This window comes from Emys orbicularis, chromosome 9 (assembly GCF_028017835.1).
Source record: "Emys orbicularis isolate rEmyOrb1 chromosome 9, rEmyOrb1.hap1, whole genome shotgun sequence".
NCBI lineage: Eukaryota > Metazoa > Chordata > Testudines > Emydidae > Emys > Emys orbicularis.
In genome coordinates this window covers 99657157-99719754 of record NC_088691.1, presented here as the reverse complement: position 1 = coordinate 99719754, position 62598 = coordinate 99657157, and the positions used below count along the sequence as shown (strand labels likewise).

Sequence of the window (62598 nt, the reverse complement as noted above, 5' to 3'; positions counted from 1 at the left end):
GGGTGGTTTGCACCCCAGCGTGATTGTGCCTGTGAGTAGAGATGGCGTTAAGGGGTGTCTATCTGCTCTCTACCCGCTGCCCTTGTGTCCTCAGCCTGCAGCTGAGCCCATGCTTTTAAGCTGCTCATGGCTGCGTTTGGGTCCATCCTTCTTGCCCGTTGCCGGGGGAGGGGGGCGGGGAGAAAGCACACCACGCTAGATGGGATCCAGTGGCCCCGCCCATTTCCCAGATGGCCACGCCCCCTGCTGCACAGCACAGGAGAGGCGGGTAGTCTACTGTGCCCGTTATTGCCAGCCATTTGGGACGGTTGGCGTATGGGTTACAGGCAGCTAACCAGCACCGCGCCCGGGCAGTGCGACCGGGCCCAGGGCTGCACATTGCTCCCCCCAGGACACAGCAGTCCCCGCCTCGGAGAGCTCCCCTTAGCCAATACAAGCCTGCTATGAACACTGCAACCACAACGCCATGGGGGCTGCTGGACGCGGTGATGAAAGCTCCCCAGCTCAAAGCTGCATTGCTGGAGACTTCCATGGCCCTGAGGTCAGGGCATCCCGGAGCCAACCCCAGGGGCTTCAGTCCCTAGACTGTGTTTCCTGGGACCGAGGCTCTGTGTTTCCGGACGCGTGCGTTTCTCTGCTCTCCCTCCGTGGAGCTCTCCACTCAGCTCTGCGCCGATCCCCAGCATCTGGGCTCCCTAGTGTGTCCAGCTCTGGGCACCGCATTTCAAGAAAGATGCGGAGAAATTGGAGAGGGTCCAGAGAAGAGCAACAAGAACGATTAAAGGTCTTGAGAACATGACCTATGAAGGAAGGCTGAAAGAATTGGGTTTGTTTAGTTTGGAAAAGAGAAGACTGAGAGGGGACATGATAGCAGTTTTCAGGTATCTAAAAGGGTGTCATAAGGAGGAGGGCGAAAACTTGTTCACCTTAGCCTCTAAGGATAGAACAAGAAGCAATGGGCTTACACTGCAGCAAGGGAGGTCTAGGTTGGACATTAGGAAAAAGTTCCTAACTGTCAGGGTGGTTAAACACTGGAATAAATTGCCTAGGGAGGCTGTGGAATCTCCATCTCTGGAGATATTTAAGAGTAGGTTAGATAAATGTCTATCCGGGATGGTCTAGACAGTATTTGGTCCTGCCATGAGGGCAGGGGACTGGACTCGATGACCTCTCGAGGTCCCTTCCAGTCCTAGAATCTATGAATCTAGCTTCTGTCTGTGCCACGCTCGGAACATACAAAGGGCTCTGGGTGGCAAGAAGGAGCCACTAAGAGAACAGTGCCCGGCCCGGCCGGGGCTCCCATTTCCTCGCTCTGCCCTAGGCTGCTTCCCCTCCACCTCGTGGCCAGCGGGGGGCGATTTCCTGGCTGACGAAGAGGTGCCCAAAGTTGGGAGGACTTTGGAACTTCCAGCGTGGACTCCAGTGACTCATGGGGGGGAAGAAAGAGCCAAGCTTTCCCCAAAGTCTTGTGACGATCCGAACACTTTCCCATGACTAATCCCCCCACTCGGCACCTCCTCCAGCGGAGCCGCGCTGGGCTGGCTGCCGGTGCTGCGCTCTGGCTAAGGCCTGTAGGCCCTGGGGACTTACTTTTCGTAATCTGTGGAAACATCTCATAATTCACGTTAGACACGGGGATTACGAATATTCCGGCAATATTTGCACAACTGGCTCTTGGCGCTCGCCCAGCCAAGACTGAGAGGGGGGGGGGGGACTCTCAGGTACGGGCTGGGGGATGCGAGGGGGGAGCAGCTGTCTTTCGTCTGCAACACATGGACTTTATTATTTTCTCATGTTCGCTCCGGAGCAGCCCTGGCTGGCGAGCTGAGCTTGCTTCTTGGCTGTTCTGCGTGGAACCATTCTCCGGGAGCGCGAAGGCCGGGGGAAGTCAGGCTGGGATGCCTGCATGGCTCCCTGGGCTAGGAAACATGGGCCAGGGCGTGCCCGGGCACCGAGAGCCGTGCTGCAGGCTTGCGTCAGGCCTGAGCCACAGGATGCAAGAGAGGCCAAGCATTACTGCGCCAGAAATCCGCTGGCTGTCAGTCTGTCTGTCCTGTGCCAACGCTAACCACGGCATGCAGGGCACACGCTGGCTGTCAGTCTGTCTGTCCTGTGCCAACGCTAACCACGGCACGCAGGGCACACGCTGGCTGTCAGTCTGTCCTGTGCCAGCGCTAACCACGGCATGCAGGGCACATGCTGGCTGTCCGTCTGTCTGTCCTCTGCCAGCGCTAACCACGGCATGCAGGGCACACGCTGGCTGTCAGTCTGTCTGTCCTGTGCCAACGCCAACCACGGCACGCAGGGCACACGCTGGCTGTCAGTCTGTCTGTCCTGTGCCAGCGCTAACCACGGCACGCAGGGCACACGCTGGCTGTCAGTCTGTCTGTCCTGTGCCAGCGCTAACCACGGCATGCAGGGCACACGCTGGCTGTCAGTCTGTCCTGTGCCAACGCTAACCACGGCACGCAGGGCACACGCTGGCTGTCAGTCTGTCTGTCCTGTGCCAGCGCTAACCACGGCACGCAGGGCACACGCTGGCTGTCAGTCTGTCTGTCCTGTGCCAACGCTAACCATGGCACTCAGGGCACACGCTGGCTGTCAGCCTGTCTGTCCTGTGCCAACGCTAACCACGGCACGCAGGGCACACGCTGGCTGTCAGCCTGTCTGTCCTGTGCCAGCGCTAACCACGGCACGCAGGGCACACGCTGGCTGTCAGTCTGTCTGTCCTGTGCCAGCGCTAACCACGGCACGCAGGGCACACGCTGGCTGTCAGTCTGTCCTGTGCCAGCGCTAACCACGGCACGCAGGGCACACGCTGGCTGTCAGTCTGTCCTGTGCCAGCGCTAACCACGGCACGCAGGGCACACGCTGGCTGTCAGTCTGTCCTGTGCCAACACTAACCACGGCACGCAGGGCACACGCTGGCTGTCATTCTGTCTGTCCTGTGCCAGCACTAACCACGGCACGCAGGGCACACGCTGGCTGTCAGTCTGTCTGTCCTGTGCCAACGCCAAATTCGGCACGCAGGGCACACGCTGGCTGTCAGTCTGTCTGTCCTGTGCCAACGCCAACCACGGCACGCAGGGCACACGCTGGCTGTCAGTCTGTCTGTCCTGTGCCAGCGCTAACCACGGCACGCAGGGCACACGCTGGCTGTCAGTCTGTCTGTCCTGTGCCAGCGCTAACCACGGCACGCAGGGCACACGCTGGCTGTCGGTCTGTCTGTCCTGTGCCAGCGCTAACCACGGCACGCAGGGCACACGCTGGCTGTCGGTCGGTCTGTCCTGTGCCAGCGCTAACCACGGCACGCAGGGCACACGCTGGCTGTCAGTCTGTCTGTCCTGTGCCAATGCCAACCACGGCACGCAGGGCACACGCTGGCTGTCAGTCTGTCTGTCCTGCACCAGCACTAGCCCTGGGCACACGCTGGCTGTCAGTCAGATGCACATCATGGAGGCAGACTCTGGCCAAAGAGCGAGTGGGGTCTGCACCCCAGAGGTGGGACTTGGGAGGCCCCATAAGCTGAGCAGAGCCCGTGGGCCAGAGGAGAGTCTGGGCCCCAGAAGCACGTCTCCTCCTACATCCCAAACAGGAGGAAGGGATTTCCTCAGGCTGCCGGGAACCAGAGCCGATGGCTCATCCACATGCAGAAAGGAAAAACTGGGCCGGGCCTGGGGGATGGGGAGAGACAGCAGCGAGGAGCCCACCCCATGCAGCGACCTGCCATTGGGTCAGGAAAGGAACCACAAAGGGAGCCCGGGGCTTGGGCCCCAAACACAGCCTACGACCCCGTCCTGGGTGGGTCGTGCCTACCCACCCGATAGACACCAGAGGGGCCTGTCTTTTCCCTTGGCAATGTTTTGTCTGCCTTGTTGTGCCTGCAGTCTCTGAGTCATCTGGCCTGCAACTAGCCAGACTCTTGGGCAGCTGGGGTGGGGGTGGGGGATGGTTCCTTGGTGCTCTCGATAGTGAGCATCAAGCTACATAATCTGGGGGACTAAATCCCAAGCAATGAGGCTCCCTGCCTGGGTATGGGGGGCAGTGGGGCTGGAGCACAGCCTGGCAGGGAGAGGGCATTGCATTGGTGGGGGGGCGGTGGGAGGACCACATGGGAGGGGCAAGTTCTGGGGACTCCAGTTCCCGCGAACCTCGCTCGGAGGTTTCCCGGCGGGAAGTGCCGATGCAGCACCGGCCACGCGCCGCATGGGAGCACGGCCACTTTGTCCCCGTTTGGGTCGAAAAAGCCTCAGAACTTGAAGAGCCCACGAAGGTGAGAGCTGCCAGGCCGGGCCAGCCCAGCGGTTCTGCTAGCCCACTCCCCGGGCTCCGACAGTGGCTGGCAGCATGCTTCCATCTAGAACAGCATTCATTAGTGTGAAGGCCACGGAGCGCTCCAGGCCTCTGAAGGTGGCCAGGCCCATGACGTCCAGGCCGATGGGCCCGAAACACCTTTTGTCAGAAATTTCCTTTCACGGGGCGTTTTTAAATGTCAACTCTTCGTTCTGAGTTGGCGCGAAGGGACGTCTCAGTGACCAGCAGCTCTGCATCTCTCCCCACTCTCATCCAACCCCCTGGAGCTGGGACTTGCTCTGTCATGTAACCCTCCAGCTGCCCCGAGCCGACCTGCACGCACTCTCCATGGGGCAGCACAGGCCCCCGGGGAGCCCTGGAACAACAGGGATCTATAAAAGGTCCACAGCATCAGCAAAGGGCTTCCCCGTCCCCGGCACAGGGGGCAAATTGGTCCAGAACAGAGCCCCTGGGGGTGGATTCAATAACACCTGAGCTTCAGAGAACATCTTTCATCCAAAGAGTCCCCAGGCGGTTAGCTGCCTCCAGGAACTGCTGCATCTGGCACTGATGCTCAGCCACCTCTGGGGTACGACACAGCAGCTGTTTAACAGCTCACAGCAATGCTGGGACATATTCCCCCCACCGCGCTGTCTTCACTCAAATCCCTCCGTGGAAAGTCTGGCCCTGTGAATCCCCCGAAGGAAGGAGATTGCCACCGAACGTACACAGCAGTATAGCTTCGAGCCTAGCCCACTGTCCCGGGCCCTGCACCCCCACCTCCCCACCCCGGGCTCGGTGCGGGGTGGAGCAGGCTGACGGCACTCAGAGAAAGAGAAGTGTTTGGAGAGGCAGCCGGCAATGGCAGAGCTGTGTCCGGCTGGGACACCAGGGTTACGGCCTGTGTTTTTGTGAAGAGTGTTGTGGGATCTTTCCCATCACACCACCTCCCTGAGGTCAGTCCTGGCTGGCTGGAGACCCCCCTCTGCTGATCCTTCCCACCGCTCCCCGCAGCACAGCACCCCTGTAGCACCCGCCTGGGGTCAGTCCTGGCTGGGTGCAGAGCACCCCCAACGGAGGGGCTCACACCGCTCCCTGACTTGTCAGCAGCGGTCTCCCATCCGCCTGCTGCCCTGGTGGCTCTCCGCTGAGCTAGAGAGGCCGGAGGGGATCAAAGCCCGCTGAGTCCCTTTCCTTTCCTGTGCCCAGCAAGGGGCATTCTCGCTGGAGGGGAGGGGCTCTTGTTTGGAGTCAGGATTAGCAGCATTAGAAAGGGAAGACTTAATGACACTAGTTGTGCCGGGGAATTGTGTTTGCCAGGGGATGGGTGGCGGTGGGTTCCCAGCATCCCCCCCCCCCCCAGGAGCCCTGCCACACAAGCAGAGCCAGGACGCACAGGCAAATATTTGTGCCCAGACTTCACAGGACAGTGAGAAGGAATTTCATTCCTGCACCCACCTGCTCCTCCCACAGGACAGCATTAACCCTTCACGACCAGCTCACCCAGGGGCAGGCTCAGCTTAAGGCCCATGAGCTCAAGAAGGAGCTCGGGCCTTGCTCAGACTTACCAGAAGACAGACCGTGGCGGGACAGAGAGCCCTGGGGCGGCTCAGGGTCCGACAGACCGTGGCGGGACAGAGAGCCCTGGGGCGGCTCAGGGTCCGACAGACCGTGGCGGGACAGAGAGCCCTGGGGCGGCTCGCGGTCCGACAGACCGTGACAGGACAGAGAGCCCAAGGGCAGCTCGGGGTCCGACAGAACGTGGCGGGACAGAGAGCCCTGGGGCGGCTCAGGGTCCGACAGACCATGGCGGGACAGAGAGCCCTGGGGCGGCTCAGGGTCCGACAGAACATGGCAGGACAGAGAGCCCCAGGGTGGCTCGCGGTCTGACAGAACCATGGCAGGACAGAGAGCCCTGGGGCGGCTCGGGGTCTGACAGAACCGTGGTGAGACGGAGAGCCCTGGGGCGGCTCGCGGTCTGACAGACCGTGACAGGACAGAGAGCCCAAGGGCAGCTCGGGGTCCGACAGAACGTGGCAGGACAGAGAACCCTGGGGCGGCTCGTGGTCCGACAGACCATGGCAGGACAGAGAGCCCAAGGGCAGCTCGGGGTCCAACAGAACGTGGCAGGACAGAGAGTCCTGATGCAGCTCATGGTCTGACAGAACTGTGTTGGGACAGACAGCGTCACAATCCCCCCCAAACACCCCCTAGCCCAGGCCTCGGGCTGGGATCCTACTGAGATGGGTGGGAGACTGCAGCCCCCCCAGCAGCATCAAATGAAGGATGCCCTTCCCCACAGAGCAGTGAGCAGGTGCTTGCTGTGTCGCTCTCCAGCTCTCTCGAATGGGCCGGGGAGTCCAGCTGCTCCAGTTCGGTTTCATCCGGAGCCCAGCTGGGTCAATGTTGGGCTGGGGGAGGGTGCTACTGCCTAGCCCCACTCCCTGGGGCAGGGGCTAGGGTGCAAGCCCCACATTGGGCCCAGGATTGCCCCATGTGCTTTATTCCTCTCTATTCTTTACCCCTGTGCCGTGCCGTTCCCCAGCCCTGGCTAACGGAGGCAGGTGGAACCCAGCAGTGGCCACTTCCCTGGGCTCCCAACGATCCGTGTCTGCTCTGGGGCCAGACCTGGGTGCCTCTGGGGGCAGTCCAATGTACTATGGGCCCTGTGGAGCCCGCCCAGTGCTTCCCCCACTCGTTAGCAGCCTGGGGCTGCACCCGCGGCAGCATTCGCATGGCCAAGGGGGCCCTTAGCATCTCAGCCCCCATGTTGCACAGAGCGGGCAGCACAGTGGTCAAACCCCTGAGCACCAGGCCTGACTCCGGGGAAGCTGCATCACCCTCGGGCAGCAGGTCCTCTCTCTGTGGGGACATTGCTTTCAAACTGCCCCCCACATCTCCGGTGCTGAGAGAAGGGGGCAGAGCGGGGGGGGGGGTGCTGGGGGAGGTTGGAAGGGATTGGAGCTGGGTCCTCAGGGAGCCTGAGAGGCGTAGGGCCGTGAATGAGGTGCCGGCGGCTGTGTTTGTCCTCCAAAGGAATGTTTATTATCAATTTGCAAATGTAAAATCGGCGTGAGGAGGGGGTGGCAGCTCGTCAGGGCGAGAGCTCGCTGGGCCGATGAGGTGCTGGATGAGGTGCTGATGGGCTCCATGGCTGTGACCCAAGAGAGGGGCCCAGCTGAGCTTCCCGCCCGGCCGGGTTCCCCCGGGCGTGATGGACCCTCCAGCGGCCCCGTGCAAAGACTCCAGGGCAGAACAGTGTGATGTGGAAGCCCGTCAGCCTGCGAGTGGGGAGCGTGCAGAGATTGGCTGTCTGCACCCCCCCTACGTGCTGAACCCCCCCCCACACACACACACATACGCACAGGCCCTGTTCGCCCCAGGGGCAGAATCCTGAGAGCTGCACCCCATTTGAACGGCCCCATTGGCAGGTCCCAGGGGGCCAGAGGGGTGCATCCTGTCTCCGGCCTGTTGCCTGCGCTGGGCTCCAGATTCGTGCAATGGCATTCTGCACTCCCTGCCCGTCTCCTGGTGCTGATCTCCCACACAGCAGGGAGCCCCGACCCCTGTGTGAGCCCCCTTTGCCCAGCTCCCCGCACTGCCCTGAGCGCAGCTGGCCCATGAGCAAACAGAGCTGTTTGCTTTGCTGCCAGATTAGCAGCCCCCAGTCAATCCCCTTTGTCCGCTCGACTTTCTCTTTTATGATGGGATCTTTATGGCAGCAGGGGCTTCAAAGGGCCTGGGGGCTTCCCCTCAGTGCCCCCCACCCCAGGCACCTGAAAGTGGCCTGTAGCTTCCCAGTTCCCCATGCAGCTAGTGCTAACATCCTGGCCTGAATGCCAGTGTGGGAACGCACCAGGGCTGCAGCTGTGGGTGGCCTTCCAGCTGCCTCGGGGAGGGGGAAGGCAGGCACCGCTGGGGGGCGTAGGACAGGGAAGGGATCAGTGGAGATGGCACCTGACTGCACCGGAAAGAGCTTGAGTGAAGTTGCAGAAGGAATCCCCCAGAGCCAGCTCCCCCTTCCTGGCCCCTGGCACGGCCATTCACACCCGTGCAAACTGCGTGCAAATGGCCCCCACCACGGGGGAAGAGGAGAATCCTGGCCTGGGAGCAATTGTCACCCACTCTGCCCAGGTGTAAATGACCATGCCAGGTGCCAGAGGGTGGCGCCCATCCCTCTATCACCAATGCAGCAGCCATGCAATGGGCCCCTCCCGCCCACCTGCACCAAGACCCCCTCTGCCCCTTGCTTTGAGCGCTCCTCTAACCTGGAACAATTGGTCCCCATATTCCAGCAGCTGTGACCGGGCAAGTGCTGGCAGGGCAGGGCCTCGGAGCAAGGTGACACCCCTGAGCCCCGTCTCCATAGCAGCGGGAAGATGGGCACTCATGTTCCGAACACAGAGGCACTGGCCCAGTCCGCGGGCGCTTGGTCCCTGGGGCCCATTCGCTCCTTGGGCTCTGCTAAAGCTTCCGGTACCAAGCAGGGACATATGCTACTCGTCAGCCCAGCAACTGGGCAGAGTCCCACCTACCCTATTCACACAGGGACACCAAAGGGAAGAGCCCTGCTGGGATTCATGCCAGAGATCTATAGGTGACAGGCCCTATATCCCATTCCCTGACCCCCAGCCATTCCCCCAAACCAGAGCAGATTGCAGCATTGGCACCACATGGGTTACACCTAGCAAGAAACAAAAGCCAACAAGAAGCGTTCTTTAAATACATTAGGAGCAAGAGAAAGAGGAAGTAAAGTGCAGGTCCTCTAATTAGCGTGGAAGGAAAGCTAATAACTGGTGACATTAAGAAGGCATTAAGCAATGCCTGTTTTGCTTCAGTCTTCACTAAAAAGGTTAATGGTGACCAGATACTCAACAATGAATAATACCGACAAGGGGGAAGAAACGCCAGGGATAGAACAGGTTCGAGAATATGTAGCTAAGTTAGATGCATTCAAGTCGGCAGGGCCTGATGAAATTCATCCTAGGGCATGTAAGGAACTAGCGGGAGCCATCTCAGCAGGGCCGGCTCCAGGCACCAGCTTGGCAAGCAGGTGCTTGGGGCGGCCACTCCGGAGAGGGGCAGCAGGTCCAGCTATTCGGCGGCAATTCGGCGGACGGTCCCTCACTCCCACTCAGAGCGAAGGACCTTCTGCCGAATTGCCGCCACAGATTGCGATCACGGCTTTTTGTTTTGGCTGCTTGGGGTGGCCAAAACCCTGGAGCCGGCCCTGCATCTCAGCTCCGTTAGCAATTATCTTGGAGAACTCCTGGAGGACGGGTGGGGAGCCAGAGGCCTGGAGATGGGCAAACATAGGACCGGTCATTAAAAAGGAGGCCAAAGAGGACCCAGGGAATTCCAGATCACCCAGCCGACCTTCAAGACCTGGAGAGATACTGATTACACACTCAATTTGTAAGCCCCTAGAGGGTGTCAGGGTTGTAAGCAATAGCAAACAGGGACGTGTCAAGAACAAGCCATGGCAAACCAACCTCATTTCCTTCTACTGGCCTACCGGCGGGGAAGCAGCGAATGTGAGAGATCTTGATTTTCACACTGTCCCCCACGGGACATTCTCATAAGCAAACGAGGCAGCCTGGGAGGAGAGCAGGGCAGAGAGGGAGGTCTGGGAGCCCCAGATGTACAGAAGGCAGCAGATGAGGTCACCCACTTAAAGGTCTAGAGCAGGGGACCAAGCCCAGCACCCTGAGGTGCAGCAGCGGAGAGATGATGCTGAAGGGGGGGCTAGCAAGAGCGTGGGCCTTGAGAGCTCCAGGAGGGAGGGGCGGGGGAGTACGGAGCAAATGGCCTGAGACATAGCCAGGAGGAGGAAGTCACTCAAAGCAGGGTGACAAACACTGGTCCCCAATACATACTTCTCTGTTGGGCCCATGTGATCTGCCCACCTGTGGTGGCTCAGATCTCAATAGCCGATGCCCCCAAAGGTACCCAGAGCAGCCAAGACACTTTGCAAACCATCCTTCTAGACAGCACTTCACCCACCACTGACCTGCAGCCCCCTCTGAGGGGCACCCCAGCAGCTGTTTAATAGCAACCCCGGGCATTGCTTTGGGCTAGGAAGGGAGGAACAGTCCCTCTGAAAGGCAGGGGCAATTCCTGGGATCAGAAGGATCTCCCAGAGCTGGAGTTTAGCCAGGATGGGGGGGTTAAGCCCCCTGATTCTCAGAAAAGGGTCCCAGAATCATATGAGGGGCTGCATGAAGCACGATCTAGGAGTATGGGACAGCTGTAACTCAGCCTGTCCTGCAAACAGCCCTTGCCCCTAGCGCCAAGATTAATGCAGCTCTGGGTGTGGCCTTTTATGTAAATTATTCCATACACTAATTTGCATATCTCAATTGACTTCCGCTTATGGTCAGTACACCCTGCCCCAAGCCGTGGCACGGGCAGGACACGGAGCTGCAAACATGGAGCTGGCAAGGAGTGCATCTAGGATGAGTGGGGGCTGGGGAGCCAGGATCCACGGGGAAAAACTTTCTAACTCCAGGTAGTTAAGCTCTGGAACGGGCTTCCAAGGGAAGTTGTAGAATCCTTGACATTGGAGGGTATAAAAATAGGTTGGACAAATACCTGTCCGGGGTGGTCTTCTAAGTTTACTTGGTCCTGCCTCAATGCAGGGGGCTGGCCTTGATGACCTCTTGAGGGCCGGTCCAGCCCGACATTGTTCTGATTCTGTGACGGTTCAGGACATGGGTTTCACCTCTCATTCCAAAGGCAGCAACTGCAGCCACACAGCGCCCCCAAGTGCTGCGCTGGGGCATTGGGGTCAGCACCAACTGCTAGGAGAGAACCCCGGCTGGCTCCCCCACCTGGCTCCCTGCAGCGCAGTGTGCTCCCAAGCGCCACACAGGGGCATTGGAATCGAGAGGGGAACGCCCCCTACCCCACTCCCTGCAGTTGGGTCCTTCCTCCAGCTCCAAGGAGGCAGTGCCTGGAATGTGCGTTCCCCACTCTCACGGGGCCGAGCCGGTGGGAGCCCAGCACCCAGTCGCTCTCCCCCGGCTCAGAGACGGGGCAGGCCGGTGCTGGGTAGGTCCGCTGAGGAGTTTTTGCCCTGTAAGAGCCCATCGTGAACTGTCCCCATCCAGCTGAGGCTGCAGCAGGACACCGTGACTTCTAGCCGCCAGTCCCTGTGTCAGGGATACGGGGAGCCAGAGGGACGCATCGCTGGACTCTGATGGGGCTGGCAGACAGGCCAAGGGGATGCCTAGGACCAAGACTGCAAGGCACAGGTGACCCCCCAGCTCCCATGGTTTCAGATGAAGCTACCTGCTGCCGCCTAGTGGCAAGCTAGTGACACTGTTGGCATCCTTTGCCCCTTCTCGGCATGGGACGGATTGGGATTTCATCCACCTCCCCCCCGATGCTGTCCCCAAGGATGATCCCCTTTGAGATCTGGGCGGCTTTTATTCTGAATGCCCCTGTGTCACCCAGCCCAGCCCCCCACCTCCCCCCTGCCAGCCACTGCCTCATGCACAGCCCTGCGTGAGCACTTACTGAATGCTGGGATAGATCTGGGAGGGGCACATGCTGATTCAGCCCCACAATGCTGCATGCAGGGGTTTGGCCCAGACACCCTCCCCTGCCCACTACGGGGATCTGATATCCCGGGAGCGGGCGATGCTCAGTCTAGGCTCTGGGGGGAGGTCTGCGATTGGAGCCGGAGCGTGGGGTCAGCCTGCCCCTACCCCTGAGTTGAGAGACTCCGCGGAGTGCAGTTCGCCCCCAATTAAGCGGCTTGCGTGGGTGGGTGACACCAAGTGCTCCTGACAATGCAGCTCTTTGCACTATGCAGACGTCGCATTCTGCAGGGACAGCCCTGGCAGCCAGAGAGTTTAGGGACCGTTACTCCTGAAGAGCTGCGAAACACCGGGCTTCCCGAAGCAGATCAACGCGCCAATTGGCCAGGCAGGGTCCAACAACAGACCTCTCAGCCCACGCACTCCCCGGCCCTAACCCCATCTGCAGCAGCCTGGAGTCCTCGCTTCTGGGGCCGGATGCGAGAAGGGTCGCAGGCTGGAGACGCTGCATGGTGCGTCCCCGTTAGCCTCGCTGCTGAGGCTGTTAAATCAGGCTGGGTCTGGTTAGGAGCCCTGGTGCTCGGATCTGGCCCTTGCTGTTGGGATCATGGCCTTTGGGATCCTGCCCTCGAGGGCTGTTCCCAGTGTCAGCCAGAACTGTACAGCAACCCCCTGCTCCCGCCCGGCCCTTCGCTTTGTCCTTTCGAAGCTCAATTTCTTCTGAGATGCCTCAGCCCCGACTCCCACTGGGAACCTGAGACGGCGGACAGCGACAGCTCAGAAATAACTGCCCTGCTCCACCAGGCCGGCCGTAAATCTTCAACCCCTCCCTGCACCAGCCCTGTCTCCCCACTGCCCTGTCTCCCCTCTGGCACTCACCGGGTGGCCACCTGTCTGCTCTTTACCTGACCATATGGGCAGGTAGATCTTGGAGAAATGCTTTCTATCAGCCGGGGACCAGTTCGTTCCTGACTCCCCACTAACGCCTGGTTGTTACAGGGGCCCAGCCACACAGATCCCATTGCAGGACTGGGGCCTTGAATCACTTGTTCAAGTGCCGAGCTCCTGCTTCGAATTTATACCCACAAAAGCAACAACCCCACCCCCCTTCCATGGTATTGAAATGTCCCCCCCCCCCACACTTCTTCCGTCGCTATCTGGAAGGAGGTTGTGAGCTTTTCGGGCAGGGCCTGGCTTATTTGTATAGGGGGCTGCTCGGCACACACACTTTGGGCTGCTGTGTTAGTTATTACTGTTGTTGCTGCTGTTCTGGGGCTGGGTCGAACCATATCCAAATGAATGTGGTTTCCCTAATTACAAAGGAAAATGTCGCCCTATTTAAAGCATCAGCACTCTGCCCCCTGGGCCGCTCAGTGGATTTGGTCCCAGCAGATTGGCAGTTGCCTCTTCGGTCCATGCTCTTTGCTGTGGGTTTATTCCCTGCTGGCAGCCCACGGGCTGGGCAGAGGAATCCCCCAGGGGCATGGGCACCGGCGGCAGCTCCGTCCAGGCCCAAGACGGGGTGTGGGAGGGCAGAGGGCAGATTTATGACCCGCTGCTAAACTCCAGTTTTAAAGAGACTCCACTTTCGGGTTCAAGCAAGAGGACGAGGAAGCCAGTTCAGTGTGGAGGCCATGCCCTCCCCGTGGCAGCTGGGTGCCCTTGGAGGCGGGGTCCGAGGCTCTGTGCCCACTTGCTGTTGGCGCTACGGAGATACAGAATACAGCCCGTGGAGGACTGGGGCGGTATTGCTGTGCCCTGCATAGACCTGGCGCTTCTGCTCCTGGCTCAGACTCCCTGATGCCAGGGTGCCTGCCGCGCGTCACGTCCGCAGCAGGCAAGGAGGCCGGGCAAGGACGCCCACCGCAGCTGGGCTAATGTTTGCATTGGGCAAGGCCAGGTGTGTGGGAAGCCGGGGGTGTTTGACCCCGGTGCGCTTCACTCGCCTGCTGGCCCACTGCTGCGGCTGCTCAGGACCAGGCCGGAGCTCCTGCTGGCGCACTCTCTGCCCTCCTGCTTCCCCTCCAGATCCCAGGCTGCCCGCCGAGCTCCTCTGCAACTCTCCAGGTGGGCACAGCAGGGCCTGGGGAGGGAGGGAGGTCGTGGGGAGGGAGGTCATGGGAGAGCAGCGGTGTTTGTTTTTGCCTGGTCTATCTCACATCCAACTTCCCCGGGAGACCGCTCCTCTGCCAGGAACAATGGCCCACGTGGCTGGCGTGTGAGCATGTGCAGGTGTGTAAGGCTGGGTGTGTGTTTTGGGTGCGTGCATGCGTGTGCCTGAGCGTGGTCTGGACTAGTCTGAGAGGAAAGGAAGGAGACAACAGCGAACCCAGCCCTGGGCTTCCCAGACGCAGGGCAGCTGGGGGGCAACAGACGTGAGTCAGTGGTTGGTTGGCAGGCTCTTTGCAGATGCTGGTAGCGCCGGGTCCCTGCCCCTAGGCGCTTGCCCTGCAAACAGTTTCCTCCTGCAGCCCTGGGCGGAGGAGCCGACATGCGGCCGGGGTGGGTTCTGACGCTGGTCAGACGGCCAGACCCCGAGAAGATGCATGCTAGGAACCCGGAGTCCCCAACCCACAAACGGCCTCCCTCCGCCCAGCTCCCAGGAGCAGCTGGTGCTCTGAGCTGCAGGGAGATTTGTGCACGCGGGGAGAGATTTGCAGATCTGTTCCGGCTGAGCCCCTCAGGCCCCGGAGCGCATTGTGCTCTCTGTGGGACGGGCACCCAGCACAATGGGCCTTGACCCCACTTGGGCACCCCCGGTGCCAGCACGAGAGGTGGCCCTGGGGATCTCCGGCAGCATGCCCCATGTGCAGGGAGCTCCCGAGCAGAGGAAGGCTGGGTGCCCGCTCCGAGGGGCGGGGGCAGCGTACAGCCGAGGGGTGTCAGGGCTATTGGCACAGCTGCGGGGGTTCGTTTTCCTCCCCAGATGGGTCATTACCCGGCAGACAGCTCCCCTGGGGAAGGGGCTGGGGTGTATGGGCATCAGGGCAGCACCCGACTAGCCAAGCCAGTGTTGAAACAGGCCCTACAGTGGTGTGAAGGAAGAGCCTCACCCCGTCCCAAGAGGCACCTGCAGCCTTGAGGATGCTGGGGGGCCCCTGGGGGGCACTGGGGCGTAGCCAGCTTCTGTCCATGCAGGAGCAGCTCTTCACTGGGGGTGAATGTGCTGGGGGGGGGTCTGCCCCTCCCCCTTCCGCGCTGGCATCCTGGCACTCACCAGACAGACCTGCCCCCCACCTGGGCAGGGGAGCTGAGGGTTCGGAGCTCCAGGCCAGCTGTGTTCTTACCGAGCAGGGGGCAGCCTGGGCTTTCCACGGTTAAACCAACCCTGGGGGACTTTCGTTAACAATTAACATTGAGCAAATAGCTCAAAAGTCACTTCCCTGCAGAGCCCCTGCCTGGCTCCCGCAGGCCACCACTTCCCCGGGCTGGGCCCCTACTTGGTTCCCACGGCCACCCCTTCTCTGGGCTCCGCCCGGCTCCCAGGCTGCCCCTTCCCTGGGCCTGGGCCCCTGCCTGGCTTCCACAGCCAACCTTCCCCAGGCCTGGGCCCTGTCTGGCTCCTGTGGCCACCCTTTCCCCGGGACTGGGCTCATGCCCGTCTTCCGCGGCTGCCCCTTCCCTAGGCCTGGGCCCCTGCCCCACAGTTGCCCCTTCCCCAGGCCCTAAGGATTCCACCAGCTGCCCCCTGGGCCTGGGGGCTCTGTGCCTGCTCCAGATTCCTCCCCTGCCCCTTCCTGACCTGTAATCTGCTCTGGGCTCCCAGCCCCAGTAGGTCCTGCCCCCAAAGCTCACACCTCCCAGCCCCGCCCCAGAGCTGTGTGCCCCCTCCCCACTGCACGGACTACTTGGCTGTTTGCGCCTGGTCTGGATACAGCACAGGATTTTCCAGCAGCCGCTCGTGGCGGGGAGTCTGGCTAGTTTGGATGGGACATGCCGGTCACATGGTATCAGCTTGGTTCCCTGGCTGGCTGAGCACAGGTCTGGTGCCTAGAATCCGATTCCTTCCCGTGAATCTTCTCAGCTCTGCCCTGCGCCCCCACTGGGGCAGATGACTGAGTCCAAGGGTGACCCCAGAGATGCCCCAGGGGCCCAGTGCAGAGGACAGCGCCTGGAGGCACTTTGATGGTGCTCGGGTGCAGGGCTATGGGGCAGCAGGAGCCGAGCAGGTGAGAAAGCCCAGGGACGAGGCTGGGGGTAGCTCTGGGGATGCTGGAAATGGGGCTGCCCATTCTTTGCATTAGTGTGAACCCGACATGGCTCACACAGATATGAGGGTAACAGGCCCCTTAGAGCTCCCAGGGCAGATGCATGTGTGTTCCTGTGGATGGTGGTTGCTGGGGGTCTGGGGCAGGATCATCAGCATCTCTGTGTGTCACTTAGGGGACCTTGCAGGGGTGGGGATGGGGTTTGCAGCCCTGAGCCCACAGGCAGGACTCCGGTGCCAGGGGGAGTGAAGGGGATGCTGGGAGCAGGTCTGCCAGAGAGCTGGAATTTCCCTCCTCTGCTCACTGACTGCACCGTCTCCATTCCAGGTGTACCGAGAGCAGCCCTTGAACCCTGACCTCCTGGCTGGATCGCTGGGGCTTTCTGGGGGAACCAGCCAGCTGTGCAGCCCAAAGCAGACACCCTTCCGGGCCGCCAGCCGTGGGGAGCCAGCGCCGGGCCCCCAGCTTGCATGCCGCTCACGCTTTGGGGCGCTGAGCTTTCTACAGTCCGTGCTGCGAGAGCCGGTGGGCAGGAGACGCAGTCCCAGCGGGAAGTGAGGCTCGCCCGGCTCCTCGCCCGGCTCGTGCAGCGGGGGAGCTGGTGGGGCCGGTTCACGGCCCGAGCCGTATCGCGCGCCAGCGGGTGAGCGCAGCGAGGTGGCTGCCTCTGAGATCCCAGCCCGTGTGCAGGACTCCAGCGCGGCGAGCCAAGGAGGAAGCCGGGGGAAGCAGGAAGCCTTCCCAAGGGCTCGTGCTCTGGGCCCCAGTGCCTTTCCTCGGAGGTCGAGCAGCACAACAGGAAGCCTTGGTGTGGTCACTCGGCAGTGGGAGCCGTGCGGCGTCACTCGGGGGCTCTCCCGTCCCCTGCCCCGCGGTCCGGTCCTCGTGCCCCGCCAAGAGCCTGGGCGAAAGCTGCCCTAAATGGAAGCCGGACGGGAGCAGGAGAGCAGCCGCTGGCCCCGGGGAGGAAGATGCAGTGCAGAGACGGCCAGCTTAGCATGGAGTTGAACAGTGAGTGCTGGGCTGGGACGCGACACTCCCCAAGGCTGGGCACGGCGAGGGGGGTGGAGTCTCACACCTGGGCAGGGAGAGACAAAGCCCCAGAGGGGGCCCTGCTAGGTTTGGGGTCCAGGGCTGTGCCCGTGACTGCGGGGATGAGGCCGCAGCCCTTGCTGGCCTCTCCCGCATGGGGATGTAGGGCTCAGAGCTATTGGCTGGGTCCCTCAGTGACTGTGCTGGCCCGAGACATCCCAAGTGCCCCCTGTCGCGGAGCACAACCCCCGGGGGCAGGGCTTAGGTAGCATGCCCCTGGGTGCCACAGACTGCCCTCCAGCCCCCGGGTCACACAGAGTACCCAGTTCCCACGGGCTGACGGGATGGGGCGTCTCTCACTGCTTCACCCACTCGCAGTCCTTCAGGAAAGGGGATCCCCAACCTGCCCGCCCCTGCTTCAAACAGCCTCAGCACCGAGGGCCAACAGGGGGCAGAGGGGGCAGGCCAGGCCCTGCTGGGCGCACAACTTTGTTCCCGTCACACGGACCAGACGCGAGGCGAGTGGGATCAACCTGTCCATGTGTCGGAGGCTTTCACGCTCCAGGGCACTGGGGATGGGGGGAGGGGGGGACTGGTGGGGCTGACAGGGACAGGAGGGCAGGGCTGGGCTGATGGGAAGGGAGGGTCAGGGGCCAAGTGGGTCTGGTGGCAATGAAGGGGCAGGGAATGGACGAGGACGGAGGGGCAGGGCAGGGCCGGACGGGGGGTGATAGGGATGGAGGGGCAGGGCAGGGCCGGATGGGGGGTGATGGGGATGGAGGGGCAGGGCAGGGCTGGATGGGGGTGATGGGGAATGAGGGACAGGGCAGGGCTGGTGGGGACGGAGGGGCAGGGCCGGGCTGGTGGGGGTGATGGGGACAGAGGGGTAGGGCAGGGCTGGATGGGGAGTGATGGGGATGCAGGGGCGGGGCAGGGCTGGTGGGGGTGATGGGGACGGACTCTTAGCCAGCCAGTAAAACAGAAGGTTTATTAGACGACAAGAACACAGTCCAAACCAGACCTTGTAGGCATAAGCAGGACCCCTTAGTCAGGTCCTTCTGGGGGGGCCAGGAGGTCTGTCTGGCCTCCCCTCCATTTTCCCAGCAGGCTCCAAACTGAAACTATCCAGCCCCTCCTCTCCCTTTGTCTCTTTCCCGGACCAGGAGGTCACCTGATCTCCAAGCCCCCTCCTGGGTTCTCATGTTACCTGCTCAGGTACCAAAGTCTCCCATCCCCAATATAGACAGTCGCAGCACAACTCCCCTGCAACCTTCCCAGGCCAACACTCCCCACTCCCTGCTGCGTCACAGGCACCCACCAGTATTCAAAGAAAACGTTAAGAACATTCCCACTCCGTCACAGGGGGTGATGGGCAGGGCAGGGTCACCAGAGCAAAGGCCTGGGATGCTCAAAACAGCTGAGTAGCGGGGAGCCTCTCCCAGGGGACTCAAGGGGAGGCGCCAGGCTCCTGAGCTCCCAGACTCACTGGCCGAGCGGAGCGAACTCACCCCCAAGCCAGAGAACCCCTGTCCCGAGCCCAGGACTCCCGCTGGAACGAGTGTGTCTCTGTTAGAGACCCAGGGCTCCGAGTGCAGGGAATCGGCCCCCAGCAGAGCGGTGTCGGAGCCGTCGCTGCCTCTGGTGGTTGCCTGGGGGAATCCTGCAGCTGGGGCTGCCTGGGGCGGGGCGGGGGTTCCCAGGACGCAGTGTACAGAGGACACTGGCATTCCCCGAAATGCTCTGAGCCATATGTGACGCCGCCCTCGACGTAGAGCCCGTCCGCGTCTGTGCCGAGGCCACCCAAGAGGAACCTGCGTCCAGAGTCGCTCGCGGTGCAAACACTCCTTATCAGCGGGATGGGAGTGCGATGCACACGGCCAGCAAAGGAAGCCATTTATCCTCCCTTATCACTGCCCTGCTTCCTGGGGATGGAGCCCAGCAGGAAACATGGCCCCATTTCACTTTGGCGGTGGATACTTGCAGTTCTCCTGCCAAGGGGCACTGTCAAGTAGGTTGGGTCCAACGTTTCAGGGCATAGAACCCCTAATTCTAGAGGGAGCTGGTGGCCTATCACTCATGGTCTCCCACGCCACACTTTAACCACTCGGGATGAAATTTTCCATGCCCAGGGTCTGCCTCCGGCTGAATCTTTTGGGAAAGTTTCAGCTAAAATGATTCTGCGGTTAGATTAGAGGAAAAGATGTCGTTTTGCCCAGGTTAAAAAAATGCCTGCAAGTGTTTGGCTGGGAAGCTTTTGCGCCCCCAAGCTTTGGAGTAGGGCTTTGAGATTTGGCAGAGAGGTTGCCCTGGTGGGAGTGATTTGCCTTTTGCTGACGCCGTGAAGACCAACCCTAATTCGGCCACATTATAAGCCTCTGAAAAATCTCAGTTTGCAAAAGAGATTTTGTTCGAGTTTGGCAGCTAAATTCCCCAAAGAGTCCATCTGCACTAAGCATGCTCCAACCCTCGCAGCTCCTACCCAGTGCCCAGGCTGCAGCCAGACGCCATCCCCAGAGGGCAAATGAGCATGCTGCCGCCCTCGGCTGGCCTTTCCCTGCAGTTGTTGCTCTGGACATCAGCAGCCGCTAGGGTGACCAGATGTCCCAATTTTATAGGGACAGTCCCAATATTTGGGACTTTGTTTTATATAGGCTCCTATTACCCCCCACCCCCGTCCCGATTTTTCACATTTGCTGTCTGGTCACCCTAGTGGCCGCTATGGCATCCACAGCTGTGGCCTGAGAACAAGGAGGGATAGCTCAGTGGTTTGAGCATTGGCCTGCTAAACCAGGGGTGGGAGTTCAATCCTTGAGGGGGGCATTTAGGGATCTGGGGCAAAAATCTGTCTGGGGATGGGTCCTGCTTTGAGCAGGGGGTTGGACTAGAATGACCTCCTGAGGTCCCTTCCAACCCTGATATTCTAAGGAGATGCTCTCGGTGCTCTGCCAGCGGGGGAACTAGACAGATGCAGAGGAGGGAGGATTGGGGGTGCAGGGAGACTGGCTGCAGAAGGGGGCAGAGAATCTGTTAGAGAGGGGACGGGCAAGGAGTGGGGGACAGAGATCGACTGCGTGTGTGGGGGGATATAGATAGATGGTGGCAGAGACAGGCTGCAGTGGGTATATGCTGGGTGGACTGTTAAAGAAGGGGTTGTAACCACTAGATCACGCTTCCCTCTGGAATTGATCCCAGCAGTCTTGCGTCTCACCATTCCTGTTGTCAGCAAGCAGCTGTGACGCCCGCAGCGCATATGGCCAAGGGAAGGTGTGACGAAGTGGGACTGTTCTTAATGTTTCCTCTGAATACTGTGTGGGTGCCTCAGTTTCCCCTATGCATTTCTTAAGTCTCTAGGTGGTGGGGAAAGGCCAGTGTGCATAAATCACTGACACTCTGTCTCCCTGGCAACAAATGGCCAGGGCCCCTTCCCCCCCTGCAAGGAAATAGCTAAAGGTGAACAAAGAGATCAGGTGATCTCCTGGCCCAGGAAAGAGACAAAGCCGGGAGAAGGAGGGGCTGGAGGGGGTTTCAGAGTTGGAGCTACCTGGGGACTAGGAGTGAGGGCAGACGTGGGTGTCTGGCTCTCTGAACCCCATAATGGACCCGGCTGAGGGGGCCCGTTCGCCGCTGTACCTACAAGCTCTGTTTTAGACCGTGTTCCTGTCATCTAATAAACCTCTGTTTTACTGGCTGGCTGAGAGTCACGTCTGACTGCGAAGTGGGGGGTGCAGAACCCTTTGGCTTCCCCAGGACCCCGCCAGGGCGGACTCGCTGTGGGAAGCGCACGGAGGGGCATATGCTGAATGCTCCCAGGAGAGACCCAGGAGGTGAAGCCGTGTGAGCTTCTTGCCCTGAAGACGGTCTGCTCCGAGGGAGAGGAGGCTCCCCAAAGTCCTGACTGGGTTTGTGGGGAGCAGCTCCAGAGCATCGCCCGGGGACCCCGTGACAGAAGGCTGCAGGGCTTGACTTTGCAACTGTAACGTCCTTTTAGGCTTTTACCATATTTTTTTGGCTGTAATATTCACATTTGTTCCACTATCGTCTCAGTTGGCCTCCGCCTTCCCCTGCCGCCTTCCCGCACCTGAGAAACGGAAAGTGAAACAGCGCAGGGATAGCAGGGGGACACTGCCTTGCCCAAGGTGAAGCGGTTGCACGTGGGAGGGAAATGAACTGCTTACTCTCCAGGAGTTAGCAGTGCAGGGAATGGCTTTTGTTTGGAAACACGCTGTCTTTCAGCCTGCACTGTCCTTCCAAAGCCCCTTAGCCAGTATCGGCCATATGGCCTGGTGGGTAGGGCCCTGGGCTAGGAGACCTGGGTTCTGGTCCTGCCACGGACCTGCTGCAGGGCCTGGGGCCAGTCACCTCTCCTCTCTGTTCTGCTCCCAACCCTTTGTCTGCTTGGACTGTGAGCTAATCAGGGCAGGGACTGTCTCAGTGTGTTTGTACAGCGCCGAGCGCAGCAGGGCCTGATTTGGTAGAGGGTTGTAGGCGCCACTCTAGACCAGTTCAACACACCAGTCACCACCACTAAGGAGCTTTCTGTCCGGAGATGCCCTAGCCACCTGTGGTGCAATGCACATGTTAATCCATCCACGCAGCCTGCCGGCCCCCTTGCTGGGGTCAGAGGGCATCTCCAGGAAGATGTTTCCCTCTTGCTCTGTTTCTGCTCCTTGCCTTTCTGCCACCCCTTTGCCTGGCAGATCCCCTCCCCAGACTCGACTTGCTTTGGAAAGAGACAGCTTTCCCACAGGACCCAATTTGCCCTGCCTGGCACCGTGGGTCATTTACACCTGTGTAGGTGGGGGTATCGGAGAATTTGGGTTTGATGGCATTTTACGGCCACCGTGCAGAGCGGTGAATGGAGATGGGGGGCCCACACAGGCGCGGTCAGGCCCAGCCCCTCCTTTGCCCTGGTCTTGGCTAGCCAGGGATCAAAGCTGTGTAGACAAGACAGCGTGGGCTTTAACGTGAGCTAGGCTGGTGGCGTTAAAGTTTAGGCCCGAGTTTGAGCGTGAGCAGTTTCACACGTGTTAGACCATGCTCCAGAGCAGGGTAGGAGGAGGGGGTGATCCCACTCCCAGTGGGGCAGGGAGCTAGGCTGGTGCCCAGCAGTGGGCCAGGGGTGACTGGCTCAGTTTTGGAGTGCAGCTTGCTTTGACTTAAAGCGCCGGCCTCAGGGCTGACAAGTGAATCAATGTCCTGCCGGCAGGTCGTGGGTGGGGTGTGTGACTACCCCAAGGAAGGAGGAGATGGCAGGAGAAACAGCTGGAGAAGCACATGTGGCCCAGCATGAGACTTGTCAATGGGGCGCCCACAGGCTGCAGGGAGGGGGCAGGTGAGCCACGAAAAACAGGAGAGGGCAACTGAGACAGGGCCAGCAAGTGGTCAGGTAAGAGCCCCAGGGGACTAGAGACGGGACAATTGTCCTGTGCTAGCCCCGGAGAATGGCCCAAGAACAGACCTCTGGGGGTGACATGTGGGGACAGCTCTCCTTGGATGGGATGGGGGCTTTTCTCCATGGAGCGGGCGCGCAGGTCTCCGGGCTGGGCTCTGCCCGCAGGGAAGTCTGGCCCATGCTGTCTTTCCCTTTGATTGCTCTCAGGGCTGCTGCTCCTCACAGCGTTCCTCCTCCACATCAAGCTGTCCAGGATGAGCCCGGCCCGGCTGGTCTGCGACAACCGGCTGATCCAGAAATACATCAGCGAAGCCAAGGACATGGAGAAGAGAGTGGTAAGGAGACACGCTCCAGCCCAGCTAACCAGGAGCTCCCCCACAGCCAGCGCTCCTGCCCTACCCCCTGCAGCGCCCCCTGCTGGGAGAGGCTGGGACTGGAGTAGCTGGGAGCTCCCCCACAGCTAGCTCTCATACCCTGTGCCCTACAGCGCCCCCTGCTGGGAGAGGCTGGGACTGGAGTAGCTGGGAGCTCCCCCACAGCTAGCGCTCATACCCTGTGCCCTACAGCGCCCCCTGCTGGGAGAGGCTGGGCGCTCCCCCTCAGCCAGTGCTCCTACCCTTGCCCTACAGCGCCCCCTGCTGGGAGAGGCTGGGACTGGAGTAGCTGGGAGCTCCCCTACAGCGCCCCCTGCTGGGAGAGGCTGGGCGCTCCCCCTCAGCCAGTGCTCCTACCCTTGCCCTACAGCGCCCCCTGCTGGGAGAGGCTGGGACTGGAGTAGCTGGGAGCTCCCCCACAGCCAGCGCTCATACCCTGTGCCCTACAGCGCCCCCTGCTGGAAGAGGCTGGGACTGGAGTAGCTGGCAGCTCCCCCACAGCCAGTGCCTGCCCTGCCCCCTGCTGGGAGAGGCTGGGATCACACAAGCTTCAGAGGAAGGAAGGCAGGGAAATATCTTGCCTGGCCATCTATGCGGCACAGCCCCAGCGCTGCCTCCGCTCCTCCTAACGGAGCCGGTGCTAATTCCTTCTCTTGCCCCTAGAGCCGGCCTCACGGGCTGGGCTCTCCTAGGCCTGTCCGCATCTGTCTCAGTGCTTTCCACTTCCTCTCCCCATAGAGCCAGTGCCAGGAGCTCCCCTCACTAACCCAGCCCCTTCCTCTGCCCATGGTGGACTTCAGCCTCCGGGAATGGAAAACGAAGACAGTGAGTGAGGTCGGGGGCACCTGGGGACAGGCGCGGGGTGGGGAGCATCTCTAGCAGCTGCAGCCCAGGAGTTCCAGCTCTTCCCTGGCCACGAAGGGGAAGATGATCACTCAGCCCACCTTCGAGGGGGCAGCAGACACAGAGAGGAGTCCCGGAGGGGAGGGGGATATTTGTCCCTTTGCTGGCCGCTGCCCATGGGCTCAGCAGAGGGCAGTCCTGCTCCCTTGCCCCCTGCTGGTGGGGTGATGCCAGCGTCCATGTTCCCGTCATGCTGCCGGGTTAGGAGACATGGGAAGGGCTGAGGGCTCTCACCCCTTAGTCCCTGCCTGCGGCTCGGGGGCCCCAGCCCCTGCAGCACTGGGCTCAGGCACTCACCGCCCCCCCTTCTCTGTCCCCGTCAGAATGAGACGAAAAGGCAGGAAATCCTCTGTGACCTGGCGCTGCTGGTGGATGCGGTGAGCGCTGCGCAGGGCCACGTGAGGCAGGAGTGTGCGGCTGCCCTCCTGGGGCAGCTCTACAAGAAAGCCAACTCCTTCCTCCTGCTCCTGCAGACCTTCAGCTGGCAGGTGAGGCCCCTTCTGCCCAGCCCAGCCTTGCCCCTGGCCCTCTGTCCCCATCAGCCCTGCCCAGCCCAGCAGGGTGAAGAGCTCACCTTGCTCCTCTCTAAGCCTGGAGTCCCAGCTGCAGCTTTGGCCCCGGGTGGCAATGGGGACGCCGCCGGGGATTGCTCAGGGCGGGGGAAGCACTCTGTTTGAGGGCCCGTTCTCTGTCTTGGGACAGGTCAGCGCCTGGCAGCCGGACCGCGCCTCCCGGACAACGCTGCAGAGCCACCCCAGTGTGATATTTCTGGTCTACCGGCAGCTCGTGCAAGGCAAGCTGCGCTTCCTGTTCCATGACCTGGCAAAGGATTTCTGCCGGGAAGGAAGCCGGGGGGTGCCAGAGCCCCCAAGCACCCCATGTCCCCGGCTGCCTCAAGGGGACAGTGAAAGTCCTGCCTGCTGATGGGGGTGTCCACCAGACCACAGGTGGAGACAGGGTGGGAAGGAAGCAAATCCTGGCCCCCCACTCTCCAGAGATGGGGGAGGAAGAGCAGGGCAGAGAGGGCCTTGCTGGAGCAGAGGAGAGATCACGCCCAAGGACATTAACAGCTGGCAGAGGACAAGAAAGGGGGCTCCTTCAGCCCTAGAGAGGCCCCCCACTACTGGGTCGGTGAATGTCGACCCACAGCGAAGACTTGAGAGCTGAGCAAAAAGGGGCCTGGCCCTGAGACTGGGAGGGGCCAAAGGATGCGGTTCTCAGCTCTGCACATCCCAGGAAAGGGAGAGGACCCTGCCCTCCGAGGAGGAGCTCCTGTGGGTGCACGGCGAGGCAGGACTCATTGGCATAGGGCCTCTGAATCCAGCCAACACACATGCAACACGCGCAGACTCGTCCCTGCCCCAGGGCACATGTGAGAAAACTCACTGCTCATCCATCAGCCCTGTCTCCAGCCGACCACTGCGTAATCCAGGGGTGGGGGACTTGCTGTGCCAGGGGACCAGCTGGCAGAACGCAGCTGTGGACTTACGCACTTGCGGGTACACGCCCCTGCGGCCCATGCCCCCAGGTCTCACCCCAGCCCAGCCTCCCTGCACAGAGGGTAATGCAGCACTCACTGTTTAGCACGACTGTGGCGGTGGAAAGGAGACAGATTCGGGCTGCTTGCTAGAGTTAAGGATCAGGGAGGGGGCAGGCGTCTTTTACCGGGAAAACATCTTACGATTAAAGAGCTTATTTTTCTAAAGAGCCCTGTGATCTTGCTTAGCAGGGGGCAAAGCTCACCGATCGGGGTTAGCGCGGGGACAGGGGCCTGCTCGCTGGGGGCCCATGCACAGGGGGGCGCCAGCCTTATTCTGGGGACTTCAGTGAGAAACAGACTCTCTTCCACCCACCTCCCCGTCCCGCTCGGGGGAGGGGGGAGTGTGTGTGTGGGGCATTGGAGGCAGGGCCCTGCTCAGGCAGTGCTGCACCCTCCCCTGAGAATGAGGTATCCAGCGCCCTCCTGTGGCTGCTGCAGGAACAGCAAGCAGACAGGTGCCTTTCCCAGAAACCGAGCTGGCTCTCACCCCTTCTCCTAGCCTGGCCCGCTTCCAAGGCTAGCGCATCTCGCAGGTATCTCCCCTCTTACCCCTACCCTGCAGCAATTTCTAGGCTGAATTAAATGGAAGGAGACAGCATTAAGGAGACTAAGGCCACGTCTACGCTACAGGCGACAGCTCTCCTTGGCCACTGGCGTTTCAGGGCCATTCACACCTCAAACTCCAGGCAGCAGAGAGGGATCTAAGGGCCAGGATTCAGCCCCCGAATGAAATCAGCGAGGCTGAGTATGCTCAACAGAGCTGTGTCTGGTTACACCGGCTCTGCATCTGGCTTCTAGGCCTTCCCTCCACCAGAAAGGGCACGAGCTCGTGGGCCGGCAGAGCTTGTCCCAGTCCCTCAAACAAAAACCTCTATTGGCAAAAGCCCTTTTTTGCCGGCGCCGAGGCCCTTTACTGCCATAGCTACATTGGCCAAACTCTACCGGTGGCTGGTCGCTAAGGGCCACCCCCTGTGTTAGAAGACTTGGATCACAAGTTCTCCAGCAGGGGGAGCCCTCTCCCCTTTTTATTGAGGCTGGACAAGCAGCGGGCCCCAAAACTTTGTACAGTCCGTAACCTAGGGTGATGGTCTGGATCTAGCCAGAAATGACCAGCGTGGGTAATGGAGGACAAGAGCAGAGTCAACGTGGAGACAAAATGAAGTGGCTAGCCCTTAGAGTCCCAAAGGAAACCTTCCAGTGTCACTAGTGCGGCGATGCCTGAAACAGTCACGTCTGCGCACCAAGAAGCCAGGGTGCGGACAGGGGTGAACTCCCCGTCTTAAACACCAGCGGTTTTAGCTGTGTCACTGTATGTTACGGTCTCACACGTGCTAGCGTGATCTAAGCAGAGACAAATCCGAAGCACCCACTCTAGGAAAGAACCAGGTAGGGCTGGCTCAGTAACGGCTCCCTGTCCTGCGCCCAGCCAACATAGAGGCCACAAAATACAGGGCCTGCTGGAAATGGTGCAGGCTTTTGCCATGCATCCCTCCAGAGGGTCCAGATGGGCCAAAGGAGCTGAAATCCAGCGGCCGTTGCCTACACGGGTCCCAGTCCCAGCCAGCAAGGCCGTGTCTATTTGCAAAGCCTGCGTGTGAGGCGGGGTCCCAGGTGCAGCCGCAGTCCCCGGCGGCTCGGCCCCCTGCGGTTAGAAGGCCAGTTTCTTCATCAGGAGGTAAACCCTGGAATCCACTTCGAAGCCGTGCAGGTTGTTGGCGTCTCCCTGGAGTCTCATGAGCAGCCCCCCGTAGGACACGTAGGCAGAACTAGGGCGGGAGAGGGGCAGAGGTGAGATCCCCACGGATCAGGGAGGGGGCATCACACCCAGGCTCCAGAAGCCTTAGCAGCCAAGAGGCAGCCAGAGTTGCTCACCTCCCCGGTGTCAGAGGGCCCCCTCGGGGCTAAAGGGAGCCCCTGGCTACTCACCTCTGGGAATTAGGAGCCTGCTAGATGAGAGGAGTGCGATGGGCAGAGCTCAGTGTCCCGGTGTTCCCCTTAGGGATCCACTAGCGACTCTGTGTAGGACCATGCTGCCCCCTCCCTTGACTACCCCAGGCTCCGGGCACCGCGCTCTGGAGGGGCACAGAACTGCACCACCTCTCGTGGACAACAGGGGAGTGGCACGGGGGGTAGGGGCAAGCAGGACACTTACAGGCGTGTGGCTGCCTCCGTGGATGTTTCATCTCCCTCAATCCTGTACACCTTCCCGTACATCACATACTCGAACTGGTCGGCCCTGCGTGCAACAAGAGAGCGGGGGTGGAGAGAGGCGCACACCCACGGACCTGGCCCTCCTGCCCAAAGCAAACATCCATCAGGGTAAAGCACCAGATGGTTCCTGGAAAGCCACCTGGTGCCCTCTGCACTCCTGCAATGGCCCTGAATGTAGCCAGCCACATAAGCAGAGTCTGGCCTCTGCCCCCACAGCACACATGGAGCACGTGCGATCCAGCCCTAGGGAGCCACCAGTGGCCACTGCCAGCCCAAGCAGCAAGTAACCCCCTGGCGAATAGGGAGAGGGAGCTACAGAACCAGGGCCGCCAAGAACAGGTAGGGGCTGCTCGGATACAACAGCCATGATGTAGAAATAGTCACGGACATGAGAATTTAGAAACCAAAAAATAAACAGAGGACGGATAAAAGTGAAAGATGAGAAGGAAAACAGAGAGACAGAGAGGAAAAGTGAACGGGGGCAGGACAAGAGAGCAGGCACCAAGCACACGCGCCAGGAGAGACAGCAGTGCCCAACTGCCCACAAGGGGACTCCACCAGACAAAGGCTGGGAACTCGTTAGCCCCTTCTCCCAGGTGTTTACAGTCCAAAGCGATCAGGCAGTGACGCTGACCCAGGGCAGCTCCCCAACGCCACGCTTTCCCCACTGCCGGTACCCCCTTGTTCACTGTCCTCAGCCAGTTCGGATCCCCACGAGAGTTAACCATACCCACCCCACGGGGAATTCATACGGAGGACTGCACCAGACACTACTGCATTCTTGGCTACTTCCTGCTGTGTTACAGCTCCCTGCCCCATTACCTGGACGGCCTGTCGTCAGTGGGGTTATACTCCCCATCATCCAGGGTCCCATCTTCATACAAGGTGCTGGCGATAACCAGGCGGAATTTGTCCCCTGAAACACACAGTAGAGAGCAGGAGGTAAAAGGCGAGCCTCCAAGGAGGCCAGCTGCTCACAGCCACACCTGTCACAGGCCACATGATCCCATGCACACAAGGGCAGGGGAAAGGGAGCAACCAGGAGTCCTAGCTGTATGTTAATCCAAAGGTGCTCGATGGCAAAGATGAGCGAGCCACATGTGAACTGGCTCCTAGCCCGATCCGGCCAGTCACCAGGGCACAAAATATTCAGGGCGCCCAGTTCCAGAGACGGGTGATCAGGGACACGCAGCAGCACATCCAGGTGCCAGGTGATGCACTCTGAGTAGCACGGACCCCAGACGTCATGGAGCTGTCAGGCAGGTGAAGAGCAGCTCTCCTCACATCACAGCTGTTTGTGGCCACTGGACCTAATTAATTAAATGCACTGAATGCATCGAAGGCCTCTTTCCTTCAGAACGGCAGCATGCACATGAGGGCTTCCTGCACTTTAAATCATACACTTCAGATGCACACCTTTCCTTAATTTGAATTTGTATCCTGGCTAGACAAGCCCTCAGTGTTATGGGCACCTCTGCCAGCAACTGGCTCTTGCTCAGCAGGTGCTGCCTGTCACAGGGATTATCAGTTGCCAGCCTGCGAGCACCCTACATACGTACCCAGGTCCACGGGGTAGATCTGTATATTCACATCCAGGATTAGGTCCATCTTGAAAGACTCACTTTCACAATGCAGGCGGGAAACTGGAAGAGAAGGAGCCGAGCCAGCGACACATGAGATATGGGGCCTTTCACCTCTAGGGCCTTGGTCCAGATACAGCCCCAGATTCTGGGGGAAGGGGATTATGGGGCCTGTCCCCTCAAGGGCCTCAATCCCAATTGAGACTCAGATCTGGGGTCGGGGGGTTATGGAACCTGTCCCCGTGGGGACCCGGGGGGAAGGGATTAAGGGGCCTGCCCCCCTTAGGGTCTGGGTCCCAATCCAGCCCCAGATCTGGGGGAGGGGGGTTATGGGCTTGTCCCCTCTCGGCCTGGGTCCCGATCCAGCCCCTGATCCGGGGGAGTGATGTAGCTGTCCCCCCTAGGGCCTGGGTCCCGATCCAGCCCCAGATCTGGGGTGGGGGGTTATGGGGCTGTTCCCTCTCGCGCCCTGGCGGGAGGTGCCCCTGGGAAGGGAGGGCCCGGCCTGGCTCACCCCGGTCGAATTTCTTGCCCTCGGGGTCGATATCCTTCACGTCGAAGATGTCCTCGAACAGGATCCCGGCCATGGCGAGCGGGAGGCGGCAAGCGCGCGGCCGGCGCAGGGGCTCGGAGCCTCACTTCCGGCCAACCTGCGCCCGCTCGAGCCCATGCGGAGCCGCCATGGCAGTGCGGGGCGGAAGCACTTCCCCCGGCAGTGTGCTGCGCGTGCGTACAGGGGTCCCCGTGGCTTGCCTCAGGGGCGGAGCCAGGGCTCGTCCACCTCCCCTTCCGCCCCTCTGCGTGTGGAGGCCCGGACGCCTGGGTTCTGTCCCTGTCTGCTCCACCTGCGGGCAGCGCCAGTCGGGGCGTTAGGTGCCCCGCCCCAGAGACCAGGCTCCCCCCACAAACCCCTCCTTTTCCCCTGAGGCGCGAGACCCAGACAAACCCCGGGGCACCGCGACCCTACACAAACACCCAGCGCAGCAGCAGCAGCGACCCCCGCTCCGCACAAACCCCAGGGGGGGAACCACCTGGCTGCAGGGGTGGGAGCCTCAGCCGATCTCATGGGCGGGGCGCAGCGGGACTGTTGTGATAACTCAGGCGGGGGAGGGGTCTCCTGATCTCTCAGGCCCAGGGGTGTGTCGGGGGGCGGGGCGGGGCCGCCCTTTAAACTCCCGGCTGCAGGCGGCTATTGTTTCAAAACGCCCTGCGGTTCCCACCCAGGTGGGTTGTTCGCTGAGCTCTCGCTCCCTGCCCAGGAGGGCAAGCCAAGGTCCCTGGCCGATTCCTGCCTGACACCCCCCCCCGTGCTTGAGCCCCCGCTGGGTGGGGAAGGGGCTTGGGGGCCCGACTTGCAGTGGAGCAGATGCTGCCTAAGTGCCTGGGCTTTGTCATTAACAAATTGCAATTAAATCTTTAAACAGATTTCTCTGCCCTCCTGTCCCTGAGACTCCGGATCCCCCTCTCTCCAGTCCCTCCCCTGCACTAGGGCCAACAACAGCCCCCTGCGCGGCGAGCCGCGAGCCCCCAGCTACGGGGATCGCAGGAGGCGGTGCTGAGCCGCCCGCATTCCCGGGGTGGGGGGACACACAGCTGCTGCTTCTCCTTCAGAGGCGCCTGTGGCCGGGAGGGGCGGCGCCTGCCCACAAGCCCTGCACACCTGGTAGCCGAGGCGCGCTGGGAGCGGAGGAGGAGGAGGAGCCGGCGCTTTGCCCTGGTTGCTCTCAGCTGCGGGCTCGCTCGGTGGATCCTGGTGGAGGCCGCGTGGGGGGCTGGGGCGAGCCGGGGCCTCTAGCGATGTGCACCTAGGAAGGGCTGGCGAGAGGCCAGGGCTGCCCGGCTATGCACCGAGGCTGTGCGTAGCAGCAGCGATGGCCCCTGGCAGCAGAGACGTCGCAGCCGGGCTCTGAGTCCTGCAGGGAACCGGCACCTCCACAGCCACGGGGAGGAAAGCAGCAGGGTCTATGGAGTATCAGAGGAAGAAGAAACTGACCAACTTCACCATTGGGCTCCTCTTCCTCTCGGGAGGGATTGAGTACGGTGAGCACTGGGGGTAGGGGGCGATGGGCAGAGGGTGATGCCCTGCCAGCCAGGGCCGGGCACTGAGTGGTAGAGCCGTAACCCGGAGGGTGACTCCAGACACCGCCACTCCCTTTGGGGCCCCCCCCATGGGCCCTGCAGAGCTGCTGCGCCAATAGGGGGCATCCACGCGCCTAGTCCCGCTTCATCCATGAATGACAAACCCGCTGGTTTAGGTCCCATAGGTCGAAACTCTGCCCCTGAGGGTGGGTTTGCGAGTCTGCTCATCTCTGGTCCCATCACTGTAGTGACTGAGCCTTATGGATGTTAATGGACCTGGTGGACAGGGTGAGTCTCTGTCTCGACATGTCACAGATGGGGAAACTGAGGCACTGGGGGGAAATGACTTGCCTGAAGTCAGGCAGCAAGTTGGTGGCAGAGCTGGGCTCTGATTCTGGCCTGCATTCTGGACCCTTTGTGCTGCAATGGAGTCCCCCCAGTCAGGTATCCCCCTGGCTCAGCGGGGTTCTGTGGATAGGGCTGGCACAATGGGTATGGCTGCCCCACTCTGCACTCTAGCTATTATAGATGGTCACAGGTTGGGTTAATAGATGTGAAGGCCGGAAGGGGCCATAGTGCAGGCCATCGGATTTCACCCAGTTAGAGCAGGCCCCGAGCTGAGCCTGGAACTGGGGAGGTGGAAAGGTGGCTCAGAATCAGGGCCCAGCAATAGTCAGGCTAGGATAGCATGAGAGGAAGGAAGAGGCCTTCTTGAATCTCTGAACGGGGGAGTGGAGGGGTGGGGTGGGGGGAGAGGTGAAGGCTACAGGTATTGTCATCATTCTACTAGAGAACAGAGCAGATTGCCTTTGGAATCATGCTGGTCCCCTCCTCCACCCTACCTCAAGAGCCCCCCTTGTGCATTTGCCGTGTGACCCTGCAGTGGGGCTGGTCCTGTCTCTTGCCAGCACACCTGAACTGCCTGTGCCCTGCCTCTGGCATGCGACCCTGTGCTGCCTCGTTTTTCTGGCTGGGTCGAGCAATCCCATGTGAGAGCAGCAGCCTGAGGCAGCGAGCCCTTGTCTGAAACCCCAGGACTGGAGACTGTTTGGGGGGAGGGATAGCTCAGCGGTTTGAGCATTGGCCTGCTAAACCCAGGGTTGTGAGTTCAATCCTTGAGGGGGCCACTTAGGGATCTGGGGTAAAATCAGTACTTGGTCCTGCTAGTGAAGGCAGGGGGCTGGACTCAATGACCTTTCAAGGTCCCTTCCAGTTCTAGGAGATAGGAGATCTCCATTAATTAATATTAATATTTTAATGGCGATGCCTTGGGCCAGGTGCTTGTGCCCCTCCTCCCCTCACAAGCTGGTGGGGTAGCAAAGGGATTGGTACATTGCAGTAGCAGTTTAGAAGGAGACATGGGCATCTTAGATCAGTTGTGGGGCGTCTCCTGCAACTCTACTGGCCGTTATTGGGACTGGAGCGATGGTGGATGAGAGCCATGGAGGGGTTTGGGGAGCCCGGCAGGCCCTGCAGTGGGGCTGGCTGGGTATGTGGGTTTGTTTCTATATGGATTTTTAGATACATTGTTCTTTTCTCACTGGGACATTTACCCCTCGGTGGGATGTTCCCCAGTGCTCCCCAAGGTGCTGGGAATTGCTAGGCCTGGAGTGGGTCTCGCAGGCCCCCCAGCTCCTCCACACAGCCTGGTGGTGTGCGGGGACCGGAGGGCCCCTGCTGAAGCAGAGCTGGTCTCCCAGTTTCCTCTGTTAATATTTTACAAGCTGGAATCTGAGTCTGTAACTCATCCTCCAGGGTCAGCTGAAGGGTGGGACTGGAGGAGGCACTGCTGCTGGATGCCAGCCTTCGGCACCCCCAGCTGACTTACATCTGCCAACAGTCTGTCAAGTGTGCTGAGAATTCCCAGCCCGCCAGGGAGCAGGGCAGGGGCACTGGTTATAGGTGAGCTCGCAGCTACTCCCTTCTCCCCCCTCTTTCAGTAGAGGGGGCTGTGTTGGCTGCAGACGGTCTCCAGGACTGATTGGCGTTTTCTGACTCCTTGGGTCCATCAGCTCCAGTTTCCCTCCCCTCTCTTGGTACCGTTGTTTGGTTTTCCCTTACCCGAGAGCCCCTAAGGGGTCAGTGATTTTATTGCAGGAAGGGACCAAGGATGGATCCAGCCCGTGTGGTGCTGGGTTTCGATACTCTACCCTTTCCCAGCTGCTATTTCGCTACCCAGGATAAGATTGCAAGCGCTATCGCTCCTCCTGCTTCAGGGGCTAAACTGATCCCCATGCCGGAGCAGAAACATCTCCCACTCCTTCCATGAGCTGATACGACATAATCCGAGCCCTGGGGTGGCCACCATTGCAGGGAGGCTGCCAGCCTGGATGAGCCATTGGCCTGTTGTGATGAAGAAGGCTGCTGGACTAGAGGGGCCGGGGCTCTGCTCTGGTGGCCAGTGGATTATATTAATGACCTGTCGAGCAGGTTTCCTGGATATCCTCCTGCTCGAAGCTGGGCTGCACGATTCAAGGGCCTGAGTCGCTGGCATCCCGAGAAGTGTCCGTAATGAAGTGTTTGTGTTGAAACAGTGAAGGTTTGATTGAGGAACATTCGCCACTGTGCATATCCCAGGCTCTTGGGCACGCAGCATGTGGCCTGTCCCATGAGGGGTCTCCACTGAGACTGGCAGCCAGCTCTCTGCATTCCCTGACGCAGCTGAGCAGGGTGAGCAATCGCCCGGCCTTCCCGTGGTCGGGTGTTGAGATCTGCAGCCGGGATCAAGGAGACGGCCCCTGCTCTGTAGCCAAGACAGACAGAGGGGGGCGGGGAAAAGGAGCATTTGCCCAAGGTCCGTGGCAGAGCCAAGGCTAGAACCTAGGTCTCCGGGCTCCCTATGTGCCCTGGGCCACGGTGCTTCTCTTCAGAGTATGGCTGCAGGTGCCCCAGGTCATTCTGATCCCAGCTGAGCTCTGGATCCACAAACGTCGCCCGGACACACAGCGTTCTGCAGTCCGGGTGGGACATCATGAAAGGGATGAGCTGAAACTGTCCTACCTGAAGGGTCCTTCCTGTCCGTCCCCCCTCCTGTTCGAATCCACAGGTCTCTTCCCCCCCGCCCACTTGTTTTTGGTAAGTATTTAGTCTCCTCTTTTGTCAGCTTCCAGCAGAAACTGGGGCTCTTGTTCTCCCCCCCCCTTCCTGATTTGTGGCTTGCTAGAGGCAAGTCATGCCCTCAGTCTCTCCTTACCATCCCATCTCTCCAGGCGGCTCAGACAGCAATCCAGAGCCACCTTAACACCCTTATCTGCCTGGCTCTCTCAGTCGCCCGTCCACAGAGGGGCACGAGACCTCGCCCTGGTGATATAAGCCTCATCGCTGTGCACAGAACTGGCACTCCAGGTGAACACTGCAGACCAGGGGAGGGAAGAGGGGCCTGTCCCCACGGCAGCCGCTTCATCTCCAGCCCCCTTGTCGGTGACTTTCCATCCATGCCCCAGCACGGGGAATCTGACATGTATTGCTGAGTACATCTCCTCTGCCTTTGAGAGACCCAGTCTCCTAGCACCTGCAGATTCATCCAGATCCCTGGCCTCTTCCCTTATCCCACAAATAACCAGGCATGGGTTGCCCAGCTGGAGGCCACCTCCCCGGGCAAGGCGCTGCCCTGCTGTTGGGATGGCCGTTGTAGAGCACAGCATATGGGAAGAGGAAGGGAGAACTGAGCCTGCCAGGAGCTCATTTGCTGCTCCCCTGGGCCGAGCCAATGTTCCTTCAGTTCTGGTGATAACCGAGTGATGGCGCTGGCCGGGGTTCACCGTCCCCGTGGGAACGTGACCTGAGATGATGGCACTGACCGCAGCGTGTGCTCAAGAGCTGGTTAGTGCCTGGAACTTACGCAAGAAGGAAAAGGCCCCAGGTACATAGAGATGATATGCAACCCAGTTACAGATGGGGAAAATATACGAGTTAAACAATTCCCCATTCTCCAAGCTCTCCCTGAACCTAGCTTTCCTCTCCAGCCCCCCCCCCCCGCTCACTGCTCCCCTTCATCTGTGCCAGTTACAGCCACCACCTCCACTGCTCTGAGCTCCCCGCTGGATTCAGCCCACCTCCCGCCCGCTGCCCTCCACTGAAACCATCTCACCAATGGCCTCACCAGACCTCGGGGCCTCCACTCCGTTCTCCTTGACCTCTGCTGCTGCTAACACTGGGGTCACACAGGCCTTGTCCTCGGCCTGCTCCGCTTCTCCCTTCACAGCCTCTCTGGGGCTCTGCGCATGCTCGCCCTGACCATCTAGGCTGATGACTCGTGGCGCTCCCTGTCCCCTCCGTAAGCCCCACCTCTCAGCCCCTCTCTCCAGCGTATCCTGCTGGCTTATTGCCACTCTAAACCCAAGCGGAGCTCCTTGCTGTCCCGCCCCCCATTCTGGCGCTGTTCACCACACCACCCTCGTCCCTGTCACTCAGGGTTTGTCTGCGCTGGAGCTGCTCTATTTAGCATGCCAGCTCCATCCGAGTATAAATGGGGGTGGGCGGTGTTCATATCCGACTCCTCCCTCTCTTGGCTAGCATATCCCAGTCCTGCCTCTCTTCCTTCATTACCCAAGGTCTCTTCTTTCCTTTTCCCAGGGAAAACTCTCTGCTCTGGGGCCTTCCTGTTCTCCTCCTCCTCCTTCCCCCTTTCCGTCCATGAGAAGGGCAAGTCCAGACCTGGGGACAATGACTGAGCAAGGCTCCCTGGCTGGCGGGGGTGGGCGATTGAATCCCACCAAAGGGCAGCAGGGTGGGCGCTCTCAGTACGTGGGATGCTACAAGCATCAGCTTCCGAAGGGCAGATGTCAGTGAGGTCTCAAAGGGCAGCAGCCGAACCTTGAGGCTGGTTCTCTTTTCCTGGGGCAGCCGGTGGAAATCATTAACTAGGGAGGGAAGGTGAGAGCGGGGAGATGCAGGGGCAGCAGTGCTGTGCCTCTCTGGTGCAGGCTGCAGGGTAGTGGGGGGTGCCCATAAGCAAAGTGGGGGATGTATTCTCATTGGCCATCCTACTGTGGCTGCCCAGCGAGGGCGAATAGTGAGACCTGGGGCACGGAGGGCAGTGGGCAGCCTGGCACTGGTGGCCTGGTGTTTCTCATTCTGGTAGCACTCAGACACTGTTTGTGGTGGGTGCGTTATAGACACCTACGCAGGCCAACGGGCAGAGACGACCGACATGGTAGAAGCTGTGGCAGGCTGGTAGCTATGGGAAAGGGTCCCGGGCTTCTTGCCACAGATAGAGCAACTAAGCTCTGCTTAAAGAAGGTGATGGCAGGGGGCTGGTGGTGCGGGGAAGGTGTGTGAGGACTTTGGTTCTGGCCTCTGTTGAGCTTCATGGAGTTTCTCTGTCTCCCTCCTGCAATGCCTGTTAAGTGCAACGTAAGACGGCAGTGACTGGGTGAGGAGCACGGCCCACTCGCTTGGCTGAGGGGCTCGGCTACTGCGTAAACACCTCGCAGTAAGGCCTTGCAGGAGCTCTAGGGTAGTGGGTGAGGGCCCCTGACTGAGGGAGGGAGGTTCTGGCAGGCTGAGACAAAACAGGCTTGGGTGTGCCCTCTTAGCAAGGAGGGCAGGGGTCCGAGGCCATGGGGTGCTGCTGGGGTCCACCTGCGTCTGGGTCTGAGGAGCTGCTGCAGCATTTAGGACCTTCTGTCCCAAGGGAGGGTGACATGCCCGGCAGTCACTGGGGAGCTCCCAGGGCCCAGAGGGGGGCGGTTTGAGCCAGCGCGTGGTTGGCATCTCCCCCTTCCTGAGCAATGCGTCAGTACTGGTGATCCGGCTGCATAGTCGGCGGTCGCCATGGGCGGGGATCAGAGGCCCGGCTGGCAGGCCTAGGGGACCCAGAGACCTCTGCCCTCTTAGTCGAAGACCAGCCAGGGAGGGTCTCCTGCTGCGCCAGGGCTGTCCATTTGCTCCAGGGTGGCAGGAGCCTGGATTCAGGACTGGGCCGAGCACCCATTTGAGGTGGTCTGGCAGGACCTATTCTAGCGCTGTGGCGTGGGCCCCTGACTGTCTGTCTGTCTCCGCTCCCCGTTAGCGGTGATTCTGCCCACGATCTGGGCCTACCTGCAGACGCTCCATGCTGAGCCGTACTTCCTGGGCCTGGGCATCTCTGCCTTCAGCCTCACCGGCCTGCTCACGGGGCCCCTCTTCGGGCACTGGTCTGACCGGAGCCAGCGCACCAAAGCCATCATCCTCTTCGCCAACGTGTTCGAGATAGTGGGTGAGTGAGCAAGCGAAGGCTGGCTGGGGGCCGCCAGCTGGGCTGCTTCGCTGGTGGGAGCAGTCCAGGGTGAGCCTGTGTCCCGGGCACTGGCCCGCGGGAAGGCAGCATTAGCCCCACTTATCACAAGGGTGTAAACGTGCAACACCAACCTCTAAATGCAGGCACCTGAGGCCCTGATTTACAGAGATCCCGAGCACCTGCTTCTACTCTTAGGCGCAGAGCCAGCCAGCTACAGCAGGGAGCTGGGTTCTAGTCTGGCTCGGGCATCAGATGAATTCATTGTTAACCAAGGTCCAGTTGCAGGGCCCAATCGTGCCCTCAGTTACGAGGCGCTGGGGGATCCCTGTGGGGCAGAATCCAGCCTGCAGACCCTCTGTTGCTGGTGCTGACCCATCAGCCGGACAGAGCCCAGCTCTGAGCCTGAAGCGCTGGCAGCTAGCAAAGTACCCGTTTACGTCAGCCCACGTGCTCTGCTGCACAGGTGGGTGGTGGTGCAGGACGCCGAGCGTGGATAGCCTGCGATGCCATTTTAACACAGGGGCTCCTTTCAGAGCAGGATTGCAGATTGCCTGCCTGCCTGCAACACTAGGGTGCAGAAGCCAGGAGTTCTGAAGGACCCTACCCCTGCTCCAGCCCCATGGGATGAGACCCCCACAGGTGTACGTGGGGTTGATTATAGCCAGCAGGGGACATCGGTGCCTGCCCCCCTCCCCCCACATGAGGCTTGCCTCTTGGCTAGCCCCGCTGGTTCCAGGGATGCGCCTGCACTTGCATGTTCCTCCCTGCGTTACCTGTTGCTTTTTATCCCCCCAATTGCAGGGAATTTCATGTACTTTATGGGCGTCTCCAAGTGGCTCCTCCTTGGCAGCCGGCTGGTGGCAGGTAAGAGCTGCTGGTGGAAAAGCCGGGGGCCATGTGGATCTGGGCTGAGGGTCTCCAGATCCAGGTGCTTGTGCCGGGGGCTTTTGGCACCTGCCCCGTCTCTTGCCCCTGACTGTCCTTGTTTCTGGCAGGTGTTGGGACGGGAGCGGGTGCCTCCATCTTTGGCTATCTCACCCGCTCCACCACCTCGCAGGAGCGCGCCACGGTGTTTGCTGCCGTGATGGCGTGCCGGCAGGTCGGGCTGCTGATCGGTAAGGTACCCCTGGATGCCCCCACGCCCTGTCCGCAGCAGGCCCTCAGCATGGGGGGAGTGGTGGGCCTGAGCCATGAGCTGGGGCTCTGCTGTCCCCACGCCCTGTCCGTGTTCAGGAGGCGCCTGCCCCACGCACCAGGCTCTTGCCTCAGTGGCTGTGGAGAGGGGCCACTGCAGGGAGTTGGCTCAGCTCTGGCTGCCCTGTGCCCCTGAAAGCAAGCTGTGGTAACTGAGGGCGGATGCCGCGGAGGCTGGTGTTTCTCAGGTTGGGAAGGGTACGGGGCCAGGGCATGGCAGTGAGGTGCCAGACCATGGTGGTGCTGCCTCTCGGGGACGGGGGGCATGTGACAAAGGATCTCCAGTTCCATGGCAGAGAGGCTGTTGCCAGAGGCAGTGAGTGGGGGTGGCGAGGGTGTGAGAGACCCACCATCTCCTTGACGGTGCCCGTTCTTGCCCCTCCTGCTGCAGAGGGAGGTGGCTGGTGGCAGTGAGGGGCATGCCAGTCCCACCCTCCTCGCTCTCTGGGTTTTCCTCCCAGTGCCCGCCTGTGACCCGCCATCTCTTTGTGCTCAGGACCCGCCTGTAACCTCTTCCTGCGGCTCTGTAACTTCCGGCTGGGGCCCTTTGAGGTCAACAAGTTCACCTCCCCGGGGGTGAGTATCCCAGGGCGTTGCTCGCAGCCGGCGAGAGCTGGCCGCGGGAGTCGGCCCTGAGTTCCCTGGGTGGGGGGGCTGCGGTTCCGGGCTCTCAGGTGTCCGTCTGTCTGTGCAGCTCTTCATGTGCCTGCTCTGGATCCTGCTCCAGTTTGTGGTGGCGGCGATGTACTACGACCTGCAGCCCGGGCCCCACCCGCAGCGAGCGGCGCTGGCAGCGCAGCAGGAGGAGGAGCGGGAGCCCTTGGTGCAGCACGACGCTGGCCAGGAGGAGCCCGCTGAGCACCGGAGCTATGGCGGCACCGTCCAGCGGGTGCCCGCCGAGCCCCCCGTGGGGGACGAGTCCCGCTACGTGCCCAACGGGCACCTGGCCGAGGAGGAGGGCAGAGTAAAGGAGAAGAGCCCGTTTCAGAACTTCAGCGCCATGCGAGGTGAGCGCCCCTGCAGCCCAGTGTTTTGGGGGGATCCAGCTGGGGGTCCTAGAGGCAGGCAGCCTGGCATGCCCCCATTTTGATCAGTACCGTGCTGGGCAGTACGTGGGGGGGGGGGATTTGTCACGGGTTTCAGTCGAACCAGGATCCTACCCTCCCGGGAGTGTGGCAGAGCTGGAATCGAACCCACGCCGCTGACAGCCTAGTCACAAGGCCAGCCGTGCGCGCCGTAATCAGGGGGTCCGAGCTTGTAGGGGAAAGGTGAACCACACGCTCCGCAGACCCGGCACGGCGGCTGCTCGGAGTGGTGCTGACGAACCCTCCGTGTCCCGTCGCACCAGCCTGGCAGCTGCATAAGCCCCCAAGCTGTGGACAAAGGATCGTGATGCTGTGGGGCTGTTGCTGGGGGGGGTCTCCCGCTGCTCTGGACAGCTACATGGGAACGGACAGCGAGCTGTTTGGGTGCTGAGTGGCGAGAGGGCCTGTGGGCATCGTGGGGCCTTCCTGCTTGTCCCCAGAGTCCCATGCCCTGCGCCAGAGCAAGCAGATGGGTCAGCATCCAAGTGTCACAGACTCGTCAGCCTGGACCCAGCATCACGCGGGCACACTGGTGGGCAGGGAGCAGACCTGGGCACAGAACGGGGAGTGCAGGCCCAGCTGTAGGAGACCCTGATGGTCCCTTCCCTTCTCTGGGCACTGAGCCTTTGCCCCTCCCCCAGGGCTTTTATCCCTGGGTTGCAATAGGGGAAACTGAGGCCCAGAGAGGGGAAGGAAGTGGCCCAAGGTCAGCCAGCAAGCCGTGGTGTGAGCCGGCAGGACAGGGCTGTGGAAGGGTTTGCATGAGAGGGAGTCGGGTGCCGTGCCAGCCTGGTGGGAAAGGTGGCCTGGACTCTCCAGCTGGTGCTCTAGAAAGGCTGGGCTCTGGGGGCCGGTGGAGGAGGGCAGCGCTGCCTCTTGCTCACACCCATGTACATTGGGGCCAATGAGTGAAGAAACTGGCATGCAGGAGAGTTCGGGGCTGCTGCGGATGGAGTTCAGGGCCAGAAAAGGATCAGACTCTCCCGGCTGGCTCCCTTGCCCAGCGTGTCTGGTTACCGCGGCATCGCGTTCCCCGCCCTGAGGAGTGTCCGGCACTTTGCTTGTGTCACCCCCCCACCCTTCCCTGTTGCCTGGTTGGCCCACTGACCTGTTCCACTGGGCGATGTCTCTCCCGCCTCCACCCCCGCTCTCCTTCCCTGCGGGCCTGGCCACTCTCCTTCCCAGCGCCACAGCCCCGTGACGTCCCCATGGTGTCGTTGCAGAGTACCTGCGGGAGGAAGTGGTGGTTCTGCTCACTGCCCAGTTCATCACCCTCTTCAACCAAACAGCCCTGGAGGTGAGTACCTGGGGGCTTGATGGGCAGGTCACTCTGTTCCACTCCCACTGAGATTGGGGGGCGGGGTTTCTTCTCCATGTCGGTGGGGGGGGGCTACAGCTCCTCTCACAACCAGACTGGGTCCAGGGAGCGTCTCTTGTCCAGCCCTTCCCAGGTTCTGGATATGTGTATGGGGGTGAGGGGGGCAGGGGATCTCCTCTCCCCTCCATGTGGTGCTCCGGCCTCTCCCAGACCCCTGGTGAGGTTCACCTTTCACCTGCACCTGGCGCCCAGAGAGTGGGCATCTCTCCCTGGCCCAAGGTCTCGTTGTGAAGCCCAGAATTTGGGTGAACGTTGGGCATGACCCAGGCTTACCTCCATCTCAGGGAAGACAAGCGGGAGCAGAGACCCAACGCGCTGGTCAGGAGAACCCTCCCTCTGGGGCAGAGCAGGGGAGGGGCACCTTATGGGCGAGGGTCTGTACCTGCCCATCCCACGCAGAGGGGGCTCCTCACAGTCGTGAATGAAGGGTGGGCAGATGTGTGACTCTAGGTTGCTTTCTCTGCCTGTCTGTATCTGTCTCTAGACCATGGTGACTCCCATCACCCAGCGCTACCTGAGCTTCGGGGAGCTCGAGAACAGCATCATGTACTTCCTGTGTGGCATCGAGGTAGGTGAGACCCCAGCCCCGGGGGTCTGTAAAGGTGGGGGTCCTGGCACACATGGCCTGGGGCAGGTGACCGGCTCCCGTCCCACGGTGCGTGTGCACACGCACGATCCGGACCCTGCCGAGAGCGCTCGCGACCTATGAATGTCTGACCCTATTTCTCAGCACTTGCCCCGGCCTTCCTGGTGACCTGCCCCCCCTCCCCACTTTGGGATCCTTCAGATATTTGCAGGTGCTGCTTGTTCTCTACCCCATGCTTTAGCTGTGTGTACAGCCAGACTGGGGATGGGGTGGAAGGAGGTCTAGGCCTAGAGCCACATTCGGTGCCCCCCCGTCCTCATCACTAAGCCAAGCCGTCCTCTGAGCCAGCCCTCCAGCCCCGATCTCCTCTGTCCAGCCCAGGCAGCGAGAGAGGCTGGTGATGCTGGGGTCCCGTCCAGCCAGGCCTCTCCTGCGTAGCCCGTAGCTGCGGCCCTGTTCCAGCCCCTCTGGGAGCATTGGTGCAGACAGGGTCTCATGCTCCTCCACCGGCATGGACGGGGCTGAAATGTCTTTGCCTGGCTACCCCGGCTCCCTCACTGTTCCCACGGGTGGGGCTGGCCCGGTGTGAGTGCAGGGAGGGGAGAGTGCCAGACAGAACTGGTGTGGGACCTCTCCTCTGCCCTTGCTCCGGCCGCATGTGGAGCGGGGCGTCCTTGCCAGCGGTCTCCGTTTGCAGCTAGGGCAGGGTGGGCTGCAGGCTGGGGAAACCTCATGCCCTGCTGGCAGAGAGCCTATGGCCTGGCCCTGCCAACCTGCATGGCGCAGGCTGTTTCCTGGAGCCTGGCTGTGCTGGCTGGCACCTGTGCCCGGGCGTGGCCGGCCTGTTAACCAGGGGAAGGGCGAGCGGTGGTGCTGAGGCCGTGAGGGGGGAGGGCAGGGCCCTGGCAAGCAGTGACTCCTCTGATAAGGGAATACAGAGCATGTGCTTGTGTGCCCAGCGCTGGGGGCCTGGTGCTGGCTGGCTCTCGGGCGCTGCTAGCCCGCAAGAGGCCCTATGCGGGGCTTGCTCTGCCCTCCTTCCCTTCAGGCCCCCACCCTGGGTGGCTCCCCCAGCAGCAGAAGGGTCCCACTTCTGACTGGTCTTTGCACCTGGCCCGGGGGTTGTGGAATAACTCGTCTCCCCCACCCCCCCGACAGGTGATCTGCGGCTTCTTCCTGGTGCGCTGCCTCAGCCGCCGCCTCCCCGACCGCGTGATCCTGGTGCTCGGGCTGGTCATCTGCAACGTGGCTTGTGTCTGGTGCCTGCTCTTCCTGGCAAGGCCCCAAGGTAACTGACTGCCCCCTCCCCTCCCGGGCTCGCCGGTTCCTCTCTTCCTGGGGAATCGCTTGGCTAGGGATGATTGGGGGACAGGAGCCTGGCATGGCTCTGGAGTGCTCCCCTGGGCTGCGTGGCACCTTGCATGGCTCAGGCTGGCCCAGCAGTGCCCTGTGGTGGCCCAGCAGGGGCTGTGTGGTGGAGAGGAGACCCCTTGCCTGGATGAGTGGTGGCGATGCTCAGCCGCTGTAGGCAGCATGGGCTGGCGCTGCAGTTCCCCGGCCCCTCTCCCTGCTCAGTGCCTGGGGAAGGGAGCAGGGGGTGCTCTCATGGGCACCCAGAGTCATGAACATCTGGGCCTCTGCTGATTCGGAAAGCTAGCAACTTAGCCTGGAGCATACTGGGGCCGGGCAGAGCATGCCAGGGGCTTGCCCATCTACCGGGCAAGAACGAGCATAGGCCCTGAGTCGAGTCTGCCAGTGTCTGGGGCACTTTGCACGCCGGGCCCATCCACCCCCCTGCCATGTCTGCTTTGCTGCCCACAGGGAGCTTTCCCGTCCTGCTGTCCGAGCTGGTGGTCGGCGTGTTCCTGCAGGTGCTGGGGCTCCCCTTCGTGGCTGTCTCCCAGGTCTCGCTCTTCTCCAAGGTCACAGCAGAGAGAACACAAGGTGAGCCTCAGGGAGGGGTCAGTGCCCGGGCTGGGGCCTGGTGCCCACTTCCTACCTGTCCTGAGAGAGAGCAGCGGCACTCAGAGCCCCATACTCCCCTTCAGAGCACAGTCTGCCCTGGGACCAGCTGAGCCATGCCCCAAATGCAGATGCCTGCCTGCCCCTCCTCGCTCCAAGCCCAGATACCACAATGAAGGGCACCCTAGAGATGGGTGTCCTAAAACACACACATGACCTCTGTGCGGTCAGCCTCTCCCACCCCTCCCGCCTTGTAGGGACACCAGGGCAGCAGCTCGGGGCAGCTGGGATCTTGGCTGCTGCTGTTAAGAGCACAGAACCGTTCGCTTCCCCCGCCCAAGCTGGGCCTGACTCCTCCCTGGCAGAGTCGAGTTTTCCCGGGGCTGAGTCTGGCCCGTCTGTCAGGATCTTGGTGTCCGAGCAGGTAGCTCTGTCCCAGGAGGGGGCTGTTAAACTGTGGCACCGGGCCCCCTTTCCAAGACAGGGGTTTCCATTTCACATGGCTGTGTTGGGTTTCTGATCAAACGCCGATTCCCAGGGTCCAATTTCTATCCCACTTTAGCCTTGCCCACTCCAGCCGCTGAGTCCTGCATCCGCTCCGTGTTGGCGGAGCTGGCTGGGTCCCTCTCAGCTCAGTGACTGGTTTGCCGGGGTGATCTGAGCCACTCCTGCCCCCGATGAATGGGTTTCAGAGGGGTAGCCGTGTTAGTCTGGATCAGCAAAAACAACGAGGAGTCCTTGTGGCATCTTAGAGACTAACAAATGTATTTGGGCATAAGCTTTCATGGGCTAGAACCCACTTCATCAGATGCATGGAGTGGAAAATACAGTAGCAGGTATAAACATACAGCACGTGAAAAGATGGGAATTGCCTTACCAAGTGGGGGTGAGTGCTAACGAGACGATTGAATTAACAGTAGGATACCAAGGGAGGAAAAATCACTTTTGTAGTGGTAATGAGGGTGGCCCGTTTCGAAGAGTTGAATGGGGACACCCTTCTCCTTGGCAGGCCTCCCTGAATGACTGGGCTGAATGAATTTACAGGGGAGGGTGGAAGAGCTGGGGTGGCACAGGTGGGAGGGCGAAGCAGCCAGGGAACCCAGCGTGGCTCTGCCTACTGCTGTGACCGGGGGCCACCGACCTTCCCGGCCTGGCAGAAATGTAGAGCTGGACGGGAACTCGAGAGCTCATCGAGTTCAAGCCTGAGGCAGGGCCAGATAGACCTAGACCACTGGTTAAAACACGATGGGGACCCCACAGCCTCTCTTGTTCGCCCGGCTCAGAGCTTAACTACCCTTCGAGTCAGAAACAGCCTCCTGGTCCCTTTCCTGATTCTAACCTAAATCTCCCTTGCTGCCGATCACCCGCATTACTTCTTGTCCGACCTCCAGTGGACATGGGGAACGGTTGGTCTTTGTCCTCTTTGTACCAGCCCTGAACACATTTGAAGTCTGTTATCAGGTTCCCCCCTTTTTCTCTAGACTAAACATGCCCAGTTTTATAACCTTCCCTCATCAGTCATGTTCTCTAAACTGTTTCTCTCCGGCCCCACCCCACCCTGGATTTGACCCGGAACCGAGGCCTCCGACTCCCAGGGCCGTCTGAGAGTCTTTGGTGGAGTATTTTCCGCCACCCCGTGGTGTGAGCAGTGGGGAGGAGGGGGACTGGGCGGAGCTTGGGGACGGAACGCTCTTCGAAGCAGCTGGTACCGTTGGCAGACCGGCGCTCTGATCCAGCGGGACGGGAAGGCAAGGACGCACTACAGAGACCACCGCTCTGCTTCTCGGGCCAGTGCAGAAAAGTGTGTGGGCCCCACGTCCCGTGGGACTTGCTTTTGGGGGACGGGGGGGCTGCTTCTCTCTCTCTCTCTGTCGCCGACCTCCCCTCTCCCATTCTGTCTTTCTCTGTGCTGGGATGGCCCACCAGTCCCGCGGCCTCGCTCCTTTGGTTGGGGGGGATACGGCCCAACACCGAGGCAGTCTCGTTGGCTCCCAGATGGCCATTATCTGCTTGTGTAGTGCCACGCGATCGCTCAGGCTTCCCCACCAAGAGAAAGGCAAGGCCCCCACTCGCGGAGAGGCTGCCAGCGGGAATGGAGCATGGCTGCCTCCGGTCACACCCCAGGCAGGCCAGTGCCCTCGGTGGCGTGGTGCCCCCTGGTGGTAGGAGCTGGGGACGGCAGGCAGCGTTAACCCTTTGTGTTCTTCCCGTGCTGTAGGTTTCAGCCACGGCCTGCGACGGTCAGTGGGGGGAATCGCCACCATTCTGGGGCCCCTGTGGGCTGGAGGCCTGACCGAAAACCTCTACATCATGCTGGGGGTGATGATGGGCCTGCTGAGCCTGCTGATGGTGAGCACCCCGGGGACGGTCGCCTGCCCCTCCCCATCCTGCCCCTGGGGGAGCCAGGGCTCCAGCCCCGTGGGCCGCATGCTGATGGCTCTTCTGCTCCCATAGGTCATGGTTGGGCTCTCGTACTCTTACCTGGTGGAGCCGCCCAGGAGCTACGTGCCGGGACCGTCCCCGGAGGAGCGGCACTCGTGACCTCCCACCCCTCCTCCGCGCACCCAGAGGGATTGCACGGGTTAAAGCCACCAAGGTGAGAGCGTCAGAGCCCCTGGGCTCAGGGTGCCTCCTCTGCCCCGGTGGCCAAACAGTCCTGGGTCAAGTGCACCGAGATGCCTGGAAGCGCCTGGGTGAGGCCAGCAGTTCCTGCCTGAGGGGCTGTGCAGTCCTGCTGCTTGGTGCTGGGGGGCGCTCGGAGCTGTTTAACTGCCGGGGAATCTGCACAGGCTGTTTTATGGGGGAAGACATTTTACAGAGAACGGTTTGACCCTCAGAGGTCTGCAGAGCCACAGCAAGGTACCGGGGAACCTGCAGAAGAGCATTTGACCCTCCCGGCCTGGGCTCTTGTCAGTTTGTTCAGTAGGAAACAAACCCCTTCCCAGGGTGTCACATGTCATGTAAAAAATCTCTTGGTGGCAAAAATATGGGGGGAAACGAAGGAAATTCCCCAATAAAAAAGTCAGTGTGATGGTTTGAGGAGCTGGTTCTTTTTAGTAAATACCTTCATGCAATGTAGATGCACTTGCCCCAAACACCCTTAACTCTGCCCCTCCACCGTCCATCCTGTATCTCTGTCCCTGAGATACCCATCCTCTACACCTTGTCTCCACTTCCACTGGGACCTATGTAGTTAACCTGCAAACCACCAAGCCACTAGCCATGAGCCCCAGCCACTACTCCAGCTCCCCTTCCCTTTCCAAGCCCCTTCGCATCCTGTAAACACACTGGTGCATATATCCACCATTGCTGAAGGAGCTCTGAGAAGAAGCGGCTGAGCTGCTAGCTAAAACCCGCCCGCTCATTAAAACCAGCTGCTGTTACAGAGGGCTGGAGGGCAGCGTATATTGTTCCTATATTTAGAAAAGGCTCTAGAGGTGGTCTGAAGAATTATGGCCTCTGGGAACATGGTTGCAACAATAATTTAAAGGTAGAATAATAAACCGGCTGGAAGATCATGATCTGAGAGGGTGTAGCCAGCACCGATCCTGCGGAGGAAAAGGTTGGCTCAGTAATCCCTGAGAATTCTTTGTATGTGTCAGTAAAACAGTGACTGAAGGCGAAGCGGCTAACATGATATATTTAGACTTCCAAAAGACCTTTTGATGAGGCCCCTCGCACAAGGCTATGATAAAAGCTAAGCCTCAGAAGGTGCGTGACCAGGTACTGTTATGGATCAAAAACAGCTCCAAGAACAGGAATAAACAGGGAATTTTCATCACGGCAGAAGGGCCCAGGTCCTCAAAGGCGCTTAGGCTTCCCTTGAAACCAGTGGGAGTTAGGAGCCTAAATACGTGTGAGAATCTAGGTCGAGGTGCACGGTGGGGTGCCTCAGCGCTCTGTACTAGTGCCGTGGTGGTTGGTCTATTCATTAACCATCCGCAAAGGGGCGGGGTGGGAGGTGGCGAGACTTGCAGCGGCCACACATGTATTTAGGTTAGTCACGGCCAGAGGGGAGTGTGCAGAACTTCAGGGAGTCCTAACCCAGCCCGACGAAAGGGCCACCTGAGGGGCTGAATGATCAATACAAAGGACTGTGCGCTGGAGGGGGAAAACTCAACTACCCAGCCGCCCCACCTAGTTCTCGCTTAACTGCATCGACTCGGGTACAGGTCCTGGGCAGCGCTGTGGCCAGCTCAATGGCGAGCGCTGCTCAACGTGCAGCTGTGGTGAAAAAAGCAAACCAGCTGCTAGGCTGCGTAAGGAACGGGCTAGTGAATAACCCGGAGAATAGTGTGGTATAGAGATTAGGGGTCTGGCTTCATCTGGCTCCTGGCTGCAGTGCTGGTCACCCCATCCCAGAAAGGAGAGTGAGAGGTGCGGGGGAGGAGAATGGAAAAATGGGGATTGTTACCTTCGAACAGGGGCCGTGACGAAAGGCTATAAAGTGGCTGGATGAGCCTGTGGCATGCCCTGCCACAGGAAGTTGGTGAGACCCAGCGTTTAGCAAGATTCAAAGAGGGATTGGATGCTTGTAGGGACCCCAAGAATCTAGTTATACTAACAAAGAGTATTAGAGGGCTGGATGGTGGTGATAGCTGGGCAGCGGGGATTAATTCAGTCACTGTGTGGGGCAGGTTATCCCGTATCTGCTACTGCAGCGCTCTTCCACCTACCTCTGGAGCAGCTGGTGTAGACAGGATGCTGGACCTTGGGTCTGCCCCAGCCTGGCAATTCCTATGTTTGCCTTTACGCTTCGTATACAGGCCACACTCCCCCTCCCCGTGAGTGACCATCTTCCCTTCTGCACACCGCTCCCCTGGACAACGTCACTAGTAAATGCCCCCCCGGGCCCTGTCCAGCCTGGTGTGTCTGCCTCGTGCTGGGAGGCATTCTGCAGGCCCCCCCCAGAACACTCAGGATCTCCGGGCATGTGGGAGGGCACAGTCCCCTGACACTCTCCCCAATTCTCTCCCAGGCAGGGGGCTGAGCTGTGGGCCTGGTATTGGGGCCCACAGCTCAGGTGGAAGAGCCATAAAACTGCTGGCCTCTGCCCCCACCCCTGCTCTTCCCTCAGGCTCAGGGCAAGGGTGGCCCGGCCCCCCTCACTCCAGGCCTGCTGGGGGCAGGGCTCTCCCTGTCTCTGTAACGTGTGTGTGGAAGAAAGACTAAACCCGGGCGAGGGGCGGAGGCTGATGTGCAGATTCATCCTGCCAGGCAGGGGGCTCAGGGCACTGCTGCACTGGGGGAGAGTCTGAGAGACCTGTGCCATCCCAGGGGCACCACATGGGCACAGGCACTGCCAGGCTGGACCAGAGGGGGCCATCAGCAGCACTAATAATGCCCCCCCCCCCCGCCCACCAACTCCTCTCTCATTCTCTGCCAGCGCCCTGGCCAGGAGGGGCCAAGCCCCACCAGCTGGCAGAGAGCTCAGAGCTAGGTAGCGGGACTGCTGCAGTGCCTGCTGCAGTACTGCCTGCTGCAGTACCGCCTGCCACCACAGGGGGCTCCCCTCTCTGGAAGCTGCAGTACCTGGCTGCCGCTAGAGTTGCCAACCCTCCAGGATGGGCCTGGAGTCTCCAGGAATGGAAGATTGTCGTGTGGTTAAATCTCCAGGAATACGTCCAACCAAAACTGGCAACCCTAGCTGCCACTAGGGGACTTCTAGCCCAGGAGGCAGTGGGGGGAGGGGGGTTGCAGTGGGGCCAGCCCCATGGAGGCAGAAAGTAGGGCTGGTTTGGCTGAGGCTAGCAGGCGTGGGGTGCATACCAGGGGCAGGGCAGGGTGTTCTGAGCTGGGGGATGGGGGTATTTCGGGGGGGAGGTCTGAGCTGGGAGGGGTTGAGGGCAGGGTGCTGGAGTCCGTTGTTGAAGGAGCGGGGGTGCTCGGAGGGCTGGGTAAGTGCTGCTCTGTGTGTCTGGGCCTGGCAGTAGTGATCTGGACTGGTGAGAGGAGCACCTGCCCTCATGCTGGGAAGGGCCCGGGCAGCGTGGCACTGGAGGGAGGACCAGCTCCTGGCCACAGCTGACTCTGCCAGGGGGAGGCGTCCCTGTGCTCCGCACGGGCAGGTGGGCGCTGGGCACTAAGGGTTGCCAACCGTCTCATGTTCTAAGGGACATCCCTGATTGAAATAAAACATGGCCTGGCCTGTATTAAATCAGCACAGGGCGCCTTGAATCCTGTATTTCAACCAGGCCAGGGAGTGGCGCTCTGGCACTTTGCTTTGCATAGAGCCACTGCCGGATTGGCAAGTTGAGCTGGCCACGGGCTCGGAATGCTGTTCAGACTTGGCCAGCTACCCCGCGGCCTGCCAGGCAGAGGGGCGGCCGGGCCGTTTTGGAGTGTCTTTGGAACCAGGCATCTGGAGCTGTGTGTGCGCGACTCCGATGTGACAGTCTTCTCGACCTGTGGCATCCAAGTGCCGTCCGTGAGCGCCAGCAGTGGGTCCCGGGGCAGTGCTAGGGGCAGAAGGGACAAGAGTGTGCACTGGTCCATTTTCATTTACTGGGGCGCTGGGACCAGTCCCCCCCGCTGGGTCTGTCTGTCCCTGGGGTGCTGTGGCCAGTCCCCCCTGCCCCTCTCCCCCTGCTGGGTCTGTCTGTCCCTGGGGTGCTGTGGCCAGTCCCCCCTGCCCCTCTCCCCCTGCTGGGTCTGTCTGTCCCTGGGGCGCTGTGGGCAGTCTCCCCGGCTGTGTCTGTCTGCCCCTGGGTTGGGGTCTCTCCTCCCCAAGGCGTGTCATGGCTGTGGTCCCCACACTTGGTGACTGGGGCTGGTGGGGGCCCAGTTTTACTCCTGTTTGTTGATGCAGCTCAGAGGGAGGTGTTTCCTGCTCAGCCCAGAGGCATGGGAAGGGTTAAGCAGCCCAGGCGGTCCTGTCCCTCTGGGGCAATCCTGCTGTGAGCTCACAGACTCAGGCCCCCTTTTTGGCGCCCCCCCCCCCAAAGGCCCATGCTCAGCTCTTGCGCACTGTGGGCATTTACTGCCACGACCAGACTGAAACTTGGGCTTTAGACACAAGTGACGTGAGTTTATGGGTCTCAGCTGGGGTCTGGGCCCCATAAGTGTCTCGCATTTCTGTAGCCCCGGATCCTGGCGCCTGCCACGCCCAGCCATTGAGTTACGTCGCCGTGGGCATGGGGCAGAGGCAGCTGCTAACAGGTGGATGGAATAGCAGGGGGGCTGCAGGAGAGCTGGGAGCCCAGGGCTGGGATAGCAGGGGGCTGTGGGGCAGGATTGAGGGGGTATCAGCAGAGCTGGGGGGGGGGGAGCCCAGGCCTGGGATAGCAGGGCAGGATTGGGGGTAACGAGGCATCTCCCACAACAGTCTGGCCCCAGGGCTGGCCAGCTCCTCCAGCGGCTGCTGCCTCCCGCGCCAGGCCTGGGGCAGCCCCGGCTGGAGGTTCCAGGGCTCCTGGCACAGGCGGTGTCCCTTGGAGGCCCCTGCTCCCAGGAGGAAGCTGGCCGGGAGCTGACCTTCCCCCTTGCCCCTGGATGCTGGGGTCCAGACCAGGCCAGCTAGTCGCTCGTGGGTCCTTCCTGTGACTCCCCAAAGGAGTGTGGCTGTCTCTGGGGCCAGACACCATGGGGATGGGCCCCTAGCTAGGGAGCAGGGCGGCTGTCAGGCCGCCCTGCCCAGCCCACGGCAGCACGGAGCGGGTGCTTTGCTGATGTACGTGCCCCGTGCCTGCAGCCCCCCTCCTGGACAGTGGGGGTGGGGGGAGCTGGGCAGGTGGGCCCAGGTGCACTGTGGTGGTGGGGGGCACGGGAGGAGGCAGGGAGAGGGAGGGGGAGGGGAGGCGAAGCAGCCAGCTGCACAAAGGTTAACCCCAGCCAGGGGGCAGCTCTCCCGTCTGGCATGCCCCTCCCCGTGCCCTGCCGCTCACACTCGACTGAGACTCTGACCTGGCATCCAACCCGAGCAGCTGCTAAAAATAGCCCTGATTGCGGGCGGGGGGCGTGAAGCAAGTGCCATGTCGGCTCACCCGGTGGCCAGGCAGTGAACCGGAAGGGTGGCTGAGTGGGTGGGGGGCGGCTGACTGGGGGTGACGTGCACAGATTGGGGCCTGGTGGCAGCGCGGCAGGCGCCCGAGCACTTGGCATCTGGTGGGGGGGTCAAAAGTTCAGCTGTGGCACTTGCTCCTCCCCCCCCTTAATTCCCAAAAGGAGCATGAGTCGGTTTAACCCGTTCTTCCCCGGCTGGCACAGCGGAGCCCCAGCAGCCCTGGACCCTGCCAGCCCGGCCTGCAGGGCTGAGAGCAAGATCCCCACAGCTGCACCTGGAGGGATCAGAGAAGGGGCCGGAGGAGCTCCCGACCCAGCCAGGGAACCGGCTCCCTTGTGAGGGCAGGGAAGTGCAGGCTGAACGTGCTGCTCTGCTGGGATGGGGGCGCTGCGTGGCTAGCCCCTCGGCTCTTGGCGCTGGGGCAGGAAGGGGCTGGGCTCCCTCCTGAGCCTCACGCAGGTGGCTTGGTGCCTTCATGGCAGGGAGCCTGGGTGACTGCTGGGGGCCAGTGGGTCAGGGATCTGGGGTCTGCCTGGGCACAGTAGCCCTGGTGCGGTGATGGGGGCACAGAGGGCAGAGCCAGAGGTGCAGGGGCGGGAGCAGCCTGGATTCCAGGGCAAACCAGCCTTGCTCCCCCGTGCTGGTGCATCTGAGCTGGAGATGCCAATGCTGTGGCTAATGTGCCTCCCGAGGGGCAGAGATGAGCTAAGAGCGCAGTGATGTAGGTGAGTCAGGGCCACGCCTGGTGCAGGACTCCTCTTCGCAAATGGATGGTGCATGCAAGGCACCTCTGCAGTCTGTCTACCGTCCCACGCGGGGGGGATCGGTGTCCAGCGCCGGGAGCCGGGACGTCCCACGCAGGCGGATCGGTGTCTGGCGCTGGGAGCCGGGACGTCCCACGCGGGGGGCGGAGGGAACCCGGCAAGGGCCGGGAGCCGGGGCGTCCCACGCGAGGGGCAGATCGGTGTCCGGTGCTGGGAGCCGGGGCGTCCCACGCGGGGGGCAGATCGGTGTCTGGCGCTGGAAGCCAGGGCGTCCCACATGGGGGGCAGATCGGTGTCCGGTGCTGGAAGCAGGCCGGGTGGCAAGGGAAGATTCCCAGCGTGCAGGACTTAAGGAGTTAGGTTCACAGCGGGGTCACCCTGCGGCACGGCTGCCGAACGCAGGGACGGCTCAGCCCAGCTCCCATCCACTCGCGCTTAATTCATTTGGACGTAAACTGCACTTTCCGTTCGTTTCAATCACCATCTCGGTGGTTAGACCAGCCCCTTCCTGTCCTCCCCACGCAGCCAAGCCCTTTCCCTCCTCCTTTGCCCCCACAGGCCCCCTCTGGTGGGGCCAGGGACCGGGCTACTGCCAGCGCCTGCCCTGAGCAGACTGAGGGGGCAGCGAGCCCCTAGGGGAAGGGGGAGTGGTCAGGAGGGGAAGACGCCCCATGCCAGGCACATGCCCTGCCTGGCTGTGTCAGGGCTGAGCTCCCACCTGCTTCCTGGGGGTGTTATGGGCCATGCTTAGCCCAGGGGCTGTGGGTTGTGGGCAGAGTCTGTGTGACCCCCTGTGTCCCGTCGTGCAGGTGGCTGACACGACCCCAAAACCAAAACCGTGTCCCCCGCAAATGCGCTCTGCTCTCCCTGCCGGCTTCCAGAGGCTGCTTCCGTCCCCACAGTGCAGAGCGACATCCCAACCCGGGCCAGTGCCCGGCTCCCTCCCGGCCCCCTGCCCAGCTCCCTCCCAGCCTGGGCATGCTGCTTTCCAGCCTGGAGGCTCTATCTGGCCATGGCCGTGGCCCACTCCATGGTTGGGAGCGACTCCAGCCTCACTTGGGTGGCAGGGCCGGGCGCTTCGACAGGACAGGGCCTTTGGCCCACATGGCTGCAACTTTGCTTCCCTCTGCCCGGTTCGCAGACCCCAGATGAGTTTCCTTCGCCCCAAACTGGCAGTAAACCCAACTACCCTGAGCCCAGCTGGTTCTGGTCACTGGAGTGCCTGGCCATGGGGGCGGGGAGCCCCTTGGGGGCTAGAGACGCCCCTTTCCTCACAGTGCCCTGGCGGCATGCTGTGGGCCTGGCTCCCGGCCTCCTCCCGAGAGGTGGGCGCTCTGCAGTGAGTCCTGTGCTTTGCAATGCCAGGAGATGCGGGGCTGGATCGGGTGTGAATTGGGGAGGGGGGTGGAGATGCCAGGTACAGCATTACCCCTTCTCTCCTGGCACAAATCCCCCCCAGCCCCATCGGGCTTGGAGGGCGCCCTGTGTGAGTCATACAAGGGGGAGCTGTTGGAGGCTGTTTGCCTGGTGGAGAGGGCACCTGCCCATGCCCATGCCCACCATGCCCTCTCCTGTGCCTAGGACACTAGGTGCTGCAGCAACGGGCGCTTTGTGCAGCCTGGAGATGGCTAGAGATGAGCACGGTGGGGGAGGGGAGCGGAGCCGTGTCCGCTGGTTCACCCTGGCGGTGTCTCTGGGCAGGAGCTAAGAGGTCATGGGCTTCCCCGGGGCCCCTTCTGAGATGAGCCGTGGCCGCTCCCTGTCGCCCCCAGGAAGGCCCCGTCCGTCCTCATCAGCGTCCCCGTCCCCCTCGGCAGACGCAGTCTCATTCAGCTGGGTACCCCGGGGAACAGGTGGCAGCCGAGGCTATGCCCGGAGCCAGCTCCCCCTCGCCCCCGCCTTCCCCAGCCCTGCAGCACAGGCTGCATCTAAGGGGGAAGTTGCCATTGATGTCAGTGGGGGAGGGGGGGTTCCCATGGGGAGGGGGAGCAGCAGGTGCTTCGTTCCCCGAGTGAGCTCAGAGCCCATGACCCTGCAATGGGTAAAGAGGGGGGCATAGGTGGGGAGGAGCCAAACCCCGGGGGAGCGATGGGGCACGACCAAGGGCCAGGGCTGATGGCTTCTAGGCTAGCAACCATGGCAAGGCAAGGGGAAATGAGTGCAGGGGAAAGGCAGTGGGGGAACAGGAGTGCAAGGGGGCAGTGCAGGGGATGGGGTTAACTGGGGCAGTGCAGGGGATGGGGGTGTATGGGGACAGTGCAGGGTGAAGGGGTGCATGTGCTGGAGCTGCAGTGCAGGGGATGGGGGATAAATTGGGCGCAGGGTTTTGGGGTCAGTGCAGAGAGATGAGGAACATGGGGGTGGGGTGCTTCTCCCATACCTTTCTGCTGCTGAGGGCCTGCTCCAGTCTCACAGGAGAGGGGGTCTGAGCCCCTGCATCCCCGGGCAGCGTCTCCCTTTCTCGTCCCAGGTCTGAGTCTGGGGCCCCTGCAGCTTGTGGGATCCGATCGCTCTGAACCTCCCCAGCAGGTGGCAGCATTGCACCAAGAATGGTCCCTCTAGTGGGAAATGGGTGCTGCAGGGCCTGGAGCTGGGGCTTCCCTTGGGGAGGGGGCAAGGATCCTGCTGGGGGTGCTGCACCCCCCACGAAGCAGGGCCCTCCCCAGGGCTGCATCAGGCAGGGGAGTGACAGGGTCAGAACCTCACCGGGGGTATGTGCCCCAGTGCCACTCGCAGCTCCCCACTCCCCAATGGGGTCCACTCAGCCGCATCCCCCATGGGCACACCTGTCATCCCCTGCACCCCCATGCCAGGCTCCCCCCAGGGCAGCCCCCAGACCTGCCTGCCCATCTCTAGCTCCCTCATAGAATCTCGGGGTTGGAAGGGACCTCAGGAGGTCGTCTAGTCCAACCCCCTGCTCAAAGCAGGACCAATCCCCAGACAGATTTTTACCCCAGTTCCTTAAATGGCCCCCTCAAGGGTTGAACTCACAACCCTGGGTTTAGCAGGCCAATGCTCAAACTACTGAGCTATCCCTCCTCCCCTCTCCTGGCCCGTCCCGTCCCAGCCCGTCCCGTCCCAGCCCCTCCAGAGCAGTAGGAGTTGGGGCCTCCCTGCCCTAGGAGCTGGCGGGGGAGAGACGGCACAGCCTTGACTCCACTCGGATAGACAGTGCGGGCAGGAGGCCCGGGGCTGCCAGGGCAAGCGCGGAGGGAGCTGCCACCAGCCACTCGCTGGGCCTCGATGCCCAGCACCGTCGCCCTGGGGTAAAGCTGGGGTGTGCCGTGCAGGCGCACTCCACGAAGGGGGCAGGACGGCCTAGTGGTGCCAGCGTACTCCCTGCTGTGGCGCTGCCCTCCACGCCCGTGTCAGGGCCCCGCTCCCTGTGCTGAGCAGCGGGCATGGCTCCGGTGCCCGCTGCTCCCTGGATCTGCTGGCTGGGAAACACATCAAAGTGAGGGGGGAGTGTGAGCCCAGCCCCGCAGTTAGATGCTAACAAGTTCAGTCCAGTCACGGGGCCCAAGGCCATGGCACCCCAGGCACATCTGGGGTTGCCAGAGCACAGCCCCTGCCACCGCAGGAGGGGCAATGGCCCCACAGGACAGAGGACCCTTAGCCCAGCCCCTCCCATGCCCCCATCATTCAGTCCTGAGCCTTGTTAATGGCAAAGGCATAGTTTGATGTCAGGCCAACGGCCCCCCATCCCCCCAAACTATGCCCATGGCTAATGGGGCTCCCACAGTGACCCTCCTCACAGCTGCAGAGGGGCAAAGCTGCCTGAGGCCACCAGCAGGGTCGGGGGGGGCAGCATGTGAGCTGGCCCCATGTCCCCCTCAGCCGCACAGGCCTGGCACAAAGCCCCACAGCGGAGTGTGACACAGCCCTGCCTGGTGGGAGTGTGGGCCCCTGCCCTGGGGTGTACACTGACTCCCTGCTGGCTCTGGGCGCTGGCTACAGAGCCGTAGGTCCAGGGTGCCTGCAGGGAGATGGGCCTGGTGGACAGCTTAGGGAGTCGGACAGGGTTGTGCCAGGAGTGTAGGAGAGTTCCAGCACACGCACCCCCACCTGCCACCATCCCCCATCACCATCTCTCCCCACATTTGGTGTTTCCCAGGAAGCCCCAGCGCCCGGAGTCACGGGATCAGGGGAGACTCGCAGCTTTCACCTTACACGTCGGGCGGATTCTGGCCCTTGGGGCCGCAAGGAAAAGCATGAAAATGTGACCCCCACGCCCCGGAGGTTTGTGGTTAAAAGCTCAGGATTTCTAAGCCAATCTCCTGGTCTTTGACTGCCTCAGTGGCCAACGCCCCCCTCGCCCTCGATTGTCACCCTGCTCCAAATTCTGGCTGGTGCCCCGGCAGGGAGGGGCTCCAGTCTCAGTCCCAGGCCCTGCTGGGCTCAGACCCGCTGCCTTGAGGGCAAAGGCAGAACAGAACAGACATTCAGCTTGTGAGCCAGGGAAGTCCCCTGCCTTGTCTCTCTGCCAGTCTGTCCCTGGGTTCCCCCATCCGAGTCTCTGCCACTCCAGCCTTGGGTACCCCCACCCCCATCTCTCTGCCAGTTGAGCCCCAGGTATCCCTATCCCCATCTCTCTGCCATGCTGTCCCCGCATACCCCTGTCCCTGTCTCTCTGCCTCCATCCCTGGGTACCTGTCCCTGTCTCTGCCAGCCCAGCCCAGCCCATGGCAGGGCGCCAGGCGAGCTGCTGGGTCTCGGCTTCACCCTACTGCTGATTGACTAACAAGCTCAAATCACCATGACAGCTGCAGCCTGGGAACATGCCCTCGCTGCAAGTGCCGCTGCCCCCATCCATCAGCTGCAGCCAGGCAGGGCGGGCGCGGGAGCCCAGACGGGCCTGGCACTCACCACGCGCCAGCTCATCATGTGCCAGGCTGGAGAGTTACAGGGGGATTTACTGGTGGGAGGCAGCCCTGGAGCCCGAGGGTGAGTTCCAGGAGACAAGGAGGGGGTTGTGGGTGGGACTGAGGGCAGCCCCAGGATGGGGGGGATGGGGCAGTGCGCCAGGGCAAGGGAGGCAGCTGGCCTCTCGGGACAGTCCAGGTGGGGGGGCCGAGCGGCACTGGGAGGGCCTGGAATCCCCACCTGGCCTGAACTCCGAGGTTCCCATGTCTATCCAAGACCCTGCAGGCTGAGAGGGGCCAGGGTCAGCATGTCCTCCCTGCCCCTGGTGCTCTGCGACTGGCTCCCTGTCTCTCGCTGTGCTTCGGATCCTGCGTTGAGCGAGGGGCTCGGCGGCACTGGGTCGGAGGCCAGCAGCCTATGGGGTGGGGGGAAGGTGTGACGGATGGGTGCCAGGGGGGACACCGCGGTTGCTGCCCCCTGCTCCAAAGTGATGTGCGGGGAGTCCAGCCTGGCCCCCAGCAGAGCTCTGCCTGGATGCAGGAATGAATCTCAGAGAGCCGTGCTGCAGGCGAGCTGCCTCCTGGACTGAGACCCGGCTGCTGCCAGGCGGGGGCGCCCGGGAGGTCTGGAATGGGATGTCCAGGCTAATCCAGTGTGGGGAGACATGCAGCCAGGAGGCTCTGGAGAGGGGCTGGTGCACTGGGCGTAAGTTGTGCCAGGGTCTCCTCTCTACAGAGAGGGCAGGGGCTGGCGGGGCCTGTGAACCCCACCAGGTACCTGCCTGTGCTCACAGCAACGCGGAGAAGATGCCGGCAAATCACCAAGCCAGGGTGGCGTGTAGACACCCCCTGGGATCCATGGGCTTGGCTGGGGACAGTGGGTCCTGCCAGTCAGCGTCTGGGCAGGACACGGGCGAGGAGGCGGGTGGCATGGAGCTCAACGGTGCAGGTGTCCCACAAAGGGCTTCCCTCCTGCCTCCCCCACCCCGGGAGAGGGGGGCTGGAGGTGTGGGGGGAGACAGGTGCGAGGCACACGGGGGAGATCCTGATGGGGGGACACACCCAGTGGGGTGGGGGCAGTGGGTTACTGGCCCAGCTGCTGGTTCAGGGAGGTTTTTGCTCAGTAGGGCGCTGGGGCTGTCACTAATCCAGGCTGAGGTACCCGGGCAGCCCGGCCTGCGGCTCCCCCAGGCCTGCAGGTGGCTCAGCCTGGTTCCTGGCAGCATGGGGAGAACTGGGGGTGGGGGCGGGGGTGAATCTCTCGACTGCCAAGTGCTGGAGATTCCCCGAATAGCAGCACAGCCAGGGCCCCACCCAGCCGAGGCCCTGCCCCATGCCTGGCGGGACCCGAGCTCCCCTGTACCAAGCAGCCCCGGTGACTGGCTGGCCCCGCGCTCTGTGCAGCGCTGTGCTTGCGAACCCAGCTGAGACCTGGCTCCCGGCAAACTGCTGCGGGACACGGGCTGGCTGGCAGGGCCAACCCATGTCTGATGTAGTTGGGGTTGGTCCTGCTTTGAGCAGGGGATTGGACTAGAACCTCCTGAGGTCCCTTCCAATCTTAATCTTCTATGATTCTATGTCACAGCCCATGCTCAGGACTTGGTGCCCGGATGGGAGAAAATCCAGTCTGCTGCTAGGAGCGCTGGGGTTGCTGCAGGTGGCCCGGCGCCTAGCAGCAGTGAGCAGTCCAGTGGGAAGGACCTGGTGATCGCGTGCCTGCAGCAAGGCGTGAATCCCAGTCCTCCAGCTCCGCAGGGCACAGGTCGGCTCCCAGCAATGGGCGTGACCCCACAACCTCAGGTGTATGGTACCACTGTGACCAGCCCTGGCTGATCTACCCAAGCCATGGCATTACCAGTGCGCTGTCACAGACATCACAGAGCGGCCGAGCTCACAAGTCAGGGCAGGCCAGGGATGGGAGCCTGTGATGGGTTTGATCACAGAAACCCCCTTGGGACTGTCACCTGATGTGCTGAGACTACCGATGAGCCCGTTTTCTCTGCCAGTTTGGGCCCCCAGAACTCTGCCTTGTTGAGCCAGACATGCCAGTCTGCTCCAGCACAGACCCAGGGTCTGACCCACGTGCCCCAAGGCTGCAGACTTAACTGAAAACAGCTTAAGAAGTGCTCCTGTCTCCAGCACCCAGACACTCAGCTCCCAATGGGATCCAAACCCCAAATAAATCCGTTTTACTCTGTATAAAGCTTATGCAGGGTAAACTCATAAATTGTCCGCCCTCTATAACACTGATAGAGAGATATGCACAGCTGTTTGCTCCCCCGGGTATTAATCACTTACTCTGGGTTAATTAATAAGCAAAAGTGATTTTATTAAGTATAAAAAGTAGGATTTAAGTGGTTCCAAGTAATAACAGACAGAACAAAGTAAGTTACCAAGCAAAATAAAACAAAACACGCAAGTCTAAGCCTAATAAATTAAAAAACTAATTACAGATAAAAATCTCACCTTCAGAGATGGTCCAATAAGCTTCTTTCACAGACTGGGCTCCTTCCTAGTCTGGGCCCAATCCTTTTCCGTGGTACGGTTCCTGTTAGCTCCAGCTAAGGTGGCAACTAGGGGATTTCTCATGACTGCAGCCTCCTTTGTTCTGTTCCACCCCCTCATATGGCTTTGGCACAAGGCGGGAATCTTTTGTCTCTCTAGGTCCCCACTCCTCCTTCTAAATGGAAAAGCACCAGGTTTAAGATGGATTCCAGTACCAGGTGACACGGTCACATGTCCTGTGAGACCCCCCAAGCCTTCATTCTTCCCGGCCTGACTCACAGGAAGGCTTGCAAGTAAACAGAGCCATTTACAACCAATTGTCTTAGCTGACGGGAGCCATCAAGATTCCAAACCACCATTAATGGCCCACACTTTGCATCATTACAATAGGACCTCAGAGTTAATTTCATATTTCTAGTTTCAGATACAAGAATGATACATTTATACAAATAGGATGACCACACTCAGGAGACTATAAGCTTTGTAACGATACCTTACAAAAGACCTTTTGCATTAAGCATATTCCAGTTACATTATATTCACATTCATGAGCATATTTTAATAAAATCATATGGAGGGCAACGTCACAGAGCCCTCCCCAGGAAATCCAGGTCCTGATGGGAAAGGGGTGGGTGACTCAGCAGAGGCACTCTCCCCTGAGCCACGCTCCAGTGTTAAACAGCAGCCATGACCTGACTAAGAGGCAGCTGCATTTCAGTGCCAAATGGGGGATCCCTGCATAAACAGCTGCCGTGTCCCACCCCAGAGGTGGCTGCATTTCAATGGTGGGCATAATCCTGGCTATTGACTTAAATCTGTCAATCCCAACTGGTTATGAAAGGGACTGTGGGCAGGCAGGGTTTGTATTATCCCCATCGCTCCCCCCCCCCGCCCCCGAGAGCCTGTCATGCACATAGCACATAGGATGTGACACATTCCTCTCGGCTCCCCGCAGCCCGTCCCTGCCCCCCTGCTCTCCCAGCTGCCTACAACCAATCACCCACGTGGCTGCAATTTCCAGTGTCCCTCATGGCCGCCGTCTGCTTCCTATGGCGATGGCCTCAGGTCCAGGGGGGCAGATGTTAAGGGCCTATTAGAGCCGATTTGTAATCTTCTTGTCAAAGCCCCAGACTCACAGGCCCCGGGGGCCCCTCATGCTGGCGGGGCTGGGGCTGGATTTCCCCCACCTCCTGCCCATTGTAACTCAGGTACCAGGCTGGAAACCCCTCCCCAGTGGCCCCCGCAGTGCAGGGAACGTGGCCCCGTAGAATCGCCTCAGGGGGAGACGCCAGCGGGCCCCAACCCAGCCGCTGCCAAGGTGCGTTGCCGCTGGGTGAGGTGCCAGCCTTCAGCCCAGTTGCCGAGGGCTGCCCTGGCTCATGACTCTCTCATATCCCTTCACAGAGGGCACGCCCTGCTCCCCAGGACCATAGACCCATGAGCCCCCTGTGCCCCACCCAAGGGTCTGCATGCCATCCACCTCGGAACGGTGCCCAGAGAGCTGCAGCGCCCCCGCCTGGTCCTGCACTGTCCTGAACCTGCAGGCCTGGTAGCAGTATGTCTGGTCGGGGATGACCGGCATGTTCTCGTTTCGCCACACGCCACACTGGAAATCCCGTCCCGCTGTCACCACCTCCCAGACGCTGAGGAAGCTGACACGCCTGGTCTCCTGCAGCGCGTCGGGGCTGAAGTCCAAGCAGGGCACTGCAGCCTCCCGCCCTGCCCCGCTGCCCCCCATCCCTGCCCCATCTCCATGCAGGGCACTGCAGCCTCCCCCCCTGCCCAGCTGCCCCCCATCCCTACCCCATCTCCATGCAGGGCACTGCAGCCTCCTGCCCTGCTGACCCCCATCCCTGCCCCATCTGGACGCTGCACAGGGTCTCCACTGCCACCTCGCCCGTCTTGCTCCCTGTGTTGCCCTCACCCTTCTCAGAGGGGTGGGGGGCATTTCACCTCCGGGGACCCTTCTCCGCACCGCTGGCATTGCCGAGCAGGCCGAGATCACAAGCCAGGGCCTGTAAGGGGGAACTGGCTCCACTCCCAAGCAGCAGCGATGGGCAGCGACACTTTCCGCCTGTGCACAGCCTCCCCCGCCAAAGACACAGGCCACCCTCCCCCCAGTGATCCAGCCTGTGTCAGCTCCACGCACTATGGTAACTCCCGCTCTGCCCGGGCCAGAGCGCCCGGGCCAGGGTACTGTACCACATGGAGATGAGGCATCATGGGAGGCGGGAGAGCCCTGGCACACGAGAGGTCCCTATTTCCCCAAGACTCTCCACCCCCAATCCAAATGCCATTGCTTTGTGGTGGGGACTGACTCTCTCCCTGTCCCAGGCCCCCAGGCCCCTCCAAAGTCCCTCCTCCACCCCCCCACCCCGATCCCAGTGCCCCGAGCCGTTCCAGCAGTGACTGGCCACAGAGCCTGTGCCAGCTGGAGAAAGGGACAGAGGCTCCTGGGCCGGTTAGCCACCCCCGCTGGCAGCCGTAATCCTGGCACAAATTAACCGGCCATCTGCCTAACGGCTGCCAGAGCAGCGCCCTGCCCGCTGGGCCAGGACAAACAGAGCAAGTGCCCAACATGGTGTCACCTCACCCCTGGCACCCAGCCACCTCCCCCACCAGCCTCGCTCACAGTCTCCTCCCTCAGCCACCACGGGCCACCCACTGCCCCACCACTCCCCTGGGCATGGAGGGTACATGGCAGCAGCACAGGTGGGGAGGCTGCAGGGCCCTGCATGGACATGGGGCAGGGATGGGGGGCAGCAGGGCAGGGCGGGAGGCTGCAGTTCCCTGCATGGAGATGGGGTAGGGATGTGGGGCAGGGCGGGAGGCTGGAGTGCCCTGTATGAAGATGGGGGCAGGGATGGGGGTCAGCAGGGCAGGAGAC

General features: G+C 61.2%; 3 protein-coding genes across 3 annotated transcripts; 2 read left to right on the top strand and 1 right to left on the bottom strand.

Annotated features, from left to right (window-relative positions):
• The first annotated feature begins 17040 nt into the window (after positions 1-17040).
• Positions 17041-24667, top strand: THPO (thrombopoietin). Its single transcript, XM_065411435.1, has 5 exons — positions 17041-17053; positions 22674-22801; positions 23579-23665; positions 24067-24231; positions 24446-24667. Exons 1-5 carry the CDS (start codon positions 17041-17043, stop codon positions 24665-24667), a joined length of 615 nt encoding a protein of 204 aa, XP_065267507.1.
• A 2177-nt stretch (positions 24668-26844) lies between these two features.
• POLR2H (RNA polymerase II, I and III subunit H) lies at positions 26845-29776 on the bottom strand. Its single transcript, XM_065410678.1, has 5 exons — positions 29589-29776; positions 29054-29137; positions 28317-28410; positions 27436-27519; positions 26845-27049 (listed from the first exon to the last, which is right to left on the bottom strand). Exons 1-5 carry the CDS (start codon positions 29659-29661, stop codon positions 26932-26934), a joined length of 453 nt encoding a protein of 150 aa, XP_065266750.1. The 5' UTR covers positions 29662-29776; the 3' UTR covers positions 26845-26931.
• A 1262-nt stretch (positions 29777-31038) lies between these two features.
• Positions 31039-46119, top strand: LOC135884053 (major facilitator superfamily domain-containing protein 8-like). The gene is made up of 12 exons (XM_065411345.1): positions 31039-31114; positions 37167-37352; positions 38175-38237; positions 38369-38488; positions 39064-39143; positions 39262-39574; positions 40876-40949; positions 41515-41598; positions 42775-42904; positions 43438-43560; positions 45797-45927; positions 46033-46119. Exons 1-12 carry the CDS (start codon positions 31039-31041, stop codon positions 46117-46119), a joined length of 1467 nt encoding a protein of 488 aa, XP_065267417.1.
• Positions 46120-62598: the final 16479 nt, after the last annotated feature.

Coding starts and splice junctions, on each gene's coding strand:
- THPO (XM_065411435.1), top strand. Junction 23,666..24,066: donor GGGAATGGAAAACGAAGACA/GTGAGTGAGGTC, acceptor TGTCCCCGTCAG/AATGAGACGAAAAGGCAGGA. Junction 24,232..24,445: donor TGCAGACCTTCAGCTGGCAG/GTGAGGCCCCTT, acceptor GTCTTGGGACAG/GTCAGCGCCTGGCAGCCGGA.
- POLR2H (XM_065410678.1), bottom strand. CDS start 29,661: ATGGCCGGGATCCTGTTCGAGGACATCTTCGACGTGAAGGATATCGAC. Junction 28,411..29,053: donor GATCTACCCCGTGGACCTGG/GTACGTATGTAG, acceptor TGTGTGTTTCAG/GGGACAAATTCCGCCTGGTT. Junction 27,520..28,316: donor ACTGACGACAGGCCGTCCAG/GTAATGGGGCAG, acceptor TGTTGCACGCAG/GGCCGACCAGTTCGAGTATG.
- LOC135884053 (XM_065411345.1), top strand. CDS start 31,039: ATGGAGTATCAGAGGAAGAAGAAACTGACCAACTTCACCATTGGGCTC. Junction 38,238..38,368: donor TGGCAGCCGGCTGGTGGCAG/GTAAGAGCTGCT, acceptor TGTTTCTGGCAG/GTGTTGGGACGGGAGCGGGT. Junction 40,950..41,514: donor TCAACCAAACAGCCCTGGAG/GTGAGTACCTGG, acceptor ATCTGTCTCTAG/ACCATGGTGACTCCCATCAC.